The 66,916-nt window shown below is 40.5% G+C and overlaps 4 protein-coding genes across 9 annotated transcripts; 1 reads left to right on the forward strand and 3 right to left on the reverse strand.

The window, feature by feature from the left end:
• Nucleotides 1–23,045: 23,045 nt before the first annotated feature.
• LOC113024096 (uncharacterized) lies at nucleotides 23,046–25,287 on the reverse strand. Its single transcript, XM_026170751.1, has 6 exons — nucleotides 25,001–25,287; nucleotides 24,077–24,219; nucleotides 23,899–23,960; nucleotides 23,672–23,785; nucleotides 23,431–23,529; nucleotides 23,046–23,335 (listed from the first exon to the last, which is right to left on the reverse strand). The coding sequence occupies exons 1-6, from the start codon at nucleotides 25,103–25,105 to the stop codon at nucleotides 23,208–23,210; spliced, it is 651 nt and encodes a 216-aa protein (XP_026026536.1). The 5' UTR covers nucleotides 25,106–25,287; the 3' UTR covers nucleotides 23,046–23,207.
• A 6,615-nt stretch (nucleotides 25,288–31,902) lies between these two features.
• Nucleotides 31,903–36,194, forward strand: LOC113024098 (uncharacterized). 2 transcript variants are annotated; one of them, XM_026170753.1, is made up of 5 exons: nucleotides 31,903–32,885; nucleotides 33,154–33,250; nucleotides 33,624–33,734; nucleotides 34,183–34,349; nucleotides 34,681–36,194. In XM_026170753.1, exons 2-5 carry the CDS (start codon nucleotides 33,161–33,163, stop codon nucleotides 35,270–35,272), a joined length of 960 nt encoding a protein of 319 aa, XP_026026538.1. In that variant the 5' UTR covers nucleotides 31,903–32,885; nucleotides 33,154–33,160; the 3' UTR covers nucleotides 35,273–36,194. The 2 variants fall into 2 exon arrangements, with proteins under 2 accessions (XP_026026538.1, XP_026026537.1); XM_026170752.1 differs by having other exon boundaries at nucleotides 31,903–33,250.
• Nucleotides 36,195–37,552: 1,358 nt separating this feature from the next.
• On the reverse strand, nucleotides 37,553–42,088 carry LOC113024100 (uncharacterized). 2 transcript variants are annotated; one of them, XM_026170759.1, is made up of 12 exons: nucleotides 40,922–42,088; nucleotides 40,741–40,773; nucleotides 40,555–40,644; nucleotides 40,071–40,143; nucleotides 39,874–39,962; nucleotides 39,659–39,761; nucleotides 39,251–39,353; nucleotides 39,119–39,171; nucleotides 38,937–39,015; nucleotides 38,219–38,715; nucleotides 37,824–38,017; nucleotides 37,553–37,715 (listed from the first exon to the last, which is right to left on the reverse strand). In XM_026170759.1, exons 5-12 carry the CDS (start codon nucleotides 39,927–39,929, stop codon nucleotides 37,571–37,573), a joined length of 1,230 nt encoding a protein of 409 aa, XP_026026544.1. In that variant the 5' UTR covers nucleotides 39,930–39,962; nucleotides 40,071–40,143; nucleotides 40,555–40,644; nucleotides 40,741–40,773; nucleotides 40,922–42,088; the 3' UTR covers nucleotides 37,553–37,570. The 2 variants fall into 2 exon arrangements, with proteins under 2 accessions (XP_026026544.1, XP_026026545.1); XM_026170760.1 differs by having other exon boundaries at nucleotides 39,286–39,360; nucleotides 39,874–40,143.
• A 93-nt stretch (nucleotides 42,089–42,181) lies between these two features.
• On the reverse strand, nucleotides 42,182–60,337 carry fip1l1b (FIP1 like 1b (S. cerevisiae)). 4 transcript variants are annotated; one of them, XM_026170755.1, is made up of 16 exons: nucleotides 60,041–60,337; nucleotides 59,620–59,674; nucleotides 51,684–51,750; nucleotides 51,463–51,575; nucleotides 50,702–50,766; nucleotides 50,473–50,583; nucleotides 49,338–49,468; nucleotides 48,553–48,671; nucleotides 48,080–48,133; nucleotides 46,640–46,739; nucleotides 45,756–45,912; nucleotides 45,569–45,650; nucleotides 44,940–44,992; nucleotides 44,601–44,790; nucleotides 44,142–44,288; nucleotides 42,182–42,797 (listed from the first exon to the last, which is right to left on the reverse strand). In XM_026170755.1, exons 1-16 carry the CDS (start codon nucleotides 60,117–60,119, stop codon nucleotides 42,653–42,655), a joined length of 1,668 nt encoding a protein of 555 aa, XP_026026540.1. In that variant the 5' UTR covers nucleotides 60,120–60,337; the 3' UTR covers nucleotides 42,182–42,652. The 4 variants fall into 4 exon arrangements, with proteins under 4 accessions (XP_026026540.1, XP_026026542.1, XP_026026539.1 ...); XM_026170757.1 differs by having other exon boundaries at nucleotides 42,182–42,794; nucleotides 44,940–44,995; XM_026170754.1 differs by having other exon boundaries at nucleotides 44,940–44,995.
• Between the last annotated feature and the right edge of the window lie 6,579 nt (nucleotides 60,338–66,916).

Below are 66,916 nucleotides of genomic sequence, written 5' to 3' on the forward strand. Positions count from 1 at the left end.
TTATTGGACACTCAAGCAATGGCACTGGATTCACCACTGACATCAGGTGAACTCCAAGAAGCCCTGATAAGTATGCCCAATAATAAGGCTCCAGGTCCAGACGGCTTTCCTGCAGAATTCTACAAAGAATTCTGGTCGATTCTAGCACCAGTTTTCTACAGAACGTTGTTGGAAATTAAAGAAAAGGGCAGACTTCCATCAAATATGAATTCTGCAAACATTAATCTCCTGCTAAAACCAGGCAAAGACCCTGTATATCCCTCAAGCTATCGTCCAATATCCCTTATAAACGTAGACCTTAAAATAATCTGCAAAGCTCTCTCAAAGAGACTGGAGAAAATAACCCCCCTCTTAATTCATCCTGACCAAACTGGTTTCATAAAAGGTAGGCACTCATCAACAAATACACGTAGATTACTTAATTTGATAGACTACTCATACAGTAAAAACCTAGAAACTACAATATTCTCTTTAGACGCAGAAAAAGCATTTGACAGAGTTAACTGGAAATTTCTATTTGCAACTTTACACAAATTTGGTTTTGGATCCTCTTTCATAAACTGGTTAAAAATATTATATAATTCCCCAACAGCTTGTGTTAGAACAAATGACCAGACATCCTCCAGCTTCTGTCTCTTGAGGGGCACCAGGCAGGGATGCCCACTCTCCCCTTCACTGTTTGCAATTTTTATTGAACCACTAGCAGCAGCAATTAGACAGAATTCAGTAATTAAGGGCATAAAATGCAAGAACATGGAACATAAAATCAGCCTTTATGCGGATGATGTGTTACTCTTTCTCCAAAATTCACAAACCAATATCTCTGGGGTGATTGAATTGATAAACTCTTTTGCAAGAATATCAGATTACTCAATTAACTGGTCAAAATCTACAGTTCTACCGATTAATTGCTCCCTCCATAATTCCTCTTCTACACCACTGCAATCGGGAAATATAAAATATTTAGGTATTAATGTTTCTCCCAAGCTTGCAGATCTAACTAAATTAAACCATATCCCACTTTTAAAGAAGGTAGAAGATGATCTGGCTAGATGGAAATGTCTACCCATATCACTCATGGGAAGGGTTGCCGCTATAAAAATGATGGTCTTACCAAAAATAAATTATTTATTCTCAATGATCCCAACTAAACCGCCACAAGATTAGTTCAGATCTCTAGATTCATGTATGTCCAAATTCCTTTGGAAAAATAAACCCCCACGTATAAGCTTAAAAACACTACAAAAGACCAAGGATAAAGGAGGACTAGAACTGCCTAACTTTCAGCACTACTTCTTAGCCAACAGGCTTCAGTTTATCTCAGGATGTTGTCATTTCTTGTGCTCAAGGAGCCAATTTCTGAGAACTCACGGCAGTGTGCCTCCTCGAGATGTCATCCAATTTTGCGCCCAGAGATGTTATTCCGGGCTAACGCTTCCGAGATGTATCCAGTCTGCAGTCAGAGATCTTATTCTGAGTATTCACAGCAGCCGTAGCCTCTCCAAGATCTCATCCGTGCTGACTCAATGAGCCCATTTTGAGAAACTCACGCTTCTCCCATCGTTTCAATCCCAGCAGGCAGCCTTGTGGGGGTTTGAACAGCCGGTTCCGCTTTCTTAATTCTTCGATAAGTCAGGGCCAAGCCAGCTCCGATCCGCCAGAACCCTGTTACCATGGTTCCGAATAGGTAGATATCTTCAGCACTCAGGCTCACCCGAGCCCAAACTTCTCGTTGAGAAAGGGGTGTCAATTGCATTTAGGGACCAGTTGAGCCAATCCATAATTCCTCTTTTAGGTTTTAGAGAACAGAGTGTGAGAGAAGTTAATTTGCTTAAAATCACAAAAACAATCGATTAATAGTAACTTAAAGTTATTACAATACAATTGGATCATGCAAACATATGTAACACCGGTGAAATTGAATAAATATAATAACAGAATTCCAGATACATGTTTTAAATGTGGAGAAGCCCGTGGAACATTTTTCCACTGTATATGGGAATGCAGAATTGTCCGTGCATTTTGGCAGGAGGTGATGAACAAAATAAACCAAATTTTGAATAAAAAGATTGCTTTAGATGTAGAAATGTTGCTATTACAAGTGTATTCTAAAAATCTTAAACTAAGAGCCCATCAAATTAAGTTTATGGATTATTGTACATTACAGGCAAAACGTATGATTGCATTAAATTGGAAAACATCAGATCCTCCTGCTATTGGTGCTTGGATAAATTCTTTGGCACAGTGTATGGCAATGGAAAGGATAACGTACTTTCTCAAAAACAAGTTAACATATTTTGATGAAATTTGGAAGCCATTTAAAAACTTTATAAAAGAAGTAAACATCGGACAACTCCTGCAGGAGTGTGGATGAGGAGAAAATTGTTTAGTATGTGCTAGCTATTTCTATTGTCTACTTTTTTTCTCTCCTTTCTTTTTTGTTTCCTTGAATATGTATAAATGCCACATATTGTACAAATGTATACATATTCTATGTGGGGTTTTTTTTGTTTTTGTTTTTTTTGTTGTAGGTTTGGAAGAGAGCAGGGTGGGAGGTGAGGGCGGGGAAAAAGGGTTCCTATTACAGCAGCATATAATTGGGAAAACAAACCTTTGTATGTTGTTGCAAAAAGCAATAAAATTTATATTTAAAAAAAACTTACAGGATTTGTCTTCTAGGATGCAGGCTCCAGGTGGAGCTGGGAGTTAAACAAGCTTAACATTTAACCGCTGGCTGATGTTTTTTCTTTAACGCAGGGTTAAAGCCAAGCCAGCTCCGATCCGCCAGAACCCTGTTACCATGGTTCCGAATAGGTAGATATCTTCAGCACTCAGGCTCACCCGAGCCCAAACTTCTCGTTGAGAAAGGGGTGTCAATTGCATTTAGGGACCAGTTGAGCCAATCCATAATTCCTCTTTTAGGTTTTAGAGAACAGACTGCGAGAGAATGTTCCAGGGAAAATACAAAAAAAAAACACGAGACTAGACAAGGACATAAGCAGGGAAGATAAGGGAGAGGAGAAAAAGTGCGTCCGCCTCCTCCGACAGCCAAAGAAGAAGAGGGGTGAAATATGAGTCACTGTATTCCATTACAGTTACCGTTTAAAAAGGCAGGCCTCGAGCAGCAGAGTTCTGAATGAGCTGTAGTTGTCTGACTGATTTTTTAGGTAGACCTGTAAAGATGCTGTTACAGTAATCAAGCCTACTAAAGATGAATGCATGGACTAGTTTTTCCAGGTCCTGTTGAGACATCATATCTTTTATCCTTGAAATATTCTTGAGGTGATAGTAAGCTGATTTTGTTATTGTCTTAATGTGTTTTTCTAAGTTTGGGTCTGCATCCATCACTACACCCAAATTTCTCGCCTGGTTTGTGGTTTTTAGGTGTTTAGATTGAAGTTCTCTGGTGACCTGTAATTGTTTTTCTTTGGCTTCAAATTACTTCAGTTTTGTTTTTGTTTAGCTGGAGAAAATTGTGGCACAACCAGTCATTAATTTTCTCAATGCATTTACCAAGAGCCTGTACAGGGCCTCGGTCTCCTGGTGACATTGTGATATATACTTGTGTGTCATCTGCATAGCTGTGGTAGTTTATTTTGTTGTTCTTTATAATCTGTGTCAGTGGGAGCATGTAAATGTTAAACAGAAGAGGTCCCAAGATGGAACCTTGGGGAACTCCACATGTGATACTTGTCTGCTCAGATGTGAAGTTACCTATTGATACAAAGTATTTCCTGTTTTCTAAGTATGTTTTGAACCAGTTTAGTACAGTTCCTGAGAGACCTGCCCAGTTTTCTAGAAGTTTGAGTAATATGTTGTGGTAAACTGTATCAAATGCTGCACTGAGATCCAGTAAAACTAAGACTGATATTTTTCCACTGTCTGTATTCAGACATATGTCATTAAACACTTTGGTCAGAGCGGTTTCAGTGCTGTGGTTCTGTCTAAAACCTGACTGGAAGGCATAATAACAGTTGTTCTGTGTTAAGAAGTAACTGAGCTGTTGAGAAACTGCTTTTTCAATTATCTTACTTAAAAATGGGAGATTTGAGATCGGCCTGTAGTTGTTCATTTGTGTCTTGTCAAGATTGTCCTTTTTCAGTATAGGTTTAAGTACAGCAGTTTTTAGTGGTTCTGGAAACACACCTGACATTAAAGAAAAGTTGACGATCTGTAACAGGTCTGACTCCAAAGTCTTTGAGACCTTTTTGAAAAAACTTGTTGGCAGGACATCTAAACAGCAAGAGGAGGAGTTCAGTTGACCTAAGATGTCCTCCAGGTCTTTGCTGTTAATAGGGTGAAACTGTTTCATGGTGTTTAAACAGTTTTTCAGTGGACATGGTACATATCCTGAATCTGCTGTTGATGTACCAATTGCTTGTCTAATCTTTTGGATTTTGTCTGTGAAGAATTTGGTAAAGTCGTTGCAGGCCATGGTCGAATGAAGTTCAGCTGCGACTGGCACAGGAGGGTTTGTTAGCCTGTCAACTGTAGCAAATAAGACCCGAGCATTATGACTGTTTTTGGTGATGATGTCAGAGAAGTAGGACCTCCTCAACAGGAGGATGACAGAGGCCAGAGTGAGAGACTTTACACATGAGTGTGTGGGCCCTGCAAATTTAACCTTTTAGCTGTAATTTTTCTGGGTTGCTGGGTTTATGCGTGCAGGAAACTGTGTTTACAGGCTATACAGGGAGTGCAGAATTATTAGGCAAGTTGTATTTTTGAGGAATAATTTTATTATTGAACAACAACCATGTTCTCAATGAACCCAAAAAACTCATTAATACCAAAGCTGAATGTTTTTGGAAGTAGTTTTTAGTTTGTTTTTAGTTTTAGCTATTTTAGGGGGATATCTGTGTGTGCAGGTGACTATTACTGTGCATAATTATTAGGCAACTTAACAAAAAACAAATATATACCCATTTCAATTATTTATTTTTACCAGTGACACCAATATAACATCTCCACATTCACAAATATACATTTCTGACATTCAAAAACAAAACAAAAACAAATCAGCGACCAATATAGCCACCTTTCTTTGCAAGGACACTCAAAAGCCTGCCATCCATGGATTCTGTCAGTGTTTTGATCTGTTCACCATCAACATTGCGTGCAGCAGCAACCACAGCCTCCCAGACACTGTTCAGACAGGTGTACTGTTTTCCCTCCTTGTAAATCTCACATTTGATGATGGACCACAGGTTCTCAATGGGGTTCAGATCAGGTGAACAAGGAGGCCATGTCATTAGTTTTTCTTCTTTTATACCCTTTCTTGCCAGCCACGCTGTGGCGTACTTGGACGCGTGTGATGGAGCATTGTCCTGCATGAAAATCATGTTTTTCTTGAAGGATGCAGACTTCTTCCTGTACCACTGCTTGAAGAAGGTGTCTTCCAGAAACTGGCAGTAGGACTGGGAGTTGAGCTTGACTCGATCCTCAACCTGAAAAGGCCCCACAAGCTCATCTTTGATGATACCAGCCCAAACCAGTACTCCACCTCCACCTTGCTGGCGTCTGAGTCGGGCTGGAGCTCTCTGCCCTTACCAATCCAGCCACGGGCCCATCCATCTGGCCCATCAAGACTCACTCTCATTTCATCAGTCCATAAAACCTTAGAAAAATCAGTCTTGAGATATTTCTTGGCCCAGTCTTGACGTTTCAGCTTGTAGGTCTTGTTCAGTGGTGGTCGTCTTTCAGCCTTTCTTACCTTGGCCATGTCTCTGAGTATTGCACACCTTGTGCTTTTGGGCACTCCAGTGATGTTGCAGCTCTGAAATATGGCTAAACTGGTGGCAAGTGGCATCTTGGAAGCTGCACGCTTGACTTTTCTCAGTTCATGGGCAGTTATTTTGCGCCTTGGTTTTTCCACACGCTTCTTGCGACCCTGTTGACTATTTTGAATGAAACGCTTGATTGTTCGATGATCACGCTTCAGAAGCTTTGCAATTTTGAGACTGCTGCATCCCTCTGCAAGATATCTCACTATTTTTGACTTTTCTGAGCCTGTCAAGTCCTTCTTTTGACCCATTTTGCCAAAGGAAAGGAAGTTGCCTAATAATTATGCACACCTGATCAGAGGTGGGACCAAGTCATTGTTTTGCAAGTCTCAAGTAAGTCTCAAGTCTTTATCCTCAAGTCTCAAGTCAAGTCTCAAATAATGTCAGGCAAGTCAGAGTCGAGTCTCAAGTCACTGGTGTAAAAGTCCGAGTAAAGTCACAAGTCTGAAATTTTGAATTTCAAGTCCTTTCGAGTCTTTAAAAAAAAAAACGAAAAAAGAATGTTGCAGTTATGCTAAATGTAAATATTAGACCATGTAATTTTTAAATCTGTGTTTTTCTCAACACATGACAAAATAGTGAACTTGCAGCTCAATTAAACTTAGCTCCAAGAATAATTTTCACCGACAGTTCTGAGATAAGCTGCATGTTATTCTTGGATGCGGTTGTAGGACCGGTGTTGTGCCAAAAAGTGATTGTCTGCCAAAAACTGATTTCCGGTATTTGCCAAAATTGATTGCTCGTATTTAAACTGCATAAGTAACTTGTTGGGCTATAATACACTCAACAAAAATATAAACGCAACACCTTTGTTACTGCTCCCATTCCCCATGGGATGGACGTAGAGACCTAAAATTCATTCCAGATACACAATATAACCATCCCTCCCAAACAGTGGTCACAAATCAGTCCAAATGTGTGGTAGTGGGCACATCTGCTATATTGAGATAATCCATCCCACCTCACAGGTGTGCCACATCAGGATGCTGATCTGACATCATGAGTAGTGCACAGGTGTACCTCAGACTGCCCACAACAAAAGGCCACCCTGGAATGTGCAGTTTTGTCTCACAGCAAAATGCCACAGATGCCACAAGCAATGAGGGAGCGTGCAATTGGCATGCTGACAGCAGGAATGTCAACCAGATCTGTCGCCCGTGCATTGAATGTTCATTTCTCAACCATAAGCCGTCTCCACAGGCGTTTCAGAGAATATGGCAGCACATCCAACCGGCCTCACAACCGCAGACCTCGTGTAACCACACCAGCCCAGGACCTCCACATCCAGCAGGTTCACCTCCAAGATCGTCTGAGACCAGCCACCCAGACAGCTGCTGGAACAATTGGTTTGCACAACCAAACAATTTCTGCACAAACTGTCAGAAACCGTCTCAGGGACGCTCAACTGCATGCCCGTTGTCCTCATCGGGGTCTTGACCTGACTCCAGCTCGTCGCCGTAACAGACTTGTGTGGGCAAATGCTCACATTCGATGGCATCTGGCACGTTGGAGAGGTGTGCGCTTCACGGATGAATCATGGTTCACATTGTTCAGGGCAGATGGCAGCTGAGAATGTCCCAGTTCTTGCATGGCCAGCATACTCATCAGACATGTCACCCATTGAGCATGTTCGGGATGTGCTTGACCGGCGTATACGACAGCGTGTACCAGTTCCCACGAATATCCAACAACCTCGCACAGCCATTGAAGTGGAGTGGACCAACATTCCACAGGCCACAATTGACAATCTGATAGACTCCATGCGACGATGTGTTGCACTGCATGAGGCAAATGGTGGTCACACCAGATACTGACCGGTTCTGGGTCCCCAGACCCCCAATAGCGCAAAAAACTGCACATTCCAGGGTGGCCTTTTGTTGTGGGCAGTCTGAGGTACACCTGTGCACTACTCATGATGTCAGATCAGCATCCTGATGTGGCACACCTGTGAGGTGGGATGGATTATCTCAATATAGCAGATGTGCCCACTACCACACATTTGGACTGATTTGTGACCACTGTTTGGGAGGGATGGTTATATTGTGTATCTGGAATGAATTTTAGGTCTCTACGTCCATCCCATGGGGAATGGGAGCAGTAACAAAGGTGTTGCGTTTATATTTTTGTTGAGTGTATATGAAACAGATGTCAAATGCATCCCTCGTGGATGACATATAGTCATCTTGAGCCACAAACAACATCCGTGTAACAAGGTAGAAGCCACAATCAGTTTTTGGTAGTGACTTTTATATAACCTTTATTTTTGCAGTTAAAAACAATCTCATTAACATTAAAAATGTCTTTTGTAAGAGTAAGTTGGCCAAGAGGACAGCAGAAATGGCAGCAAATATTACAATAGTTCTTTAAAAATATTTTAAGTAGGGATAAAGGACCGGATTGGTTATAATGTAAGTACAATAACACAGAGTTGTGAAGATACTTGAAAAACTGATAATTTTTTAATTCTCTATATAACCCCTTTGTAAACCCTGTTCACCGAAGTCTATTTACGAACATACATAAAGATATTACACATAAAAAAAATACACGGAAACATTGGAAATCACTTTTTGGCAGACACTCACTTTTTGGCACAACACCGGCTTTAAAATCGCATGACAAAAATATCATACACATAAAAAAAAACTGCATCACCAACGTAGCCTGGACAACATTTGCTAGTTAGATGAAGTCAGCTATCTCATCGTAGCATGTTTATTTGCATATTTATAATTATACGGTTCTTGGAGTGAGTGCATACACTCATGAAGTTTAGTAACTTCAGGTCACTGCAACAAGCCCAGGTACAGTTTACCGACGGATGGGTGCAGGACCTTGAAATGCACCGTGTAGAAAGTAAAGACCATCGTACGTATCATAAGTTTACCAGTCTCACAAATCGTCTTCATAAATACACATTCGTTAACTGTTTATTAATAGGACCTTTGAGCTCAACGGTAATTAATTAGTAGTGGAAATAATTTCAGGTACGCATCACAGAAATGTAGCAGTGACAATAATATTGTATGTTGTAATCGCACTGGGCAATTAGTGATACAAAAAACCTGTTTTATCCTGTGAATAAAAGTATGTGTTTTTGTCAATGTACCATAATAACAGAAGCGAAACGCAATATTGTGTCAGGACAATTCACTGTTTATACACAATAAACAAAGGAGCATAGCGCGACAATTTCTGTTCAGCGCCAGACTTGCTTGTAACCTATATCACCAATTATGTTAAGAAAAATGACGCATTAACTACAACAGCAGACTGACCTTTGTGGAAATGCTTGGAGCAGACTAACATGTGAGCTGGAGTGTTCTGGGACGTTATATTTGGTCTTTGAATGGCTGCAATCCAGTCCATCCGTCACCTCTTTGTTACTTCGGAAACACGGCTTGAACAATTTCTTTTCAACGACGTAATCCGATAACAACCGATCTCTTTACCCGTCGGCTTCCCGTGGCTGTCATGCGACCGGCTATTGCAGTTAATAATACAACAGCTTCTTGCCATTTTTTGTGTTTCTTTTTATCGCTGTGTAACTGATTTCAATTGAAAGCCTGCGTGCGCTAGTACCTCTTGCCACGAGTTCCCAGAATCCTTTGCGGTTCTACCCCGGAATGACGTCACATTTTCAATCTCTATATAATATACATGTTAAATTTTATATTTGGGGTGAAATATCAAGTCTTTTCAAGTAAACCGGTTCAAGTCCAATTCAAGTCCCAAGTCTTAGAACGTTTTTTCAAGTCAAGTCTAAAGTCATAAAATTAATGACTCGAGTCTGACTCGAGTCCAAGTCATGTGACTCGAGTCCACACCTCTGCACCTGATATAGGGTGTTGATGTCATTAGACCACACCCCTTCTCATTACAGAGATGCACATCACCTAATATGCTTAAATGGTAGTAGGCTTTCGAGCCTATACAGCTTGGAGTAAGACAACATGCATGAAGAGGATGATGTGGACAAAATACTCATTTGCCAATAATTCTGCACTCCCTGTATGTTGATTAGGCTATTACGCTGTGTTATTGGGAAAATGGTGAATATTACAGTGGGAAAATGAGCATACAGTGTGAGACACATATTGTGTTAAAACCAGTATTGCTTCTTTTACAGCAGAGTGTTAACTTTATGACCTTTTACAGCACCTCTGGAGTCTGTTGATCTAGGTTTGACCTCCAAGATGCTACTGCTAACATTTGTTTTCTCTCTAAGAGTGCTTGTAAAGGATTCAGCACAGACAGACAAGTGACAGAAGAAAAGCAAGAGATACAGTGATTACAGAATGGTTTAAAGGTGGGCTCATTATTTGACCACTATTGAGCTCATAGACATAAATTAAGTGGAGTGACAAACTTAAGGAAAGTCACTGATTACAATGTGGAATGAACACGTGGGATGATCCATGATTTGAGGCGAATTACGGTGATAGTAGTGGTTTAATGATTTGGAGAAAACTGCATTGACACTTGTCTCTATGGTGCTGAATACTTTATTACTCTTATGATACAGTTGTTTGCAAATGTGAAGTTTGTTTCAACTTACAGGATTTGTCTTCTAGGATACAGGCTCCAGGTGGAGCTGGGAGTTAAACAATCTTAACATTTAACCGCTGGCTGATGTTTTTTCTTTAACGCAGGGTTACAGGTTTGGAGTAGAGCTACTCTAAGGGACAAGCCCTGGGGAATTTTTAAAAGAGAATGTGCAACTTTCTCGTGCATGTCTCATTGAGTTTAGTTGACATATGGAAAGGACCATGTGGCAAAAGAGGGTTTTCTGGAGAGCTGTCATGTTTGAAATTGCAAGTGTCGTGAGGTGAAGTGACTGAGGAGATCGTCCACAAGATGGAAGCTGAGGCCAGGAGAGAGGTTTCAAGAGGACCAGTGAGGAGCAGAGATCACCTCCAGCACAGCTGACAACCCACAGAGGGCTGTGCCACTTGATCAAGACTGGATTGTGGACAACAGTGAAATCCAAAAGAAAGACATTGGACGTTGACGTTGAGGAAGACAAGTACGGTGTAAGACTTGCTCTGCCCGAAATCTTCAGCAGCGTTGGAACGGGAAACTGAAGGATGAAGGGCGTGTGCTAAGCTCCAATCGACAGTGCACAGAGGGATTTCAGCGATGGAATTGTGATTCTGTGAACAGCACAGACACCAGGAGACTGGGAATGACTGACAGGAGTTTCCGAAGGATGAATGACCACTTAATGTTGCGTCACTGTGACATGCGTACTTTGGCACTCTGAAGAGGGTCTTCCTGTGTTTCATTCGCATCATGAATACTTCTTCAAGCAGGCTGAAATTTTGAGCCATGGGCCTGCCATGACTCAACAGGAGGGAGAAGAGCATAACAGCCATAAAACAAAATAACTGGATCCAGTTTCCTTCTCAAAAAAGATTTTCTGCAGAGATGAAAGGAGGAGTTGTAAATGCAGATGATCTGCCAGGTGGCTTTGTTCCCCAAACAGGAAGAATGCTTGAAGTGAGAAGATTTGGGGGTTGATGGTTGATGGACCAGGGTCTGCTCCTGCACACCAAATCTGGAACTACTGTCCATCATGTGTCGTCCTTTTTATCTACCTCGGGAATTTACATCGGTCATTATAAGTGCCGTTTATATTCCACCACAAGCGGACACGGTCACCGCCTTATGCGAGCTGCATGAGGCACTCACACAGCACCAGACACAACACCGGGACGCTGCGCTTATTGTGACGGGGGACTTTAATAGCGCCAACCTCAAACGCGCAGCGCCGAACTTTTATCAACACATCACCTGCCCCACCAGAGGTGAAAGGACACTGGACCACTGCTACACTACGGTCAAGGACGGCTACAAGGCACAACCCCGCCCTCCGTTTGGCAAATCTGATCACGCTGCCATCTTCCTCATGCCAAAATACAAACAAAGGCTGAAACAGGAAGTTCCGGTTCAGAGGAAGGTCGCGCGCTGGACGGATCAATCGGTGGCCGCGTTACAGGACGCACTCGATGACGCAGACTGGGGCATGTTCAGAAACAGCTCCGATGATGATGTCAACGTGTTTACGGAAGCGGTTGTGGGATTCATCGGGAAACTAGCGGATGATACCGTGGAGACAAAGACTATCACAACGTTTCCCAACCAGAAGCCGTGGGTGGATAAAACCATCCGCGACGCTCTGAGATCCCGCACTGCTGCCTACAACACGGGACTCACGACGGGGGACATGGACCCGTACAAAGCCACGTCATATAACGTGCGGAGGGCGGTGAAAGAGGCGAAGCAGCGCTACGGGAGGAAACTAGAGTCACAACTCCAACAGCGTGACTCTAGGAGCCTGTGGCGGGGACTAAGGACAATAACGGACTATAAAGCACCAACAACCGGTATGACGAACGCGGCCGTGACTCTGGCAGACGAGCTGAACACTTTCTATGCTCGCTTCGAGGCTGCAGCTAAGGACTCCAACGATGCTAGTGCTAGCGGCGCTAACGGCTGCAGACAGGAAGATACTGCCAGCACCGGAAATGTGCTCGTCATCTCCGAGCATGAAGTAAGGAGAGCCTTCAAGAGAGTGAACACCAGGAAAGCAGCAGTACCAGACGGCATCCCAGGTCGTATCCTCAGAGACTGCGCATACCAGCTAGCTCCTGTGTTCACTGAGATATTCAACATCTCTTTATCTCAGTCGGTCATCCCCACATGCTTTAAAGAGTCCATCATTGTTCCTGTCCCGAAGAAACCCCACCCTGCTTCTCTCAATGACTATCGCCCTGTAGCCGTCACCTCAGTAGTGATGAAGTGTTTTGAACGCCTGGTCAGAGACTTCATCATTTCTTCACTACCAGACACACTGGACCCATTACAGTTTGCTTACCGTCCAAATCGTTCCACAGACGATGCCATCTCTCATCTCCTCCACACATCACTTACTCACTTGGACACTAGAAGGGGGAATTATGTTAAAATGCTCTTCATAGACTACAGCTCTGCATTTAATACCATAATTCCCTCCACACTCACCACCAAGCTGGAGCATCTGGGACTCAGCTCATCTATGTGTCAGTGGATCTCCACCTTCCTAACTGGGGTGTGTTCTGAGCCCCCTGCTGTACTCTCTGTACACATATGACTGTGTGGCCACTACCAGCTCCACCACCATCATCAAGTTTGCTGACGACACCGTCGTGGTGGGCCTGATCTCTGATAACAACGAGACGGCCTACCTGAAGGAGATTAGGAATCTGGAGAACTGGTGCCAGAGGAACAACCTCCTTCTAAACGTCAGTAAGACAAAGGAGCTGATAGTGGACTTCAGCACTAAGCAGGAGAGGAACTACCAGACCCCCGTCATCAACGAGTGCCCAGTGGAGAGAGTGGACAGCTTCAAATACCTCGGAGTTCACATCACGCAGGACCTGTCATGGTCCTGTCACATCAACACCGTGGTGAAAAAGGCCCGTCAGCGTCTCTACCACCTCAGACGCTTGAGAGACTTCCAACTGCCCTCCAAGGTGCTCAGGAACTTTTACTCGTGCACCATAGAGAGCATCCTGACGGGAAACATCTTAACCTGGTTCGGGAACAGCACCATGCAGGACAGACGAGCTCTACAGAGGGTTGTGCAATCAGCTGAGCGCACCATCCGCTCCGAGCTCCCTGACCTGCACTCAATCTACAGCCGGCGGTGCCGGACCAAGGCCAGGAAGATCGCGAAGGACCTCAGCCATCCCAACAACGGACTGTTCTCTCTGTTGAGGTCAGGAAAGCGATTCCGCTCCCTGAAGACCAACACAGAGAGACTGAGGAGGAGCTTCTTCCCGCAGGCGATACGGTCTCTCAATCACACCACCACACAGTACTGACCCACACATACAGTTCTTACACACACTGGACATTCTGGACATTGTTTTTCACTTCATCACTTAAATCACTTTAAGCATATTTGCACTGCACAAGACATAATGTGGATTGCACAACACTGGTCACTATATTCTTCATTTCCAGTTAATACTTGTACAGCTGCTGTTATTGTGTATATATTTATTTATATTTCTTCATACATTCTTATATAGTTCTATACTGTGTATTGTGTATTTTGTTGTACAGTTATTTTATTTTCAACTTTAATTTATATATTTTATCTTATTCTTTCCCAGTTAAATTTACCCTTCATTCTAATTTGTGTTGTACAGTTATTTCATTTTTAACCTTAATTTATATTTTATCTTATTCATAGCCTTTTCCTTTTTTGTTTTCTTTAGGTCACGAGCAGTTGTCCAAGCATTTCACTACATATCGTACTGTGTATGACTGTGTACGTGACAAATAAAATTTGAATTTGAATTTGAATGGAGACCATAAAAAAATGGGGCTGCTGATCAGGCCCAAAGCTTTGAAGATAGCCGGAAGCCGTATGGACAAACAACAAAACCAACTGGTGTGTTTGAATGCTCATTTCTACATACATTTAGACAAGGAAACATCTGGAAGAGACACTTATGGAGCACTGCTGGTCATGATGTCGGTTTGGTTATCTGGTGAGAGGGAAACATGAAGATGAAACCAGGAGATGTCCTTACTGAATCATCAGAGCTGAACAGGTGATGGAGAAACAAGTTTACCTTTTAGGTGACATGAATGAGTTAAAGGGAAGTTATGAACTGTTTATGAGAGACAAATAATACCAGGATGCTTTTCTAAGTAGCAGACAGCTGGTAACTGTGCAGGGGCGGGTCTAGCAGAGTGTTGCCAGGGGGCCAGGTAGGGCATTAACAGGGAAAGGTGGGCACAAAGAAATACTTTTCTTTCTTATTCTCATTTAAAATGTCTGGCTTTTAAAAAATAATTATCTGGATCTTAAAACAAATGATTGATAGATTGATAAATATATACCATCAAAACTATGTACATCACTGTCACAACAGCATTTGTTTTCATTCAAAGGCTTTATGATTTTTCCTATAATGGCGGGCCGGTCTATAGTCAAAATGCCCGGGCCGATTTTTTGTCCCAGTCCAGCCCTGTCGTTACTTACCCTGAACAGCGTTTCGTGGAGTGGAGCTAGCTGTGATAGCGTTAGCATTTGCTAACGTCAACACTGTGCGGTTGTGATGAGAACTTGGACCAGGATCCGCTTCATCTCCAGTACACTGCTGCAATACTCTCTCAAACTGAGGTGAAGACGTACAATCTAAGCGGTTAGCAAACTTGTCTCCTGCAGCCATGTCCTTCACAAGAATTGATACACCTGTAACGTTATTCGGGCCCAGTGTTTTGCATTTGTCGGTGCCTTAACTTTATTTTGAGCTGCATACTGCCACCGGCTGCATAGGAGACGCATTGCACCATTGAACCTAAATCGACACTTCATGAGCTATTACTTATGTCTGAGTAAAGGAGCAACCAATCACACAACTGGCTCCGCCCTGTCTCTCTTGATTGACAGACAAAGTCATTCTGCTGAAAAGTCGCATTATGAAATAAATAGACCATTGAGAAAAACGGGATTTTGAAATAAAGACTGACTTTGAAAAAAGGACATTTTGGAATAAAAACGGCTGGAAATAAATAAAATGCCTCAGCGATAATCTCTGTTATTGGGAAAGATAATGGCCATGAAATAATATTTCACAATAATAAGTAAATTTATAAAGCAGAACGTAATATATTTCACAATAATGAGCATTTTTTTCAAAATGTGTTCCATTATTTCACAATATCATTCTCACATTACATATCTGTGTCTTATTTATTCACATAGTTATTTATTTCATCATGACCTATTTATTTATTTAATTTTGAACACTTTGGAGTTCCATAGTTGATACCCTTTTCCAAGTCCATGATAGCAGGTGGTTGTAGGTTCAGACACTCTGCCTGCTTTGTAAACTCCTTCAGCTCAGCAGCAGACAACCTAACTCTCCTACCTGAGAGACAGAAAAAGTGTTAGCACTGGGGGCTCATGTGAGGGCACTACGATGGCACAGAAGTATTTAAGTTATCAAGAATAAAATTATATCGGGAACAATTTTCAAACGTTACTGCATCCATTTGTAATCAGCAATATTTTGTAAGGTATTTTAGTACAATTATGTACAGTGAAAAAATATTTGGCTTCTTTCTGATTTCTTAGTTTTTTGCATATTTGTCACATTTAAACGTTTCAGATCATCGACCGCATCTGAATATTAATCAAAGAAACATAATTACAAAATGCAAATACAAAATGCCGTTTTTAAATTATGGTTTTACTTTGTTAAGAGAAAAAGGCATGCACAGGTCCTGTGGGGAAAAAGCAATTCCAACCCAACTTTCTCACAGCAATGTACATCTTGATACTTTTTTTTTTTTCTTTTCTCATTGAGTTTAAAATTTTGCCTTTTACTGTTATTTGGTTGTCCTCATCCTGACGACAGTATTTGGAACCTTCAGTTATTTATTTAATGGCCTGGAAAAGTGGAAACGACTGTTAATCATTGTTTTGTTTTGGTTTTTTTTGTTTTTTTCTGTTTTTTTGGCCTGTCCCGTTTGGCTCTTTTGCCATCAGAATTGTTGTCTAAAGGCAAAGAAAGATGCCCAACGGATTTACTTTACCAAACTGACCATCCCAGCCTTGCCGTAATGGTCCATTTGATTCACCTTTTATTGTTTATTTTATTTTCACTTACTGAATACGGGACAGACTTGACTGGGGGAAAGAAGGGGAGAAAGAAAGAGGGAAAGAGAAACAGCTGAGAAGAGGGACGGGGGAGAAGGGCAAAAGACAAAAACCAACAGAACGGGCAGAGAAAAAAAATGCATATATCAATCACCTGGATCACCTGCTGAGAAAGAAAAAAGAAAGCAAGCAGAAGAGAACAAGAGTAATAGAATAAACAACATCACAATGATATATGGGAATATGACAGTAAATACTAAATGTTAAACATTATTGTGCAGCACATAAGATCAACAGAACACAGTGTGCTTTGAGGTAGGAGCCAAAAAGGGTGTAGTTTGTGGGTGTGATCACCCGTGTGTACACCTGTGAGCATGGACGCGCTTGTTTTTTGTTTTTTTAAAAGGTTCCTTCATGTAATAATCTGCTAGAGGGTGTGGGGGGGCCACAGCCCCGTCCTCCAGGGCTTGAAGCAGGTGTGGAGGAGATCAAAACTCCAGACATCCAGAGGCCCCCAGAACACAAGAGACCAAGGAAGACCAACAGAGGGGCAGCCGCGCCACTGTCCCAGAAAGAGCTGAGGAGAGTCCCAGATGAGGGCTCACTCAGCAGCCGTTGTTTTAATGTTGTTAATGTTGTTGTAATTTGGAAATTAGTCACCAGCATCTCTTTCAGCTTTCATAAATTAAATGCATGAAGTTGGACCATAAGAAAAATTACTGAGTACTTCAACATTACAGTATTTAGCTGTGTCATTGTTTTTACTCAGGAGCTGAAGAGCTCTGACTGTGGTTCTTCCGATGGTGTTATTTGAGTAGATAACAAGGCAGTCAGGGCAGCCAGTATTCAGCAGGACAGCAGAAATTTGGTAAGTGTGCACTGTGGACATGTGCAAATACACACCAATCGATATATACTGAAAGTGTTGTGGCAACGCTCGGCACCAAGTCTAAATCCGATCATCCAAATGTTTGTTCCCTCAGTAATACTCACCCAGAGTGAGAGTGTTGTTAACCAAAGTTATGTTGGTTTTCAATGTTAAGCACATGCCCATCCTTTTAGAAGATAAAATTAGAGAGATTTTTACATTATTATTTGAAAACAGTGTCAGTTCAGGCGAAACATGAATTACACATCCAGTCTTTCAGGAGGTCTCACCACTCGACCAGATCTGGTAATAGTCCCTGTTGGTCTGAGGTGGCTCCTATTTCTCCTCAGAAAACCCCTGTCTGTCTCTACCACATATGATCTGGGAGCACTGGCAGGTCCAACTACTGCTCCGGTAGTTCCTTCAGTGGTAATCCACACTTTCTGTCCTGACGATAGTTCCAGAAGCGGTCTGACTCTATGCCTGCGGTTGTAGTGTTTTGCCTGCTCACGCCTCCCCTCCTCATCTTTTTTGCGAAAAGCCTGTAGGTCAGGCCACTTTGGCACTAGCTTTGCCACAGCTTGTGGCAGCGTGGTCCGCAGGTGTCTCCCCATAAGCAACTGCGCCGGCGAGAGCCCATGTTCCAGTGGGGTGGCCCTGTACGCTAGCAGTGCTCTGGTGTAGTCACAGTCCTTTTTCCACAAGTCTTTAATAGTACGAACAGCGCGTTCTGCCTCCCCGTTGGCTTGGGGGTAGCTGGGGCTGCTCGTTTCATGTGTGAACTGGTACTCTTTGGCAAAGTGCTTCAACTGTTCTGATGAAAATTGGCGGCCCGTTATCCGATACCACAGTCTCGGCAATACCATGTCTTGCAAAGGCTTCTTTTACAGCATTAATAGTGACCTCTGCAGTTGTGTGTCTCAGTTCAGCTATCTCAATGTACCTTGAGAAAAAATCAATAATCAGCAGGAAGTGTTTCTTTGAACAGATCCATGCCGACTTTTTGCCACGGGCGGTCGGGAACAGGAGTTGCCAGCATTGGTTCACGGCACTGTAACCTATGTTTTTGACATGTTTCGCACCTGTCTACCATTTGACGTATTTGGGTTCAGATGCCCGGACACCACACCGACTCTTTTGCTCTGGCCCTGCATTTTGAAACGCCCTGGTGGCCTTCATGCAAACGTGACAAAACCTCCGCTCTCATTTGAGGTGGTATCACAAGTCTCTCCCCTTTCATGAGAAGACCATGGACTAGATTGAAGTCCATTCTGTATTCCCAGTACCCCTTTAACTCTGGATCTAGTTTACCTTTTTCTGGCCAGCCTGTCGCACATTGATTCACCACCCTTCTACACAGGTCATCCATTTCCTGCGCCAACTTAATCTCCTCCAGCCTTTTATCTGTTGCTGGGAGATGGGAAACTACACCGTCCACGAAAACCTCCACCTCTTTTTCCAGCTGAAGATCCCCAGCAGAAGGAGGCCCCGCCAGCGGTGCTCGTGAGAGAGCATCAGCAGTGACGAGGTTCTTCCCTGGAACATGGACAATGGTGAAAGTAAAGCGCAGCAGCCTGAGGCGGAATCTCAGGATGCGTGGAGGCAGGTCGTCTAGGCCTCTTGTGCTCAGAAGAGGGACCAGGAATTTGTGATCTGTGATTAGAGTGAACTGTAAGCCCATGAGGTAAGATGACAGTCGTTCACACGCCCACGTTACAGCGAGCGCCTCCTTTTCTATCTGCGCGTAGCGTTTCTCTGTGTCTGTGAGACCTCTTGAGATATATGTGACCGGTCGCCAGGAGTTGTCAGACTGTTTCTGAGTGAGAACAGCCCCGATACCGTATGGCGATGCATCTGCAGCGACTCGTGTATCTGCTGAGTTGGAGTACTGAGTGAGCACTTCTGGAGAGCTTAATATCCCTTTTAGTCTCCTAAATGCTGTTTCCTGTGGCTCCGCCCATATCCACTCGTTTCTGTCTTTTAGCAGTTCCTTTAATGGTGTGATGATTGTGGCTAGTTGTGGCATAAACTTCGCAAGATAGTTGGCCATGCCCATGAGACGGCGCACATCTTCCACACTCTGAGGCTGCGGCAGCTGCTGGATTGCTGTTATCTTGTTGGGATCAGCCTCAATGCCTTTTGCTGACACTTTGCGTCCCACAAAGATTATTTGACTTTTAGCAAACTCACACTTCTCATTCAGAGCGAGACCCTCCTTCTGAAACATTTGGAGCACACAGTGCAACCTCTGGTCGTGCTCCTGCCTGTCTCTGCCATATACAAGCACATCATTGGCGTGACAAATCACCCCTTCAAAATCTTCCAGCATCTGTAACATTCGCCTTTGGAAATGTTCCGGCGCCGATGCAATGCCAAAAGGAAGGCGGTTGAACTGAAACCTTCCAAAAGGCGTGATGAAGGTAGTGAGTGGCCTTGACTTGACTTGCCAGAATCCAGACCAGGCGTCGAGCTTTGTGAACACTTTAGCATCTTTCATCATCGCTAGTGTTTGATCTACTGCTGGGAGGATGTGTCTTTCTCTTTTGACTACTGTGTTCAGGGGGGTGTGAGGTCCACACATATTCTGGGGGGCTTTCCTGCTGGTCTGGGGACCACTACCATGCCAGAACACCACTCTGTAGGCTCAGTGACTTTGGAGATAACACCCATTTCTTCCATTCTGTGCAGTTCATTTCTCACTGCATCTCTGAGGGGAAGAGGAACGCGTCTTGGGGCAGATAGGGCTATTGGTACAGCTCCTTGCCCTATCTCAATGTGATAAGGCTCCCTCAGCACGCCGAAATCTTTAAAAACGTCTGGGTATGCTGCCCTGAAATCTGTCACCGATTCCGTTACTGTGCTTACTCTGTACACAAGACCCAGAGCCTCACACGCTGGCCTGCTTAGCAGTGGCTGTACTAGACCTGACACAAGGTAGACGTCTTCAGAAACACTGCGCCCTTTCACTGCTAGCTGTGCCTCGAAGCAGCCTTTAACATTGAGTGGGTTACTGCCCGGCCCTAGTAACTTCTTTCTGGGTCTCTGCAGCTTACCATCCCTGTCTGGACTGTACAAACCCTCTGGAATAAATGTAACATCCGCCCCTGTGTCAAGTTTAAAATATACATTTTCCCCATTTAACTTGACCTTTTGCACCCAGGGCTGTGACCTCCCAGTCTCTACTTCACCCAAGAACACACAATCCTCGCTGTCTGTATCTTTCTGATTTTCTGTCACTTTGCGTAGCGCTGTAGCGTCACTACTGCGACAGACCGCAGCAAAGTGCCCTTTTTTCTGACATTTTCGACACTGTACCTCTTTGGCTGGACATTCTGTCCATGAGTGTTTGTTCTTGCGACCACATTCCTTTACGCTTTGCTTGATTGGGTTTTGTTCTTTCTTCTGCCACGTCTGCGTTTTCCCGCGTGTTGTATTTGTCCGTATTGTGTCCATGTTCAGTGTTTTCTCCACTGCCGCGCTGCTGTGAAGTATTGGTTGTTGTTTCTTTACCGTTTCGCTCTGCCTAACTTTCTCAATGGCTTTAGCAAGAGTCAACTCTGAGTCCATTTGCAGCAGCTCCCTTATGAGTTTGTCTTTGAGTGCTCCAAATGCACAGTTTTCTGCAAGGTTGTGCACAGCAGTGATGAACGACTCTGTACTTTCCCCATCCTGTTGCCGTCTGGAGTTAAACTGTGCTCTTTCAAAAATTACGTTGTGTTTTCCTACGTAATGTTTGTCAAATGCCTCTTTGACAGTAGCATATTTCTTTTTATCTGCATCGCACAGTGGTAAAACTGCCAAAACATCAGCAGCAGCGTCTCCCATAGCATACAGGAGTGCATTAACTTGATACTCGTCTGATTTGTTATCAAGAGCGGTTGCAATGCGAAATCTTTCGAACCTTCTGATCCACTTTGGCCATTCGGCAGGATGAGAAAAGTCAAATGTTTCTGGGGGTGTTATTTGTACCGTGGTCGCCATCGTGACGTGTGGATCCCTGGCTTCCTCGCGTTCAGAATCCAAGCTTTCCGACCTCGTCTCCTCCCTCCGACATGTGAGGCTCGTGCTCGACCGCGCCCTGTTGCTAGCGCCGGTCACAGCCTCGGCTGCGCTTCACCTGCATGCCGGTCTTGTTCGGGTTACCGATGCGAAAACTTCTCTCGAAGTTAACTGCACCGTACTGTACTCGGGGGGGAAAAAAAAACTGTGGAGACCGCCGTTCGCACTTCTGACACCACGTATAAATGATGACACTGGACGCAGCGTGTTCGGGTGATGTTTTCCAACTTTTCTCGTAACCCCGGAAGCTCCCCCCACACACAGCCTTATGGGAACAGTAGTCTACCGCTACAATTCTCACAGCTTGTCACAGGAGCTGAGCACCCAAGAGGGAGAAGGCTGAGAACAGCGACAGCAACATGAATCATCTTGGCTCATCTGCTGATGGGTTCAGACTTTGAAGTGTGTTCTCTAGTTATGAGGCTCAGCCCAGTTTAGGTATTCGTCTGTTTTTGTGTCGTAATCTGAGGAAAGGAAGATGACAGAAAAACTGCATCAACCTAAGTAAAAATGCTGAAGTATTGTGCCAGCAATCCATAATGACACTAGCCACCTCCCTTACACTATTTCTATTGAATTGAACTAAAATGCTTTCCTGGTAATTCAGTTTTTTTAATATAGTGCCAATTCACAGCAACAATTAACTAAAGGCGCTTTATATTGAAAGGTAAAGACCCTTACTTCCAGCAGAAACATGCTCATCAGGTAATAGTCATGTGCTGCGAACAGTTAGGTGTGAGGGGAAAAAAGCAAACAGCAGAGTGTGACAGGTCAAAGGCAAGGAGAAAGATCCAGATCCAAGAAGAACTACTACCTATCACTGCCTACTGCAGCATAATGGAGGGTTCAGGGTCATGTGATCCAGCCCTAACTATAAGCTTTATCCAAAATACAAATTTTAAGACTAATCTTAAAAGTAGAGAGAGTGTCTGTCCCTCAAATCCAAACTGGGAACTTTTTCCACAGAAGAGGGGCCTGCTTTGCATTCTAGGAACTCTGGGAACCACAAGTAAGCCTGCAGTCTGAAAGTGAAGTGCTCTCACAAGGAACTGTGAGGTCTTAAAGATATGAGAAGGCGGATTTTAAATTTGATTCTGAATTTAAAAGAAAGCAAATTGCTACAGCATTCTGGATTGACCAAAGGTTTTCCGAGGGGGTTTTAGAGCAACTTGATAATACTAATTCACAAAAATCATGTCCTTAACTTCTCTTAGCAAGGGGATGTCTACGTTATTTCAGACTGGATGACCCATAGAGTAAGATGATCTTTGGTATTTTGCTGGCACGGAGTAAAAATGGTCACTAGAAATTAATACATTTCTCCATATATGCTCATTAATACACGTCAGGCAGAAAAATTGTCTCACTTTCTAATTAAAGACTTTGATTTTAAAACCACTTACTGTGGACTGCAATATTGTATTCTGAATTCACTAAGAGGTACATTGATGTTACAGACTTCCTACAGATAGTTTTTAATCCAAGTGTCAAGTGACATGGTTTTCAAGGTTTTGTTCATCATAGCAAACCTTAGGTTTCATATGATGAACTGTCAGCAACTAAAAGAGAGACCAAAAATAAAAACAAGCAAAAATAAATAAATAAAACCAAAATAACATGTGAACAGGGAAAGAAAAGGAAAACAAAAAATAATGAACTATTAAAACAGACAAAATTTCATAATTTCCTCACCTTTAATGGTTGTTTTGACATAGTTTGTTTTCTGCTTTGTGTTCTAACACGTATAACTTGGTCTAAATATGTTTTACAGATGTGAAAAAAACTGGCCAATCTCTCAGATTTAAAGGGACATTTAGCAGAGATTAAAAGTGCTAAACTACCAGTTCACAAACACATCAAAAAGAACATCCAGGACTCTCGCAACTCGATGTGCCATCTTGTTTTCTAATAAGCTGTTGAGGATACTGAGCCCCTCTGAGGGCGGGAGGTTGTCAGGGCAGATTTCTGTGTATGCAAAGAATACAAATAAAAAAACAAACAAACAACTTTTATGACATAATAGTGACACAGTTTGTTGAAAAATGTGCTGAAACTCTCACCGTTGTTTGGGTCCATCATAATGGGTGATGACATCCGGAGACATTCTGCTTCTTTCTTTAACGTCTCCACAACGTCAGGAGAGACACTCATTTTCCTGCCTGGAAATAAAGAGCAAAAAAAAAAAAGGGGGGGAGGGTAGCTAAAGGTTTTTCTACAGATTTTCATGCTTCAAAAAACAATAGTAAGAAGAAAAAAGAGTTCTGGATTCACACATGGTATAGTGGGATGTGTGTTTCTTACTGAATAGAAGAAGGCTGGTAAAAGTATCATTCCCAGAGATGACTTCTTCATAAGCAAGCACACAGTCAGAGCAGCCAATTGGCAGGTAGACCTCCTTTAGGTAAAAAGGCTCCTCTGTATAAAACAAACAAAAAAACAAACAGTTTCGTGAGATTGAAAATCACAAGAAACTACGTGATTGCAGGTTTCCTCTGCATGTAAAACCTCCGTGGCCATTCTTTACTCACTGATTAACATTGTGCTGTTTTCAAAGACCACATCATACGTCATGCTCGAACAGTCACCATTTCTGTGAGGAAGAAAATAAAAGCATCAGAGCTCCAGAGATATCAAAATAAACATAGAAAATAAATATGTATAAATGACTTCAGCTATTGTGTTAAAATTGCTTAAGGGAGCATTTACATTCTCTGAGTCTGCAGGATATTGAGGACGTTACTGTTGGCAGTTGTAGTAATATTCACCCAGGCGCTGGTCAGCAGGAAGGCCAGGGAACGGCTTCCCGGGAGGTCAGAGCTTCCCCCAACATACATCCATTTTCCCAATATCTGGAGCACACAGGCACAAGTTGAATTAAGTATGTTTAAAATACAAAACCCTATATTTTATTCAGAACAAAACATCAAAAAACATCAAAAAACTTGTTTAAATTGATTGGGTATAAAAAGAGCATCTTAGGTAGAGTTTGAGAGACACAAAGATGGAACTGTGGAACTATTTCAGAATAAAGGTCTGCCTGCAGTCCAGAGCTTTCACCAGTTGGAAACATTTTGATGTCTACAAACTGTTGTTAAATGAAAGGGGGATGCTGCAGAGTGGTAAACAGGAGCTCGTCCCAACTTTTTTGAGATGTTTCTGCCAGAAAATTTGAAATGAGCCAATATGTTTCTTTAAATAGGACATTTATTCACTTTAAACATTTTATGTGTTTTCTGTGTTCTATTGTGAATAGCATCCCAGCAGTCACATCACAAAAGGTGGGGTAAACCCTGGAAAGGTGACCAGTTTGTCGCAGGGCTAATATAGAGAGACAACCGTTTATACCCACATGTACACCTACAGCCAATTTACAATCAGCACTGCATGTCTTTAGACTGTGGGAGGAAGCCGGAGTACTTCGAGAGCGCCCGTGTAAACACGTTGAGAACATGGAAACTCCACACAGACCAACCAGCCAGGTGCTGGATGCAATCCCAGGACTTCACTACCCCTAAATTTCAATATGAAGTCTTTAATTGTATTGTAATTCTGACAATGGATTGGTTTTTTTTCTAAATTTTCTCCCTCCAAGAGCCAATATCAGGACAAGTTTGCTCCAAAGCAACTTACCTCATCCGTGTTGACAGTTATTGGGTTTATCAGAGTGTCACAGCTGCTCACGGGAGCTGAGCGTCCCACCGAGAGCAGACTCAGCAACAGAACAACACACTTCATCTTTTAAATGTCTCCTTTGTGCTTTTCAAGATTTCCTCCTTCTTCTTTTGTTACTGCCTCCCTGTTTGCCTCCAAGCTCTATTTTGACTTCACAGCCTCACAGATTTCTCTGGATGCAGGATTTATTCACTTGTGCTGTTAACCTTTGCAGCAAAGGCAAACAGCAGGGGATGATCGAAGGAAGACTTTGACCTCTTTGAGGAATATCGATCCAATCACATGCAACAGGGAGCATTGTGTGGGCTGTAATAAAGTGCATTTGATGTTTTCTTTATTCACTGAGATAATCTTCCCCGATTAGTCACTGATACTCATGGATACATGAGATCACAAATTTATCCTTTTATGTTAGTAAAATTAGGACTATTGCAAGTGTTACTCGGGTATCTGTAACACCCTCTATTTGCATTCAACTGACTCTAAGGTAACTGAAAACAGGGAAGTTTATTGTTGTCAGAAGTCATAGGGTAGTCATCTCTAATTGGACCCATAACAAATGACAAATTAAAGAAAAAAAATGTGACTCCTTCATCCAAATACAGACTCTATAAAAGCACAAACCTTTAGCAGTTTGCAGCATTCAGGACAAAAACACCAAAGAGGAAAGACATCAGCAATGATCTTAGAGATGCAACTGTTGATGCACATCGATCTAGGAAGGGTTATTCATTTCCAAACAATTTTAAGTATTCTACAAAAAACAAGATTATTCACAAAAAAGCAGTGGATATCCTGGCAAATTCAGTTAAGGGTCAGAGAAAATGCAAAAAACCCAAGAGCTACAGGCCTTAGCATACCAAATGTTAAAGTTCATATAGGTATAATTAGAAAATGGACAAACAAGTATGGCTTGTTTGAAATGGTTACCAGCAGAAAGCTTTTGTCTTAGGTTTGCAACAAACCAGAAGACTTCAGAGACAATGTGAGATAAGATCAAAGTAGAGAGGTTTGTGTAACCAACTTTAAGGTATAAAGGTGAATTACAGCGCAATAATTACTTGGGCTCGTAATAAGACCCTGGCCAGAATCAGAAGACACCAAATTCGTATGGAGCCAAAGTATTGAGCAGCAATAATGACCTGGACACAATGTTAACTTTTGAGTAGCCACTCTTGTATTGTTACAAAGTATAACAGGTATTTGTCCAATTTGTACAGATAAAGTATAAAATAAAATAAATAGTGTGCACACTCAACAAAATAAAAGTACTCGTTGGGGCCCTTTAAGAATTTAGAGTTAAGCTGGCGATAGCCAACTTCAAAGGTCCTTGTGAGTGTAACTGGAATGTATGAGTGTGTGGTGTGTATCTTCTTTGGGGTAGATCGTCCTCAAAGTGGTTGGCTCGCCATCTATCACAACCAGAATATCGTCCTGGTCCTTGGACTTTTCCGTCCTCTCCAAAAAACCTGACCGTTGCTCTGTTTCACAAAAGCCCAACACACACTGGCGTTGGAATTGCAGCAGCTCTCCGGATGAAAGGTGAGTGGTTAGCCGACGTTGCCTCTCTCCTTCATCCAGCCACTCGACTCCGGACTTCCAGCAGGTAAGTAGGCTGGTTTTCCTTCCTCTCAATCCTGAGTTTTCCTCTCTTTTGTCCGTGGATTTCTCGGTTTGAGTAGCAGATGCCTCCACTCCTCTTGCTGAGATAAGAAAAACCCGGGACACCATGCACCTCCACCTCACTTCCTGGCTGACAGGGTCAATGCGGCCTGGGTAGGCTCTGATTGGTTGCTGAGCTAGGTGCCCTCACGTGGGGTGAACTGAGAGGTGCATTCAATGGTCATAGGAAATACGACGCTTGTTGATGTGGACAGTTAATATAAAGAGAATAAGTATGATTTTTTTCATCTGGGCTACACCCTCCCCTCCTGAACTCATGCACGTCCCTGTGCATGGTAGACAGTTAAATGATGATTATTTGACGGGTCAAGGAAGAGGGCGAAGCAGGCTCTTCACCATCACTGATGACATCGGCCCAAGCTGAAGACAGTCCTTGCAAGAATGATTTTGCTGCAGTGATCAGAGGATTGCCTAGCTCCGTATAGTCAAGCCGTCGTGGCGGACGACGGTTTCTCTCAGATCTCCTTACAGAATCATTTGTATCCATGTTTTCCCTTGTATCCACTGGGACTATCTCCTCCACTCTCTCCTCAGAATTCGCACCTCTGGTGCCAGCCTCCTGAAATGGAAGTTGCCTTTCTTGGACGTCTGGGTCATCAACAGGTGAGTCAGTTTCAGTTAAGGTTATTTCATCCACTTGTTCGGTCGGTGTGACTCCATTGGTAGATAAGTACTCAGTATCATCTGTAGTACTGTTAGGCATATCAGGTATGTTGCCAAAATCAGATTGGCTGTCAAAAACAGGTGGGTTGTCAATATCAGGAACATTTACAGGACTCTCACTCACTGTGTGGACAGGGGAACTCAACCAAACAGGAATGAGCAAATCATCTTCTTCGTCTGAGGAGTTCTCTTCCTCTAGCGCTGGATTTGCACGGGTTCTTGGCCTGCATGACACTGGCTTCTGTACATGCTCACTGCTTTCCTCCACAGGTAGGTAGCCACATGGTAGCAACAGATCCCGGTGTAGTGTTCTTAGGGGACCATCTTTGTTTTCAGGCTTAACTGTATATACTGGGAGGTTGCCTGCCCTTCTCACCACTACATGCACAGTGTGTTCCCACTTGTCTGAAATCTTATGTTTGCCCCAGATACGGACATTCCTGACCAATACCCGATCTCCAGCTTCCAAGTCTGAGGCAGTTACGTGTCTGTCAAACCTCATTTTGTTCTTGTGAGCCATCTTTGCAGCCTTGTCCATAGCTAACTTGTAGCTTTCTTTGAGACGTGACTTGAGTTTTTGCACATATTCAGAGTGAGATGAGTGTTGTTCCTCTTGCACTGGCAGGTTGAATGCAAGGTCAACTGGCAACCGAGGTTGGCGTCCGAACATCAGTTCGTACGGGGAGAAACCAGTCACTTCATTCCTGGTGCAGTTATAAGCGTGGACCAGGGGTCTTACATGGTCACGCCAACAGGACTTATCTTGATCACGGAGAGTTCCCAACATATCAAGCAAGGTACGATTAAATCGTTCCACAGGATTGCCCCTAGGATGGTATGGGGTTGTCCTCACCTTGTGGATACCAGCCACCTGACAGAGCTCCTTGATTGTGCGGGACTCGAAATCTGGACCCTGGTCACTATGCAATTTTTCTGGGATGCCATAGTGTACCATAAAGTTCTCCCACAGACACCTTGCCACTGTGCGGGCCTTTTGATTAGGTGTTGGGATAGCAACTGCAAATTTAGTGAAGTGGTCCGTGATCACCAATATATCTTTGGTTCCACTCCTGTCAGCTTCCAGGGACAAGAAGTCCATGCACAAGAGTTCAAGAGGTCGTGTCGTATTAATGTTGACCAAGGGGGCCGCTCTTTCAGGCCGTGCCTTCCTCCGCACGCACCTGCCACACGTCTTCACTTTCCTTTCCACGTCCAAAGCCATCCTTGGCCAATAAAATCTTGACCTTACAAGGTCCAGTGTACGGTCGACTCCCATGTGACCCATATGGTCATGCAGGCTGGTGAGAACTGTGTTGCGAAGCTCAGCTGGAAGTACAAGCTGGTAGGTTTTCTGGGACCCCTCTTGGCGTCGCCGGTACAAGACATTGTTGCGGAGCTCAAGACGGTTAAGCTCTCGGAGGAGCAGTGGAAGCTCAGGGAGCTGTGTGTGCACGGTTGGAGGTGGTGTGTCCCCATATTCGATCTGAGAAATAACATGCTTTATACACTGATCGGCTCTTTGCTCGTCTGCCAGCTCTGCCTCAGTTAGATGGGGAATGGTTGGCAGACCTCCAAACTGTTCCTCTTGCCCATAGCTATCAGGTACAGCACTAGGAGACACAGCAAGCACCTCCACCAAGGCAACACAATCTGCATCTGCCTCTCTTTCATTGTCAGGACTGACGCTGTAGGTGAACTGCCTCTCACAGATTGCTTTCACCACAGACTGATTTACAGCATTGATGTTGTCTGGATCACAAAGGTGATCTTGAGTGAACTGTTGTATGCGTTCAATCTCTTTTTGTGATTTCAGGTCGTCCGCTAGCCCTCCGTGTGGTCTGCGTGATAATCCATCCGCATCTCCATTCTGCTTCCCTGGACGATAGAGGAGTTTGAAAGAGAATGTGGACAGTGCTGCTAGCCACCTATAGCTAGTTGCGTCAAGTTTTGCTGAAGTCAGAATGTAAGTCAGCGGATTACTATCCGTTACAACAGTGAAGTGGTTGCCGTAGAGATAGTCGCTGAACTTTTCTGTAACTGACCACTTGAGCGCCAGAAACTCCAACTTGTGCGCTGGATAGCGATTTTCGCTCCGTGACAGCCCTCTACTTGCATAGCCTATGACTCTAAGTTGTCCCTCTTGCTCCTGATACAATACAGCACCAAGCCCGGTGGTACTGGCGTCGGTGTGCAGTATATAGGGTTTCTGGGGGTCAGCGAAGGCAAGTACAGGGGCAGTGGTGAGACTTTGGATGACTGACTCGAAGGCTTCCTGGCAAGCTGGCGTCCAGCGACCTCCGAAAGGGTCTTTTGGGTCATGGTACTGATGTGCACTTTGTCTTGCGTTTACTTTTGATTTCTTGTGGCTAGGTGGGTACCCTGAAGTTAAGTTGTGGAGAGGTTTCACAATGCTGGAATACCCCTTAAAGTCCGTTTGGCTCGACACCACCGAACAGAGGCAGCAATATAACATAGCTAACATTAACAGTGCAGTGAATCTTCCTTGTGCTGTGATATTCAGGACTGCAAACCGAGCAGCATCACTGACTTTCAGCTTGTTGTGTTTGTGGATATATGACTGACTTTAATTATCCACAAAATCATCACAATCTCTGTAAGATTAAGGTCGACTATATATATATATTTTAAAGTAAAGGCTTTAAAACCAAGTTAATTCTGAAAGTACAGACATGACTAATGTCACATAACTTTCCCGACATGTGGCCAACAATAATGGTTTAATGTTCTTCATTAAAAAAATATTTGCGCATAAATAAGTGACATAATATTCAGTACTTACTTCTGAAAGTTTACTCTTCCTCCGCTCCACTTCCACCGTTTTTTTTCGGCAAAATTATCCACACCACCACCGCACTATGAAGTCTGGGATATGTTGGGCCATGAAGGCTACACCGACCCATCCTTAAAATTCAGGGAAATTATGGACTCATTTGAGGGCCGCATTTCGAGCAGCCTTTGAATTGGGAAAGCCTTCTCTTGTCGCTGTGACGTAATCGGCCTTAAAATGCGGCCTTTAAGGCTGCAAACCCCAAATCCGGTCATTGGTACTTCCTGGCTTGTGTAGTTACTAGGTAACAAAAGCTCAACACTGCCCCTAGCGTCCTGGAGCACTTCCGTTGTGTTTTGGAATTTGCATGTGTTTTTGAGTTTGCAAGTGTTTTGGAATTTGTACGTGTTTTGGAATTTGCACGTGTTTTGGAATTTGCATGTGTTTTTTAGTTTGCAAGTGTTTTGGATTTTGCATGTGTTTTGGAGTTTGTACGTGTTTTGGAGTTTGCATGTGTTTTTTAGTTTGCAAGTGTTTTGGAATTTGCATGTGTTTTTGAGTTTGCAAGTGTTTTGGAATTTGTACGTGTTTTGGAATTTGCATGTGTTTTTTAGTTTGCAAGTGTTTTGGAATTTGCATGTGTTTTTTAGTTTGCAAGTGTTTTGGAATTTGCATGTGTTTTTGAGTTTGCAAGTGTTTTGGAATTTGTACGTGTTTTGGAATTTGCACGTGTTTTGGAATTTGCATGTGTTTTTTAGTTTGCAAGTGTTTTGGATTTTGCATGTGTTTTGGAGTTTGTACGTGTTTTGGAGTTTGCATGTGTTTTTTAGTTTGCAAGTGTTTTGGAATTTGCATGTGTTTTTTAGTTTGCAAGTGTTTTGGAATTTGCATGTGTTTTTGAGTTTGCAAGTGTTTTGGAATTTGTACGTGTTTTGGAATTTGCACGTGTTTTGGAATTTGCATGTGTTTTTTAGTTTGCAAGTGTTTTGGATTTTGCATGTGTTTTGGAGTTTGTACGTGTTTTGGAGTTTGCATGTGTTTTTTAGTTTGCAAGTGTTTTGGAGTTTGCATGTGTTTTGGAATTTGCATGTGTTTTGGAGTTTGCAAGTGTTTTGGAGTTTGTACGTGCTTTGTCTCTAGGGTCCACCGTAGGGTCCATAGCTGTGACACTGGACACGAGTTCTTGATTCTATGGAGATTAACAGTAATCCAGAAATTTACAAATTTGTCCTGGTACATTGCGTAAATGTTGTCCCAGGGACATCGCGTAAATGTTGTCCCTGGGACATCGTGTAAATGTTGTCCCAGGGACATCGTGTAAATGTTGTCCCTGGGACATCGTGTAAATGTTGTCCCTGGGACATCGCGTAGATGTTGTCCCTGGGACATTGTGTAAATGTTGTCCCAGGGACATCGTGTAAATGTTGTCCCAGGGACATCGCGTAGATGTTGTCCCTGGGACATCGTGTAAATGTTGTCCCAGGGACATCGTGTAAATGTTGTCCCAGGGACATCGTGTAAATGTTGGCCCTGGGACATCGTGTAGAAGTTGCCCTGGGACATCATGTTAAAGTTGCCAGAGACATACCATATGAAAGTTTAGCTTCTTTTAGCCCCTGTTTGTTTTATATATATATATATATATATATATATATATATACATATATATATATATATATATATTTTTTTTTTTTTAATATTATATTTAATATTTACATTGTATTGCAAAAAACCCCAAAACAAGTTAAAATGAATTAATGAATATTGACTAATTAAACCTTCGTTATTTTTCCACCAGAAATGGACGATATAATTAGAAGAAGTGTTCTGAATGACGAAAAAAAAAAGAACTGGAAAAGACACACAACTTTGTGTGCATGTGTCACAATGCCAGGAGGACCCATTCAGTGTTGTGTTAGAAAAATTGAACTCATTAACCCTTCATGGACATTATAAATGTTTAAATGTTGCCTCAGGTAAAGACAGGAAAAGAGACTATTACAAATTCAACTGCATCAGAGCTGGGAAAAAAAGTCGAAACAGCTACAGAGCAGTGGGCTGTAAGGCCTATGTTTCATTTAAAGTACTCAAATGTTGGAAAGACCACACAGTCATCGTGCAGCGTACATATGATAAGCATGATGGGCATGATCCTTCGGACCCAAAAGACACACATTTCAACAATATTTCCAGTGATTTGAGGAGGAAGATTGAGGAACTGCTTTCCCTTGGAACTAAGCCAGCCATCATACTAACCGAATGTCATAAATGGGCCAAAGAACATGGACACAGAGATCTTCACAACAGAGAGCATTTTGTCACACCACGTGACATTGACAGTGTTAGAACCTGCATGATGAGGAAGAAGCACTTTAACTGTGGAGACAGTCAAAGTGTACATACCTTACTTAATGGAAAACATCAAGAACATGTTCTCTTCTATCAACCATACACATCTGACCAAGAACTAATGATTGTTTTGCAGACACCTGTAATGAAATCAAACATGGAGAACTATGCAAAACAGTTAGTATTTGTTGACACCACGCACTGCGTTAACCAGTATTAATTTACCTTATTCACACTTGTTGTAAGAGATGATCATGGGCATGGAGTCCCTGTGGCCTATGCTATTGTCAGCAACGAAAGTCAGAAAACCCTGGAAACTGTTCTTGGAATAGTTTGTGAGCATTTCCCAACTTCCCCGAGGTAAATAATACATTGACAGCTATTAATTTTGAAATAATTCCTTTTCAAAAAAGTTATAACATGCCAGAATGTAATGCTATAGCTGCAGCATGGGCTGCAAAAAACTTTCCTTTCCAGTTGTTAAAGTTATTCCTATAGGCTGTATGCAGTATTTTATATATCTACTTGTGAGTTGAAATGTTTAATTTGGCATTGAAGTGGTGCTTTGAGATAGCAAAAACATTTTCATACTGTTTAATCTCATTTAGTGTTTTCTTTTTTTCTGTAGAGCATTTATGGTTGACAAAGACTTTGCGGAAATAAATGCTTTGCAGAAGGTTTTTCCAGAGTCAGCTATCCTTCTATGCTGGTACCATGTCTTGCAGGTAAACCACATTGTTTTCTTTTCACGTTGTCTAAGATGCACCTGAAACACATTTTTACAACAGGGTCCTATTGTTATGATTTGCCTCATTGTGATATTCACCTACTCAGGTTAATGAATATAAAGGGATAAAATGTTGAGTAACTTTGTCCATTCATTTAAGACCACAGTGCACTCATCTTCTGGTGGCTGCTTCCCAAAGCTCTTTTTGACATTTAAAAATATGTTTGCCTGGTTGATTTCTGTAATGCACAGGTCCCCTTGTCCAGTGAGTGACAAAGTTATTTTTGGACGTCAGCTTTCTTTTATGCTTTTTGTACAGCTGCTCCTCTGTCTCTCTCTCCAGATTAACTTTTTTTCTCTTACATTCACAGGCTGTTAATCGATGGCTTTCAAAATCAGAGTCCGGGGTCCATGGGCTTTCTAACACCCAAAAGAGAAATGAAATCATTTCTTTCTTTTGTAAGCTGAAAGCTTGCACATCTGTAAGTGTAATTTGTCTATTTCACATTTTGATTTCTTGATTACACTAAGAGCATAATAACTTTCAGTTGCTAAAAAAAGTTACAGAGAGATACAAAATAGATTTTTGAAACAATTTCTAAAACTGGCTTCTTATCTTGCTTATCAAAACAAGTACTTAAGCTGTGCAGACCATCATTGTGTCACCCACTGTGCAGTAGAACTTGTGAGTGGGATTCTTTCACAGACAGATGCTGAAACCAAATATGCTTATAGGTTTAGTGTTCCTTCTTAGCCATTGTAAGGGAAGAAATAATTGCTTCTTAATACAAAAACACGACCTATTATTAATAACTTAAAATTCTTAATGTTATTCAATAAAAGGAAAAGGGCTTCAATACATAATATTAAAGATTTCAATAGGTCTGTTAAATGGATTGAAATATATTCTGTTGCATCCAATTCTCTTAGGAGGACGACTTTAAAGCCACATCAGCAGAGTTCTGCCAGACATTTAAGCAATACCCTTTGGTGTGCCAGTATTTTCAGAAGCACTGGGAAGGCATTGGCCACATGTGGTGTGACTACGGCCGTCGCTTCAGTCACGCTCGTTCTGAAACAAACAATGTGATTGAAAGGTATGATTTATTATTTTGACCTCATTCGATTGTATTGCTGAAAAAAAGATATTATGCTTTAATCCAAGAGGCTAAACTGAGTAGGTTCTTCATGTCATTGCCAGAACAGGTTTTAGGCAAATCCTTTAAATTCTAGCAGCGTTTTTTATGTTATCACAACAAAAAACAGAGTAGGTGGATTTGCCTAAATCAGCTAAACCGGCACAGAGCATTCCTTTATAAAAGACGTGTGCAATAGGTATTCCAATTTTTAAAAAATAATACAGTCTTGATTAAAACTTTAAATTCCTTCAATTACAGTTACTAATCATTTCAAATAACTGTTTTTCAGATTTTTCCACCGCCTGAAATACCAGTTTTTATCTGGCTACAAGAATAGGCGTCTGGATGATCTGATTGAAGTGCTCCTAGGGAAGGCCGACGACTACTTCTCAGTCATAAAAACCCTGCAAGATGTGGGCCGCATGAAAAACAGGTTTGCTGACACCTTGTCTCAAGTTTCAGACTCTGCTTCAGGACTGATGGAAAGTGGTTGGGCTCTTAAAATTACAGTCAAGAACAGCCATGGAGTTAATGCATATCAAGTCCCATCTGAGTCAAGAGAAGACATAGTGTATGAAGTCTGCCCTGTTGAGTCCTACTGCAACTGTACATATGGCTTACGAGGACTTCTTTGCAAGCATCTAGTGTTACTTGCAAAATTAGCAGAGGTTGACAATGACATCTATCCAAACATGGAAACAGACATTTCTACCTTGGCAAGAATTGCAGTGAAAGAAAGGCATTACTTTGTACACTGTGAGGACTTGAAAGTGATAAAAATGCCAAGTTTGTTTGGAAATCTGTGTTTTTTTGCATCGGCTGAAACACTTCAGTGCACTTGTTGTACGTTCTCTCACTATAACACATGTGCTTGCTTGTAGCCATTTTAAACAAATGAAAAACTCTCTGAAAAGTCCTCTATCAACTTTGAATGACACTCCTGTAGTTGAAAGCACAGACAAAAAATGCACAGAAGATGCGGTTGGAAAACTAAACGCTGTTTTAGACACAGTTAAACAGTGGGCATTCATTCCAGAGGGTATTACTGCAATAATAGATGAACTGCATACAAATGTCTTAAAAACAAAACAAGTAGGCAAAAGTATATGCCAGTACGAAATAAAGACGACAGATAATGCACGCAAAATTAGGCCATTGTATTCTAGCAAGAAACGTTCGGCCAGCATCGACATTCCAACAGTCTGTGAAAATGAATGTGAACAGTCGATAACCACTGAAAGAGAGACATCCTCTGGAGAAAATGAAAACCTTTTGGAATACAAAACAAAAAAGAGAAGAGTTAAAGCTAAGTATATGCACAAGTAGACTTTTGTGTGACATTTCAAAGGGACTGCATCCATTACTTCTGTTTATTGAAACCTAAAGCTGAATAGCTGTCTTAACTTTCTGCCAAGGAACAGATGAAAAGAAATTGTTTGCTCTCTCAAGCAGTTGTTATTTGTGTGTTATTCATTACTTTGGCTTGGTTGCTGTTTTTGATACAAATTCATCTGTGCCCATTGTAATATTTTCATATGTTACTATTTTTATATTGCTATGCATTATAAATAAAGGATTACTTATTACTATTAAAGGTCTGCATTTGTAATTGTTGGTATTATTTATCAAATATGCGCTCTTAAGTTTTTTGCTCCATAAAACGATACCTGTCACTTTTTGGACATAGAGTATCAGCTGTTGAGAACCCCCGGCTCATACAAAATAGAAGTAAGAGGTTTCAACATCCAGCCTTTTTATGATTAAATACAAAGTGTAATAACAGAGTTATTGGGGTGTGATTTTGTCTTAAGTATAAGTTTAATAGTAATGAGTAAGAAAATATAGCCAGAATAATGGAATGAGACTAACACCTGACCTCACACTGAGATTTGGTATGAAGTGGCATGTTTGTGCTAATGCTGACATTGGGGCTCAGAGTTCCTCTGTGTGTATATATTTGTGAACGTTAACTTGGCTAATGTCCAAGGGTTTGACTGCTTTCCTGTTGGATTGTATCACAAAGAACAGGGATAAGAGCACCAGTGGCCGTGCACACCCTCATCTCTCTCCTTCACCCGATCATTAGTGTTGGAAACCGGCATTAGCTCAGAGTAGATTAGACTTCAGTATAGTGCAAGTGATTTGATTTTATGATTATTTGATTTAGTTTTTTCTGTGTTCAAGCTCAATTACTTTAATAAAATATGTTGAATTCAAACAAATAAATAAACAAATAAACTGTGGACATTACCCTTTTAAACCTTTCTGAAACAAGACAGGTAAAAACCAGTGTATAAAAGTTTACATAGGTATAAATAGCTCTAACACTTTACTCCAGCCTGGCGTCCACACATGTGGACATCACATTTTGGGTTATTTAGACCAAAATACTAAATCTTGATCAACAAGTGCCTGATATACAGTTACGAGGACATTATACTGCAACTGTTCTATCGAAATTTCAAATGAATGTCCTCATATGTGGCTCTCATTTTTCTCAGAAACAAAAATTAGGTAAAAAAACAAAACAAAAAAAAAAAAACCTGGTAATTCTTTCTTTTTACATTCATCGGGTTCCAATCGGCCCAAATATCAAAGAGAAATTAAAAATGCATGCCATGGAAGATTTCGGGTCTTAGGGGGTTAAAATGACCAGACCCCTCCGGCCTGTTTTCCAGGCCACTAAATTAAACCCAGTCAATTACCAATTGCACAGAATAAAAACCTACGAGGTCCACTAATAGTCCAAAAGTCCAAATCTTTAATAGAAAAGACAGGCAGAACTCAAACAAACAATAATCCAAACGAGGAGCATATACACACACTGGAAAGTAAATAATTATAAGTTATTAAATCAGACTAATTAAATACAGTAAAACTAATAAGGGAAGACGAACACACGGGAAATAAAAATAACAGTGTAAACATACCAAAACTCAAAATAAAACAGGAAAGCTACTACAAACCGAGTGTGACACAATTACATTCATATTGAAACATATGTGATAATTTTCTTTCTTTGTAGCATTTTTAAGATATGTGTTAGAACAGTCATTATGCTGTTTGGATTAGGAACCAATCATTTTTGCCAAATAGTTAACACAAACTTAGAACAACAATGAACAATTTTCAAGATTCTGATTTACAGAACAAACAAAAGTCACAAAAGGCTTCATTATTTAAGAGACAAGATCAAGTTTTTCACACAGGAATGAAATGACAGAATCCAGTGCAGCGGGGCCAAAGGTGTGTGTCAGCAAACTGAAGGTTGAGGAATCAGTCAGCTCATGTTTAAGGTTGTGTTGGATTTTGAGAAGAGTCTGTCTGTTATTAGAAAGTAAGATTAACAATGTTACACCAATAACCCAAATACGGGGAAATGACAAATAATACCAAAAAAGATACAACTTTCATATTGTTTTACTAACTTACTTTGTCATATCAGCACTTGAATGGTCGATGCCTTTACAGACCATGTCTGTTGTGACATCGCAGGCCAATCTTCCGGCAAACCCGAGGGCTAGCTCCCCAGCCTCCTCTTCACTCAGAACACTAAACACTGTTACTTTAGTTTTGGCCTTCTTAGGCCTGTCAAGAATCATTGCGGGCAGTTTGGCTTTACGGCCCTAAAAAAGAAAAAGTGCAAACACCAAAAGAGCAGAGAGAGACACACACACACGCGCACAAAGTTAAATGCTTTTGTTTACATGGTGTAATTGTGTATATGTTGCAGCAAAGGCACAATTTCCAGCCACATTGTCACTTCATTGATACGAGTAACCCGGATTTATTTCAGGTGACATCAAAATCACGAAATGTATACCTACCCCAATCAAACCTCTGAAAACATGAACTGACATGTTCTCTGCGTTGATTCTGCGCTTGATCTCGTCTTCTGTTATTGTGTAGGTTTTCTTTTTTGAGCTTGGTACAGATAAGCGACCATGCACTCTGTAAACTGTACTAGTTCCTTCTGAATCAGTTTGGAATTCTGTATCTGCATCGATCCTGTCAACATCATCAGCAGCAGCATTATCTGTACTCAGACTTGTGCCGTATACTTCTGCTTCTTTTTCGTTGTCTTCAGTCTGTGTACCTTCATCTCTTTCAGTCTGTGTACCTTCATCTCTGACTGTCAGTCTTCCTATCTCACTGTTACTTGTCGATTTACTGCAGATGTTCTCTCCCTTAGGAACTTTTCCTTTGTCATTCGCTGCCTGATGCTTTCCCTGATGACATTCTTCACTGGCTACTTCTATTGCTCCTCCTGTATAGCCACCTACTATGGTGCACAACTCCTTTCCCTCTGCTGTGCTGCACTGTGCTGTTACATAAAGAAGAATGATATAAACAGCACTATATCAATTTAATTGTGAAGAGAAATCCCCACAATATGACACAGTTATGTCTAAAATAGTTTTGTGTAAAAAATGGATCTTGAAACGTCCACTTTAATTACACAGTCCTGGTGTGCAAAGGCAAAATTATGAAAACAAATTTCACTTTAAACATTTTTGGACATTGTTTAGTTATATTGTGACTTACTCTCACAGAAGATACAGATGCCACAAACAGACTTTGAACAACGCATGTGCTTGTATGCACCACATTTCTGGCACTGCACCTGTGAATTAAAAAAAAAAAAGAAGAAATAAACAAACAAAAAACAAATGAACAAAGTCCATTATATAAACAATCTATATGGCTAAGGACATGTCATAGTGTACCCGGTCTTTGGCTGCAATCACACACCAGCACTGACTGCACTTCCTAGTTCGATCTGCAAAATATAATTTGTTTAAGTACAAGTTACATTTTCCAATGTTAGAGAAAAAGAAGGCAGCTAATTTTATCTTTACCTATTGAGGAAAATAAGTAGTGGCAAAGTCGGGACCTGAGCTTTGTGATTTCAGTGTTGTACTCCTCCACTTGTGTTTTACCGTCAATGAGAGATTGGGCAAACTAATAATTGACGAAGAAAAAAAAAAAAAAAAAAAAAAAAAAAAAAGAACAAAAAAAAGAACAAAAAGAATTAGATTAACAAAGAAATGTTTGTTTGTTTTTAACCCCCCGAGGAGGAAAAAAAAAAAAAAAAAAAAAAAAAAACAAAAAAAAAAACAGAGCAACCAAAGCAAAGCATTACTGCTGAAATGGTTCAATCTACAAAAAAAATTGAGATTTTACCATCCTGCCTCTAAGGCTTTAAAAACTGAATAGGCAAAAATGTAAACATTACTTATATAGGTTAAAGCTATAGTTTTCAGTACCATTATGACATGCACTCCACATGAGTTCCCATCCTGTTGATGTGGGTGGCTCACATGTGACAAGGTCCACTCTCCAGCGCAGCCTCTTGCTGAAGCAAATGAGCTGAGAGATCGCAGTTATTACAAATAAAAAGCATATAGAGAAATCAATAACCACGTTCGGTAATGATTTCAATTAAATTAAATATGTTATGTTAAATATGTTAATTAATTACCTCCAGTTTTTCAACACCGCACTTTTTCTGACCTCCGACTCGCCAAATGAATTCATATAGACTATGGTCCTCTTGGGTATGTCACAAAACTGTTTTGTAAAAAGATGGATATGGTAGGCTTGGGCCTTGAGCTTTCCTAATGAGGGACACTGAAAAGTATCATGCACTAGAGAGAGTGCAAAATCTGTGCAACTTACAAACAAGGTCCAGTGGCTGCCGTTTTCCCAGACAGGCTCCAATCAATTTCTCATACATCTGAAAGATGTTTTTCTGGAAATAAAAAGAATGTGACAAGTATGTTTTTCTGTCAAGAATGACACTGCAAAACTGCAAAAGCTTGTCAGGTGAGACTTGTAATTAATTCTGCAGATACACAAACATATAGAAAGTGTCATTTTTTGTTTACATTAATTAATTTCTATAGTGTGTACAAAACAAATCAAGACCACAGACTCAACACACACCACTCAATTTTTGGTGTTCTTTATCAGTTGGCCAAGACAGAAATGTTTTAATCTGTGTGCATTGCTTTTGAACAAGTCTTTACACAGAAAAGGTTTCAGAAAGGTATTTTTCAGGTTCTTCTGACAAGGCTTCAATTTTGGAAAATGCTGTTTGTTTATAGTGGCAACTTATAAACCCTTTGTGATAAGAACATAGTTACCACAGTCCAAGTCATACCTTCAAAAAGTATGCACTTTGTGCTCTTGTGGACCCATCCAAAATTTTTCCAGTGATTTGGCTTGGTATTGGATAAATGTGAGGGAAATTCTATAAAAATAACATAAATACACCTATGTTTTCAAATACATTACAAAAAACGTAAACATGCTATGTCATTATGATCAAACAAGCTTTTCAACATACCTCACACTGCAAATAGATTAGGCCATCTATTACCTTATAAAACAAATAAATAAATACATATAAATAAAAACAGAACTAAGGAATACGATTCATTAAGTAAATTGTACAATAAAGTGTATTTAAAGCAGAATTTAACATTAGTTTTATGACAACATAAAAGGATTTTTATGTCAAGAGGTACCTCATCTGAAATGTTAGTCTGGTCAAACAGGGATTTCAAACTTGAAATACCAATAGAGTTTGGTCCAGCTACTCCCACAAGGTAATCTGTGAGAAAGCATATGCTGTAGTCAACAGATATCATTTTCTTTTTGCATGCTGCAACCATCATCCATTTCAGTCTTCTAGGAGCTTTGTCTGGTTGTAGTTCTTTTTTCTCCTCCTCTCCCCTCATCTATTAATTAAATTGTTTTCTGACCTTCCTAACTGTTTCCAACCTGTCTTCCCAATGTGATGTTTAAGCAATATATGTATGGTCAGAATCACATTGCATGTGATAATAAAAGGCTTGATTGGTTGATTATTCAACATGAGTTGACATTTACCTGACATTGTGAAGGAGTCACAGTTTCTGTAAGGGTGTAAGAACATAACATGTGGATTTGTTACACTTCTTTTTCACAAGTTAATAACAATCAATAATTTTCATTCCATTATTAACAAGCTATCACACGATGTCCCAGGGACAACATCTAAGGTGATTGGTCACTTGCAATGTTGAACCTGGAACAACATTAATTATGATGATGTGGGAACAACGCTGACACGAGGAAATCAGATCGTCCGTAATGGACTAATCACTTGATTCAGGTGTGTTGACCCAGGACACCGGCCCTTGAGGCCTGGAATTAGCGCCTGTTCTACACGAACTCAATGATTGAAGTCAAAGAGGGTCCACTGTGATTTTTATTTTGTCATGTACTTTTTCAATGGTTGATCCTCACATTAAAGTTTCCTTTTTTTAAATAAAGTTTGTGTGCATAGGGTACACATCAACTTCAAAATGCTCAGCTTAAGACATTTTTTTTCTCCTTATAGCTTCTTTATGAGCAGAGAAAAACCAACCCACCTGACCTCCGTCTTTTATGATGCAGTCCGTCAGAAGAAAGATGTCTAAAGGCCCAAGTCTGGATTCAGGTGATGGATGAACTGAGGGACTACTCCAAAGTTCATCGTTACATAAATAAGCATTATTTTTAGACTGAATCACGCAAAGTTTTTTATATAAAAAAAAAGTCCAGGAATAAAAATATAGAAGTGTGTATGAAGTCCTCTTTAATTAATCTGAAAAGAACCATACATATTTTCTACTTCATAAATTTGTGAGCTAAAGATGCATAATGGGGAGACTATAAAATTAAAAATGACAAACATTATTAGGCTCTGGAGAAATGAAAACAGTAGACAAGTATTTATTCCAAGAAAGTCACAAAAAGACATCTTATCAAAAAGTGTTTAATTGAACTTAACTGACAGCTTTCTAAGGAAGTCTTCATTGGGGACAAGAACAAATGGACAACATACAAACAACAGAAGAAGAGCAAATTCTGCTGATCATAGCGACTATACAGTGAAATCTTTGAGCCTGATTTACAGCAGTGCTCTGAAAGAAGGGGCAGAGAGAAAAATGAGGTGGTTAAAGACCAAATGATGTTTTGCCTGATCAGATGGAAAAGATGGGTTAGGAGAATGACCATTCCTCCTTCACCTCCTCCTTTGCTCCATTTATTCTGAAGTGATGGTGAGGGTGAATGACAGCAGGGTGGAGGAGAATGGAGACTGATGGAGAGGAGAGTGACAGGTCCATCTGTCACTCAGCCACTTTCTGGTTTTCTTGGTCTCTCGTTCATTTTCTCCCTTTCTGGTCAGCATGGAGACAAATGAAGGGATGAAAGATGGGAAGTGGTCATCGCTACTCCATGGCTTCCTGATTCTCTTGGTCTGCGCTGATCTCCTCGCTGGCCTCTTTGCCCTCCTTGCTCCTCTTGCTCTTCTTGTGTTTGTGCCGTCTGTGGCTGTCCCCCTCCTCACTGTCGTGCCTCCTCCTGCTACTGCTGCTAATGAAAGGTGAAGAGAACAGGAGAGAGAAAAAATGATCGGAAGAGAAGGGCAGGTGTAAGGAGATGGGAAGGAAGAGGAGGTGAAAAAGAGACACGGACAAAAAAAGGTTGAGATCAATACAGATGAAAGGTGAGAAGAAGAGAAATAGAGAAGAGAGGGCAAAGACAACGGAGAATGAAGAGAGGAACCGTGGGTTAGACAGGGCGGAGAGGTGGAAAGAAAATAAAGTATTAAAAACCTTCATATTTTCAGGGTTTGTCAGTTGAGCAATTTTGTTCCTCTGATATTTCGATCCTCATATCACACATATGACATTTTTAATGACGTCAGCAAATTGTCTGAAAATTCTTGGGGGGGATTGTTGTTGCTGTAAACTGTGACTTCAGTTTACAGCTGACTTTTTAATTGTTTAAAAACACTGAATCTCAACGTTTTAGAAGGACAGATCTCGATAAAACTAACACTTTGTGAGCTGCTACTGCTTTTAGTTTAAACTCTACTTTCATATGGAACAACTGAAAATTCGTAAAAGCTAAAATATTTCTGTTTAACTCACATGTTTACATTTCATTTCACAGCATAAGCTTAGCTCTAGAACACCAACGCTACGTGATTAAAAGTCCAATCATCTTGGAACCCTGTGTGTGTTGTCTACGCAATAACAGCCAATATTTTAGGGCTTCTGGTTTAGTTCAAGTTCAAGTTCAAGGTTCTTTATTTGTCACATGCATAGTTATACAAGTATAACACACAGTGAAATGTAGCCTGACACGCTCCTCGACATGTGCAAAAATTGGGGGGGGGGGGGGGGGGGGTGTAGAGGAAGAACATTATATATATATACAGACATATAGTGTATATACACTGGGTGAATGTGCAGTAGTAGCAGCAAGCAGGTGAATTCTGTACATTAATATGAATAGACATCTGACTTGTTGGTGTGTATCAGGACTAATACTTCCTGTTCCTCCCAGTGATCAGTGTTTAAGGATACAGATATTATTCATTAGTTCTAAAAATAAAAAATTGCAATAGAGTTTATTTAATGCAATCCCTTTTTTGCCTGCTCATATATGATTGCCTTGAACAGGAAACCACAGAACCTCCAGAATCAAAATTTGTTGTCTGCAGAAATGCATGAATATTTACATAAAGTATCCATTTATAGTATTCACAGGAGTTAAACTAAGCTAAACAGAGAGCAACTTTCATCAGCGTTAACTATGTGACAGGCTTTCACTTTTAAAAGACCAGAAAACTAACCAAATAAATAAAATGTTCCAGTTTGGCAAATAAACTAGTTACACAACAGGGGTGAAAGAAAAACTGTGTTCATTTACCTGCGTGAGGATTTGTGGCGCCCCTCTTCTTTCTCTCTGTGCCGCCTCTCTCTGTGTCTTTCTTCTTTCTCCCGGCTTGCACGGTCACGGTGGCGTTCTGCGTAACCACGCTCTTGATAATCACGGTACCGATACCGCTCCTCGTCGCTGTAGAAGACGAAAAGGAAAGAAGAATTTACTTCATTTACATATAAAACAACTCAGTCTCTGTTTAAAGCAGCGTCTTAACATCGATTCATCACTTTTCTTTTATTACTCTTAATTTGCTCGCGGTAACATTTGTGATGAGTTTGACGACCGCGTGACGACTATATGTATGATCACTGATACACCAATACCCACGAACAGCTGAAAAGAAACTGCTCAAATTATTTGTTTATCCCTTTCTGTGGCTTTACAGATGCCATTCAAATCCCCCAGCAGCCCATTCACTACTCTGTTTTTGTCCCGCTGGTGTACCTGGTGTAGCTCATAGCTGAAGGGCTGTGCTCCCTCTCTCGTTCCCGCTCATGTGTCCTCTCTCTGGGTCTTTCTCTGTCCTTGTCTCTTTTGTCATCTCGGCGGGAATAATAGTCCCAAGGTTTGGAGTTATCTATCATCGGAGGCCAAGGAGGAGGCACACCTCCAACCATGGGGGGAGGGTAAGCACCTGAAAACAAATAAGAGGGAAAGCTGGAGTTCATTTAAATAAAAATATGTAACGACAAATGGTGATGGTGCAAATGTATGCATCAACATGCATTTTCGTAACGTTTGCCACATCTGTCACTGACAGCACCAGATTACATTGGTCTGTACCTTGAGGAAACGGATACGGAGGAACAGAGCGTCCATCATAACCTCCTGGATGGCTGCTTCGAAAACACACAGAAACGAAACATTACTTCAGTGTGTATGTGTGTGCGCGTGTTGTCCTTTTCACTGACGCAACGATTACTGTTCATATAGTCATATAGCATCCAATGGCATTGTTATGTTTCATTATATAGTCATCATACCTTTTCTCAAGTTTTAGAACTGAATGAAAACACATTAAAAAACATGAGGCTGTGTTTCCTTAGACATTAACCCAAGGTTGCACAGCTTGAATAACTATGTGTGTGTGTTTAAACTTTGCACCAAAAAAAGAAAAAAAAGAAAGAAAAAGGCCAAAACAAACCTTTTATATAATACCTATACAGTGTCACTGAATTGCAGGTCAGTGCCCCAGTGCACGTTTGGGGTAGTACAAAGAAGTAAATGGACTTAAAGTGTGTGCACAGGTGTAAAATGCAGCTGAAAACACTTGTGAATACATGTCTATATTTATGTTATGTCAAGTTGTTTTCAAGCTATACATTATGTTGCAGCACTAGCTTTAAAAACATCCATATTTAAAGTGCTAGAGTTGGACTGCAACTGTGTGTATGTGTGTACAGACGCATTACCTGTCCATAGTGGGGATGATAGAAGGAGGAGGCCCACTAGTTGGTGGAGGAAAACTAGGAGGAGGGACAGTAATGGGCAACCCTACAAAGAAACAGAAGGAGTGAAGAGAGTAAACATGCTGAAAATATTGCATAACAATAATAATGATAATAATGATAATAACGATAAACAGTAAACTGAACTTACTGGGTGGGGGGATGAGTGGAGGTGCAGTACTGACGTTTGGTGGCGGAGGGAGAAATGGCGGTGGGGGAATGTTTGGAGGAAGTGGTCCGGGAGGGAAGAATGTGGGAATCTTAGCAGGAGCAGGTTCAGCCTCTGATGTCGAGTGCTCAGAGATCACCTGCACAACAACAGAGAGGTGAGGAGGAACACAGAGAGAGCAAACATCACACAGTTTTAATGTCTGTCGACATACTAAAAACAGCTGACTGATGCTATCAGAAGTTGAGTTTGCCATACTGTGTAACCACAAAGCCTTCTAAAATCCTGAGGCGTAACCCAGTGTACACCTCACTAGAAACATGTCAGGTGGACAAAGTGCCGAACTACTGTCAGTACTGTTGATTCCTCCCCTTTGCATTTCCAGTTACTTTTTCCCTGCTGTTTTTGAGTTCATCAGTGAGAGAATAACAATCATTGCTCAGTATAAGGAATACGATTCATAGAAGGACTCACAAATGTCAGCAAATTCCTAGAGGGAGATTGCTGAAACCATCCTAATGGATGTGAGGGAACATACAAAGAAGAAAAAATGTTTGCCTCTAAAAATGAAAAACAAAACCCACAACAAAGAGTGGGAATCCATGAAGGAAAAAAAGTCCAAGCATTTTATTTGTTTCTATCGGCTGGGTGTGCATATAAAACACTGGGGCGCGACCACAAGATAATTAACACACCAGCACGAGCATAAATGCCAACAACAATGCTGGCCACTTATGTAGGTTACATCATAAGCTACAAAAAGACTCCCCACAGAAATCTAAATCAGGCCTTATGTTCACTGTGAAAGACGCATAAACAAACTATAACTGGAGGTTTTTCTTGCGAGTTTCTGTTTTTGCTTGTACCTGAATATTGTTGCCCTCTAGATTATGTCGGCGACGACCCTCAACTCTGCTGATAGTTGCCAACTGTCCACCAATCACATCGATTGTGCCGCTCGATTTCCTAAAAAAAAAAAAAAGGACAATTTTTTAAAAATTTACATTATGGTACCGAGCAGGATCCAAAGAAAATGGGCTCAAGCTACTTTCAAATGTACTACAGTCAAAAATAATGAGCAAATAAATTACAAGCCAAATTCACCAAAAAGTGTCAGTTTCTGTCTGGTAATTTAGTAAACCAGGGGTACGTATGGTTATTTATGCTGTTTTACCAGCATACATAACGACAGTACTCATTAACTATGGCAAAAACAACAACACTGAGATAAAGGCTACTTACCATGAATACTCACACTTTCTTCTTAAATTTAGAGATAAACACTATTAATTTAATTTTTACGTTAAATTATAAGTAAATTTGAATTTGCCAAGAAGTGATGTAGGACTTTTAGAGCATTACAACACAACAAAATTTGGCACAATTATTGTTTTATTTCGATTATCTTGTTTTGATAAATCAGCAGAAGCCATCACTCTAACTGAAATTAAAATTCAATTAGCTGCAGAGCCACCATGACACCATCATATCTGCAACAATCAGCCAAAGTTTAGATCTAAAACAATTTGTAACTTTCTTTTTACGCTTGGTTAAATCAGCCTTTTGGGTCTCAGATAAAAACTATAACACCATTAAAGAACACACTTAAGAAAATAGCGGTTTAAAAAGAGAAGCCATCTTTAAATGGATTTTCCACCTATTTGTGTTGAAAGTATTTGTCATTTTTATTAGCTTTAACCTCCTAAGACCCGAACTCTTCCATGCATGCATTTTCAATTTCTCTTTGCTATTTGGGCTGATTGGGACCCGATGAATGTAAAACAAAGAATTACCTGATTTTTGTTTATGACAAAAATGAGATCCACAAATGAGGACACTTGTTTTAAATTTTGATAGAACAGTGGCAAGATAATGTCCCCGTAAGTGGATATCAGGCCCTTGTAGAGCACAATTTAGTATTTTTGTCTAGACAACCCAAAATGTGATGTCCACATACACCAGGTCCTAGGAGGTTTAGTTTAATTTTATATTTTAAAGTTAGTTTCTGATACTGTTACAATACAACTAAAATAAATATCATTATTAATGAAACTAATAACTTTTTTAATATGATATGAGAACCTCACATAGTTAACTGGCCTGCTGTTAGCATTTCTTCTCTTTTGCTTAAGCTGTAAAGCTGCAAAGACACATGCAAGTCAACTACACAAACAGAAAGAAACAAGAATGAAAATCAAGCTGTCTTTGAGGCTTCAAAAGCACCCAGAGAAGCCCATTCCTTAAACATCTATGCATTTCCCATCAGGCCCCCTTAACCTCAGAGGGACAAGGCCATGCCCACTTACGTATAATAAGACATGTCCTGAGGAGGCGGGCCAGTCCACTGAGGGGGAGAGATCCTACCATTTTGAGACAAAGGACAGGGGTAATGAGAGTAACACACATAATAAAAACCATGGGAAGGCGCCTCATTTTAACCACAGGCACACTGGTGATTATTCTGGAAGTGGCCCAGTGTGTTTGTGTCTCCTTATGACCCAAGATGGTGCCTGCGAATGTTGGATTTAAAAACTGTTAACACAATAAACTGATGAAATTTTAACTTTCTTGTACCAAAACCATCAACAATTTACTCCTCGTCCTTCCGTTAAAGATGGCCAGTTAACTGTATGTGGTTGTTTTAAGCATCTTCATCCAACCCTCCCTAGCCCCATAACTGGATTATGTATTTCACTGTGCGCTTAACCTCTACTGAAAAACTGTAAGTGTGTTTCTCTACCAAATATTAAACATGTGAATGTAGAGGCAGGAGTCTTACCTGGTGACCTGACTGACAGCAGACTTATACAAGCTGACAGGAGATGTGAAGTCTGGCTTTGAGGTGTGAACTGGCAAACTGGGTATGTCTTTTTCATTACCAGTTCTGCCCTGCTGAACCTGGAAAAGAGCCACACAAAAAAATTCATGCATCTTCTGAAGGAGAACAAGGGTGCTGATTTTAAAGTAGATACGGTCAAGCAATGGTCATGCAGCAGTACACGAAATTCTAAATTTGTCATCGTGGTTTTGAAGTCACTGTGTAGCTGCATGTTTTTGGAAACACATTGGCTATATTTTTTACAATTAAAATTCAGATGCTGGTAGATTTCCAGGAAAATACCTAGATACAAAAATAACATGACATAAATGTCTTTATTCTTTCCCCTGTAGGTCAACTGACATCAAAGCATGTCACTGACTCTGGTTGCTACCACATTGCTAATCGCTTCCTGTGTGAACACCCTGTAGAACCTGCCTCCTAAAAATGCAAGCCTTTACTCATTTAGCCACATTACCACATGCTCTGTGTTGGTGGTTAACTGAAGACAAAAGCTAAAACATGTAGTGAGGTCAGACAGCTTTCCCCTTTAAGTTACGTAGCCCTGTGACCTGTATGGAACAGCTATGAAACATTTAGCCGTTAGATCTGCTAACGTTTAGGCATTTACACGTTGTATAAAGTCAAATAAAATGCTCAAAAAGAAACTGAGGGTTGGTGGAAGCAGGAGCTGAAGTACAAAAACAAACAAAGACAGAGCCAGCAGTGGTGCAGTGATATCTTACAGTGATCTTGCTTGTCACTGAGCCAACTGTAGAGACCTCCAGGCCCATACGCAGCCTCTTCTGTTTTTCACAGTAAGCCTTCCATGTGTCTTCATTGAAGCCATAGTTGAAGTAGTCTGACAGATCGGCTCCTACATAGAAAAAAAACAAAAAAAACAAAAACATGCACATTTTATGAAATTCTGTAAAAAAATCAGATGTGCTCTGATTTTCTTTTTCTTTTCTTTTTTTTTTTTTACTGAGGAGCAAATATGGATTTACAGATTTAGCTAAGACTGGATCCACGATGTCAACCTTGCAATTTTCAAAAAGGAAGGAATAGCAACCAGTTTAAAAAATTAATACCATATTTCTGTTGACTAACAATTATGGACTATGGAATGGAATTAGAGACACATGGTCATATTTGTGTACTAAACAGCAAACATCGTGCAACTTACACACTGTAGTGTCTAAAATATTAAGAAAATCTCTACTACATTCTTGATGCAAAAGATAAAAGGAGCAGTGACTTCTGCTTGTCACAGACCGTGACATTAAGCAGATACAAAATGTAGACAATGGTCTGCAGAGCTGTGCATAGGACTAATGCACAACCACGCTAGTCATTTTAGGCTCTGATTAGAGGGTGTTAATGACCACAAAGCAAGAGTGCCTCCACCATGTAGCGTTTTGTTAAGGCTGGCAATACTTGGAAGACCAACCATGAGTCGTACAGCTACAGAAAGTGGAAAGATGATGGCTCCATAGACAAACACCACAGCAGGCTACTGTTTACAATCTTTTCATAGATTCACCTACAGAAATCTTGCAAGTTTTAATTCTTCTACCTAGATCTCGTAGACTCAATGTTTTCTTTCGGTCAGTTTAGCTGGAGCTGTTCTACTATAGAAGATTTTTTTGGGAAGGGGGAACACTAGAGTAAAAAAAAATAATAATAAATTGTGTGTTTGATTTCTAACACAATAAAAAGCATTTAAAAAGAGAGAGATCGGTAGTAAAAATGAAATCTGTAAGACATTTATTTTTTCTCCATATGATATAAAATGCTTATTTACTCACCTTTGGAGGCAGCCTCTGGCTTTTAAATATTTTGTCTATAAAAGCAAAGACACAGACACAAGCACACACGCACCTGGTTTCCTCCATGGTTTCTCTTCAAAAGACTCCATGTCCACCTCTAGCACTGGAACACCGTTAATGTTTCCAGGTGCATCGAGATCCACTCCCTTCAGCTTTGCGGAAACTGAAAATAAACAATACAACAAGTTACAAGATGACATTACAGTAATGAAACAGGCAAACTGTCTTTATTGTATGTTTTTATTCAGGAAAAAAGAGATTAAGCCAGTAGAGAACGACACCTTGTCCATAAGGTCTGGAGCCTGTTGATTTGATGTTGAGGTTGACAGGTGGGGCTCCATAAGTTCTGGGAGGAAAGCAACAGTATTAAGACTCTGAATGAAACATCCCAACATAAACTTCAAATTACAATTACCATATTCACATTACCCTTTCAGTTTTTCAGCAAATTCATTTATTTAGCTGTTGATAGCTCACTTGAACTTATGTGTTCACTGAAGCATCCTGTTTTATAAGTGGATCAAAAAGTCCATTAACTCCGTCATGTCAAAGCATTAAGAAGCTTGTAGTACAAACAGCTAGTGTTGACTCACTCATTAGGATCCCATATCAAGTCATTATGACATTTGAGATTCTTCCTGGCAGATCCTCTCAGGAGGAGCTTACAGATCTCTTCACAAATGTTCAATTGGGATCTCTGTTTATTTCAGAGACTCAAGGACAGTCAGAATTTTCCTGAAGCGACTCCACGTTCGTAGTTTCCTTACATTTACTGTGGCACTGATAGTCTAAAGTTGCTGCATTGTGAGGTTTGCTTCGAGGTTCTTTTTGAAATATTTATTTGTTAAATTCTAAATAGTTTTCCTGCTCCTGAGAAGCACCCCACAGAGGACGATGCTGACACCACCACGCTACATCACAAGGAAGGTACAAGCAAGGTGATGAGCCATCTCCGAATCAGAAACCTCACCCAGCAGCTTTTATATAAACCAGCCACAAACTGTAAAAATATGTACAACAACACAATTTGCCTCAAACGTACGTGTACTGTGGCGCTCCGGTTTTTATGTCTCCAATCGTGACACGGACATCATCGTCGTCATCATCGCTGTCGCTGTCGCTCTCCACATCCTCGCCTGCAGCCTCACCTGTGGCCTGAAAATCCAGAAGTAAAAACAACACAAGAAACATTCATTGAGTTGGAAATAAGTTTGTAATAAAAACAAACAAAAATTATTGAAACTGTGTATGTAAGCTACACACCTCAGAGGCAACTCCATTTCCTGTAGCGTGCGCAGCAGCATCATCTGTTGAAGCATCAGCAGGGGCACTGAAAAAAAACATTAGACACAACAGACCAAATATAAAATTTATTCTCAGTCCAAAGTTTCTGGGTCCAAAATCTCACAAAGTTTTTCACCTGGGTGGAGATCAGGGGCCCGTTCTTCGTACGTCGCTTACTACATCCAAGATCAAATGACACATCCAAGATCAAATCATCGCGCTAACCGTGAGCTCGCTAATCCGGTTCCCCGAACACACCTGCTGTTGACGATTACTACAGCTGGACGCAGGAATGTGACATCACTGGGTGTCGTAAAAGGGGCTACGCATCGATAGTAGAAACATTGATCGGCAACCCGCTGATTGGTCGGCGAAAATGTCGAAGGGGCGTGCTCGGTATTTTCCGGCAGCAGAGCAAGAACTCATGAGTGAGGGATTTCAGGAGTTTCAGAGTTTAATTAAAACGCAAGAGAACACTGCAAAGGCTGCAAAAGCAAGGAGAGAGGGCTGGCAGAAAGTTGCTGACAAATCAAACTCGTAGGTAATTTAATAATAACTAGAAAAATTTGCATTTCCTGCGAAAATGCAGTGTGGATGCTTAAAGCTGAAGCTGTATGCAAAAAGTAGCTGAAAAAGCTGAAAAGTTGCAGAAATTGTAAAAACTTTGCAGAAGCAAAAGAAGTTTGCTAAAATGGAATAACTTAGCAGAACTGCAATATCTTAGAGGAAACATAATACTTGGCAGAAATACAATAGCATAGCAGAATTTAGCAGAAATATTGTAACTTACCAGAAACATGATAACTTCTCAAAAATACAAGAATTTAGGAGAAATAGTATAAGATAACAGAAAGAATATATTTAGCCAAAAATACTTAAACATTACAGAAACACTATGATTTAGAAAAATAGTACAACAGAGCAGAAATATTGTGATTTACCAGAGACACTGTGATGAACTATGAATATTGTAATTTTAAATTGAGACTATGTTTTAGCACAAATATTATAATTTGGCAGAAATACTATAATTTAGCAGAAATACTATATTAAGAACAAATCCTATAAAAAGCAGAAATGGTATGATTTAGCAGAAATACTGTATTTAGCACAAGTACCGAAAAGTACCAGAAATACTATGATTTAGCAGAATAGTAATAACTTATTGAAACACAAATGCACAGAGGGACACACAAACACAGGCTCTAATCCAGTCAACCAGTTTAACTATGTTCAATTTAAATCCTACAATGACATGCTGTCAAATAAGGGCAGGGTCCTCTCTCTCCCACTAAACACACACACACACACACACACACACACACACACACACACACACACACACACACACACACACACACACACACACACACACAGGGAGAGAAGACTAAGTTTCTAGGTCAGCCTGGGAGCTGCTGAATTTGAATCCACCAATCAGAGAGGCTGTTTACGTTTTCCCGCCAAAACAGGTGCATCTGTTTACACACGCAGCAGCACAGAGAGGCACAGGATTATTGCAGCCTATTTCTCATAGTGAGGACTCCCCTCAAACAAATGACCATAATTTCCTAACCGTAGGGGCTAGAGCGGTCATTCTTACACTGTTTTGTTCAGAAGAGATGGGGGAATCTTCCAGTGTTAACAATTTATCATTAAAATGTGAATTTTTAGAGATATATGACATGGATGACTTGTTGACTTAGAAGCCACGAATTCCCCAATATGCAAATTTGAATGCCTGAGACCACATATGTGATTGGCTGGCTGGGAAGCCGTGCAGGCCCTGATTTGTGGATTTGAATTCCTCAGCCCTCAGATATGATTGGCTGGCTTAGAAGCCACGAAGGCCCCAATATGCAAATTTGAATGCCTCAGGACACTTATTTGATTGGCTGGGAAACTGTGCAGGCCCTGATTTGAAAATTTGAATGTCTCAGTCCTCACAGAGGATTGGCTGCCTGGGGACCTGGCAGAAATATATAGAAATACTATTATTAAGCATAAATACTACATTTAGTAGAAATACTATGTTTTAGCACAAATATTATAAAAAGAAGAAAAACTATAATTTAGCAGAAATACTATATTAAGCACAAATCCTATGAAAAGCAGAAACAGTATGATTTAGCAGAAATACTGTATTTAGCACAAGTACCGAAAAGTACCAGAAATACTATGATTTAGCAGAATAGTAATAACTTATTGAAACACAAATGCACAGAGGGACACACAAACACAGGCTCTAATCCAGTCAACCAGTCTAACTATGTTCAATTTAAATCCTACAATGACATGCTCTCAAATAAACGCAGAGTCCTCTCTCTCCCCCTCAACACACACACACACACACACACACACACACACACACACACACACACACACACACACACACACACACACACACACACAGGGAGAGAGGACTAAGTTTCTAGGTCAGCCTGGGAGCTGCTGAATTTGAATCCACCAATCAGAGAGGCTGTTTACGTTTTCCCGCCAAAACAGGTGCATCTTTTTACACACGCAGCACAGAGACATAGACCTGCTTCTTTCAGTTTATTTCACATAGTGAGGATTCCCCTCAAACAAATGACCATAATTTCCTAACCATAGGGGCTAGAGCGGTCATTCTTACACCGTTTTGTTCAGAAGAGATGGGGGAATCTTCAAGTGTTGACAATTTATCATTAAAATATGAATTTTTAGAGATATATGACATGGATGACTTGTTGACTTAGAAGCCACGAATTCCCCAATATGCAAATTTGAATACCTGGAGCCCACATACATGATTGGCTGGCTGGGAAGCTGTGCAGGCCCTGATTTGTGGATTTGAATTCCTCAGCCCTCAGATATGATTGGCTGGCTTAGAAGCCATGAAGGCCCCAATATGCAAATTTGAATGCCTCAGGACACTTATTTGATTGGCTGGGAAACTGTGCAGGCCCTGATTTGAAAATTTGAATGTCTCAGTCCTCACAGAGGATTGGCTGCCTGGGGACCTGGCAGAAATATATAGAAATACTATTATTAAGCATAAATACTACATTTAGTAGAAATATTATGTTTTAGCACAAATACTATAAAAAGCAGAAATACTATAATTTAGCAGAAATACTATATTAAGCACAAATCCTATAAAAAGCAGAAATAGGATGATTAAGCATAAACACTACATTTAGTAGAAATACTATGTTTGAGCAAAAATCCTATAAAAAGCAGAAATACTATATTAGGCACAAATCCCATAAAAAGCAGAAATAGTATGATTAAGCATAAATACTACATTTAGTAGAAATACTATGTTTTAGCACAAATAGTATAAAAAGCAGAAATATTGTAATTTAGCAGAAATACTATATTAGGCACAAATCTTATAAAATAGCAGAAATAGTATTATTTAGCACAATAGTAATAAGTTAAACAGAAAAATTGGAAAAGCAAAATGGACAGCTGAAAAAATGCTGAACATGCTGAGGGTCCCTCAAATATACTTGTTAAATGAAAAAATCAGCAAAAAAATGCACAGGGAGAGAGAAGTAAGTTTCTAGGTCAGCCTGGGAGCTGCTGAATTTGAATCCACCAATCAGAGAGCCTGTGTACTTTTTCCCGCCAAAACATGTGCCTCTTTTTACACACGCAGCACAGAGAGGCACAGGATTATTGCAGCCTATTTCTCATAGTGAGGACTCCCCTCAAACAAATGAAAATAATTTCCTAACCGTAGGGGCTAGAGCGGTCATTCTTACACCGTTTTGTTCAGAAGACATGGGGGAATCTTCCAGTGTTTACAATTTATCATTAAAATATGAATTATTAAAGATATTTGACTTCTAATGCACCATAACTGAGTAGAGCGAAGCAAAAACTGCCTTGACTTGCCCTCAAACAACGCTTTCTAACTCTAAATCTATTTGGAGTATCGATATCATTCTTTCACCGTAAGAGACAGCAGGGTTTGGTGAACAATCATGGAAATTTTCAGGTCTCTGTGGAAATCCAACAAAAAGTTATGACGAGAGAAAAAAGTGGTTCATTTCCACAGTTTGAAATCTGAAGAAATCTGAGCGAAGGACAAATTTCCTACCCTCAAACAAGTCCAACTCATTTCAGAACGGTAATAGGTGAGAAAATAATTCTTGAATTGTGAGCGTCACGAGTGTCTGAAGATATACCGGGACAAGCCTCATGTCTTAACTTTGCTTCGTTAAGGAGATATGACGATTCGAATATGCCTCTCATTACAGAAATGCAGCGGTGATTTTGAACAAACTCTCCATTGACTTTATATGGAGAGTTTTCTGACCTTGTGTTAGTCTGAGGAGATTTGCGAAAGTTCTATGAATACCACAACAATGATAGTGACATTTTCTGAAAGCCAGCAAAAATACCTACGTTTTGATGTATAATTTGTGGAAGTTGAGTGAAAATTGAGCAAGTAGCAGGAAGTTGTTCGGACATGAAGTGAAAATTGCAAAACCTTCAGTGGCACACTGGAAGCCAAGAGCATAGCAACCATAACAACACATGTATTTTGTGAAAAATCACAATTTTGCAACTCAAAACTTTAAGAGGCATAAAAGTAAAACAGTAAAAGATTTGAAAAAGCTGATTCATACCTGAATAGCCCAATAATTTGTGAACATTTTAAAATTTGAATGGTTGTTCTAGGTGAAAGTATGAGGAAGTAGTTAAGTTTCAAAAACAAGCAAATTTTAGCAGAATTGCTGAAGTTTCCCATTCATTTCAATGGGACAAATTAAAGGAAAAAAGCTTAATATTTTAAAAAGTATAATAGCAAAAAATAGCAAAAGTCATAGCCGGAAAGAGCAAAAATAGCAGAATAGTTTAAAATTTGAACGGTGAAAATCGGCTGAAAATTGTGGAAGTAGTTTAACGGCGAAAAGTGTACGGAAGCAACTTGAAGAATAATAATAATAAAGAATAAAGAGAAACAGGAACTCAATAGTGTGGATGCTTAAAGCATCCACACAATAATAATAATGGATTGGGTTTATATAGCGCTTTCCAAGGCACCCAAAGCGCTTTACGATACCACTATTCATTCACTCCCACATTCACACACTGGTGGAGGCAGCTACGGTTGTAGCCAGGCTGCCATATCGCGCCATCGGCCCCTCTGGCCAACACCAGTAGGCGGTAGGGTAGATCTATCATATGACACTATATTGTCCAATATCATATGGCATTATATTATATTATAATATGTTATATTATATCCCCTTTCACATTAGAGCCACAACAGGACCCACAAGAACATGGGAACAAGTAAAAGTGGAATACAGGAGTATTCTACAGAATGGTAATATTTATCTCTTAGATTGCTTTGCGTCTCTTGGCAAGGTAATACTGGCCTGTAATACTCTGTTAGTTTGTTCATAACAGCAACCAAGAAAAGGGCAGAGGAAAAAAAGACAGGTGGTGGTCCTGCACCCCCTCGTCAACAAGTTGGTTAAGTAAATAATACCCTCACGGGAATATCGATATCTCTCTATGAGCACACTGTCGCGCTGAGCTAAAGGATCCTGTCTGTCCCGCAATATATGCTGAATTCTGAGGACTCTCCTTATCAATCTTGCACCTTCCGCAATGGGTTGGTCGCGTATACGGACAGGACATGGCTGCGACAGGCTTCCCAAATCCACCTTCGCTTTTATAGCCGTGGTCTCTCATCTTGATTACACGAAGTAATTTACAATTACTACTCTGAAATATGAATTACATCTGTAATAATCACATACATGTAATAGAATGTTAATAGTACATTTCCCTTTTTTAGGAAATGACCTGTATGTATCTGTGTGACATCAATAAAAGGATCAAGTGCTGCATTATCTTTAGTTACATTGATAATATTTATTTATGGTGAAACAGTGGAAAAATATCGCTGTTGCTTTCGTATAAATGAAGCGGACATACCTGCGTGGCCGCGATCTAATCCTGTTTACATAAAGTAAACCTGCTCCCGAGCAGGTTTACGCTTACGGCTCTGTTGCTATGACAGCAAGTCCCAGATGAGCTTCGGGGAACCGACTGATCCAGGATCACGCGAAATCGTCAACAATCTAATCCGGCTAACCTACTTAGCGAGGTACGAAGAACGGGCCCCTGGTGACTGTGAAGGCCACAACACCTGATTTACATCATTTTCATACTCTTTAAACTATTCAGTCATCAGAGTACTGACATCCTAACAGAGGCCATTCTAATAAGGAAGAAATTTTTAATCAAAGGATAACTTATTATCACTATACTATACACTATATTTACTTGCAGTGACCCTTATCTTAAAGAAAACAAGTATTAGAAAAACAAAACATGCCACCAAAATGTCACTTAAAACAAAGCTGCCACAGCATGACCTCACTGTAGAGTTCAAGGTGTTACATTTTGTCCTATTATCCATCTGTATGTAAAAAAGAAAAAAAAAAATAGGAGAAAATTGTTTCAAAAGACTATTCGTTTGTTTTTAAGTCTCCCTTAGTAGCTTTTAATTAAACTAGATATGTACACATACTCATGTGATCTGCTGCCTTTTTTGTTTTGGCTTTTTTTAATATGTTTAACCACTTTTGTTATTCAAATTTAAGCACATAATGTAACTGTAAGATGTCTGTATGTTAGGTGGAGCCCAAGTGATGATATAGCAGTAAGCCAAAATTATTTTTGGCCTGTCACAGATATGTTCGATAAATCTGTCTAAGGCTGGGTATAATTTAATAATGGTGTCATTATAAAGCATTCACTATGAGCCAGAGGTACCTTTACTAAACAAGATTAGATTAAATTACACTAATTTTATTCTTTGTGCTGCTGCTGTAACAGAGTTTCCCCCTGTAGGATCAATGAATCTATGACAGCAGCAATAGTGCCATCAGCATCTGCAGCACATGTAGCAGAGTATAAATGAAGAGATGATGTGTAGCTTTAACGACTGACAAACAACATCCTCATAATTTTCTCTTTTCAATAATATTCTAACATACTAGATGTAAAGCAATCTAATCAGCCAATCACATAGCAGTAAATGCATCTAGCATGTGATTTTAGTTTGGGAGCATGACATGGCTGATTTCAGAAATCCACTGGGATTTTCCCATACAACCATTTCTAGGGTTTACAGAGAATGGACTTGGGAAAATAAAGAAAGAAAAACTATCCAGTTCTCTCAATGCCAAAGGTCAAAGGTAAATGGTCAGGTTGATTCAAGCTGAGGACAGCAGCAGTAGATCATATAACCAAATAACCAACCAAAGAATTGGTTTCTGCTGCAACATTCAGATGGTAGGCACGAATATCATGACAGCATTGACAAATCCTGCCTTGTAGCTGCCACTTAGCATTGTTAGTGATGTAATGGAGTGGGAGATATTTTTAGTTTGGCTCCCATAACACCAACTGAGCATTATTTAAACACCATATCCTACCTGAGGTTCTCAGGTAGGATACAGCCTACCTATATCTCATCAGATTCTCATGGATGTACAGCGATTCATCAGTAACAACTGTGTGATGTCATGAAGTCAACATGGACCAAAATCTCAGATGAAATCATCCATCACTTTGCTGAATCTACGCCACAAAGAATTAAAGCAGTTCTGACAGCAAAAGGCGGTCCAACCCAGTTACTTGCAAGGTGCAGCTAATAAAGTGACCTCTGAGTGTCTATTAATAGTGCCTTTTGTCCCTCCCCAGGGATACAGCATCAGCTGAAATCCACCTCAATAAATCTAAAAATTATTAAAAATTTAAATACTCCTAGAGTTCGTGAGAAGTGATAGCTGTACTGAACTATATTACCTTTGCTAGTTACTTTGCCAACGCTCGTTGACCCTGAAATGTGTTGCACACAGAGGGTTTTTGTTTTAAATCCAGGCTAAGATTGAATTATAGTTACCTGACAGCAGCGTTCAGCTTGGCTTCCTCATCCTCGTCTTTGCTCTCCGACTCATCTGGAATAGAAATTAAAAGCAACTGAGTTCATTTATCGTTATCTAATATATATTTAACTAAAGTTTTGTTTTAAAACTAACAAGGTGAGCTGCAGAAAATACATACGCCACTTCATAGTCCAGTTAAAAGTTATAACAAGCCAGAGTAACACTCAAATGATTTGACTCGAGCGGTGCAGCCACAACAGGCCGACCAAAAACCCGCTGCTAGCTTAGCTTCCAGGCTAACGCTCGTGATTAACGAGATAGCGCACAGTGATATCTGTTGGTTAGCAGTTAATTAGGAACATAGCGAGAGAGATCGTGTTCCACGTCTCTGTCGGTTCGAAGGAACCGTTTCTGCGGACGTCAGGTGGTTGTTTTTACCTCCATACAGCCATTCCTCCTCCTCGTCTCCGGCGCTGGCATCAGTGGTGGCTGTTTTGTCCGCTTCCTCCGCAGACATGTTCAACTTACACGGAGAGCTAAACCAGCAGCGGCTTCAACAGCTACAAGCTTCAATAAAGCTCACAGGTCCAAAAATAACAGTACAACTTCTCCCTTTATCGGGGAAACGTGGTTATGTACATAAATTATGTCTTCATAGGTTCATTTCCAACCTTTGCGAGTCGGAGTGAACCCGGAAGAGATTGGTGGCACCCCGCTAATGTCAAGAGTGATAGGAGAAAACACAGCGCCCCCAGCGGGCAGAATAAAGGGTCCTTTTTTTATGTCGCTTTTTTTTTTAATACGTGAACAGTGAAAGAAAATCTAAAATTCAGTAACAGGAATGATGGCGGTTTAACTTTCAGGAGAATTAAATAAAACGTTATTTTGTGCTGTGACAATTAGTTCGATTATTTTTCAAAGTAACCACCAAATGTATGACCAAAAGTGCTTCTTCAATCTCTTTTCCAGCTCTGCTTTTCTTTTAGGAGAAAGTGAAACTTTGCTATGATAAACTTTATTACTCAGTACAACCTGAAGGGCATTTAAAGCTCTTCTGCAGATGTTGGCTGCCTTTTTATTCTGTTCTCCGAGGTTTGGGTTCTGGGGAGGCCAATCCATGACTGATCATGATCCTTCTGTGTTTTTGAATCCAGGTATACTGTTACTGCGTTGGCACTGTACTTGGGAGCATCGTTATTATGAGAAATGAAGCCGATGCCAGTCAGACAGACAGAGCCTCCATCATGTTTTATAGTTGGCCCTAGAGACTCACTGCTGTACGCTCTCTCCTGACCTCCTCTGTACATAGTGAGAATTCCAATCAAAATTTTCAAATTTGGATTCATCACTCCAAAAGATCTGTTGCCACTAATTTTCAGTCCAGTTCTCATGTAATCTGGCATACCCCAGCCTTTTGTCCCTGTTTCTCTTCCCTTCCTTCACTAAGAAAGGCTTCTTGCTATCCGCCCTTCCACTGAGAACATTTCTGAAGAGGCCAGATGCAACTCTTAGCTCCTGGGTCTGTTCTTTGTGAGATTTTCTTCTAGTTCTTAAGGACATGGCGTTCGGATACTGTTCATCTGCTGTAGAGAGTTTTTTAGGCCTGCCACTTATTCCACTTATTATTTTTTTTCTGTTTTATTCCAGTTTCCTCAAATGGTTTTAATGGATACCCTGCACATATCCTGAGTTATGTCAAGTTTTTCGCTCCGCAGTCTAGACTCTCGTGGTGGTGAAGATAAGATGGAGGCTTGGATGAGTGGTTTGCATGAGGTGGAATTGGGGAGGAGGTGGGTTGCATGAAGGAGTCTGCAAGGAAGAATGAAAGATGCCCAGTGCGATGTAAAGTACATAGAGTGGAGGCTGATTGGTAGAAAGATGACTGGACTAAAGCAATGATGTCAGCATTGAGTTTTACAGCGTGGGAAAATGGAAGTGATGTAAAGAATAGACTGACAGCCAACCACGTAGGAAAGCAGACAGATGAGTCAATACTAATCTTCCTTATTGAACTTACATACTTGCGCTTCATAAATGGGAACAAATTTTGTGGTTTTTGACAGGCTTCAAGTTACCAAAGTGCCAAAGCATACGGCTTATTATCTGATCTTAGCTTCTCTGTGAAGATTTCGTTATGTGTTGACAACACATTTACCTGATAAAGGTCAGACACAAAGACTGGACTGAATATTGGTGAAAAAGCAGCCAATGTCCACAGAACCCCCCCCCCCCCCCCCCCGGAAAGCGCAGTGGTGAACAAAAATATTGAACAACACCACTTTAAAGAATAAGAAGAAAGTCTGGCACCTTGGAAGCAAACATTTACAAAACTTGGGTTGGCATAAGACTTGTGCAATGTGCTTTACATTTTTCATCTTATTAAAGAAAGTATAAGTGTTGTTATTGATTGAAACCCTGGTAGCAAATTTTCTCATATTCCTATCTCCACAAGCATTGGGGAAAATGAAGCCCCTCAGGGCCTCACCACATGCGAAGCATAGCAGAGCAGGATAAGCACATGTCCAGATGATTTAAAAAAAACACTGTGTACTCCATTTAGCTGAGCGAGTTTCAAGCTCCTTGTCCTGCACGAAGGCTCAGTGTCACGTCTTACCATGGTGCTTTCATCGTTCATTAAATTAGCTCCCCCCTGCACTTATGCTGTAAATGATCAAAGTGCCTGATCTGTTTAAGAAAGTTGTGTCTGAGTCTGAAGGCAGTACAGCCAATGGCCTGGGGCACACACTGTACCTCATGTAAAAGGCCATGTAGACGCTTCAGCCTCCCATTTGTTTGCATTACCGCCTGGTAAATTGACATAAATAAATCTACTTTTGTTTTTAGTATATCATGGGATGCCACACTTAATATAGTGTAATGTGTTTTCAGCTGAACTATTCAGTCCTTCGAAATGTTTTGATGTTTCTCATAATCTGTTGGCTTCTGTCTATCCATGGAAAAATGTGTAGCCAGAGATAAAGGTGGTACTGGCTTCCACTGAAATATGTTTAGACCTTTATTATTTTGAAGATTTGAATATATAAGCCAACTAATGTATTACACAGTTTTATTATAAATAAAGTTATACACTTCTAAGGATACCTTTTACCTACAAAAAGCCAGGTAAGCACCCCTGAATATATTTTACAAAAGTGCATGGACATGTAGATATTCTTTGTGAAGATGAGCACTCTTCCATTTGTAGAACAGCCTCCACTCTTTTGGAAATGTTTCTGCAAGACTGTAGAATCTCACTGCAGGAGTTTGCTTCCATTCAGACATTCAGCAAGGCTGAATGTTCAGCTTATACTACTTGGATATGCTGCAAAAATGAATAAAGATAGCAGCTATACCAAAGTATTTCAAAGACTATTCTGGACAGTAAGTTGTTCATGCATTTCCCTGCATCTAGCTGGCTTTGATAGGAGTGAAACTTCACTGGACAAGGTAATCATAAAAAACTAAAACACAAAGAAGTTGTGAGGGCAAAATTGCAGCTTTTCCAAGGACAATGCTAGTTTTACAGCTAAGCCATCTCTGGAACAGCAGTAGAAGCAACTAAGTACATTTCCTTATGCAGACTACTTCAATAAAGCACAATTTTAACGTTATTATTTCTTAGTTTTGGACTATTTTATCTGTATTCTTTATTTTTTGGTTTATAGCAAGTAAGTTGTTACTAATGCAAATTATAAGCAATAAATAAATGATGTTAAACAATGTTATGTGTAAGCCAGAGGTTCTAAAAACACAAGAGCTATTCACCAAAGCCAATGTACTATATTGTAATTTTAAGAAAAGTAAACCAGATTCACAACAAAATTTATTGAGGTATTTCTCTGGTCGCTATCCACTTCTCCACCAGGTTTCATGAAGTTCAGCTGGGTGGTTTTTGTGTAATTTTGCCGACAAACAAATGTCACTAGAAACATACCTCCACATCAGCTCCTTCCTTAGAAAAGGAATAAAGACTTAAACTTTGCCTCTCTCAAAGAGCTTTTATAAGTTTATAACCTCAAGAAGCAGCTGCAGACTCATCAGCAGCAAAATGACTTCTCATGATTGCTGTTGTGGTTGTTTGCACAAGAAGTTGCCTGCTAATGCAAAGAAAACTCTTAATGCATTTATGGCCTCTGACCAGTTAAGTGGAGCCACTTTAGCTTTGTCAGTAAAGGACAAGGAAATCTGTGGATTCTCTCACTCTCCCTCAGTTTTTACAGTGGAAATTACACAGAGGCGTGGCCTGAGTTCTGACACTCACTGGTTTATCTGAGGCTGAAATGAAATTAATTTTTATGTAGTGCGTGCTCTCTCTCACAGGGAGAGTGAAAAATGGGATGGTAACACTATAGTTGTGATTATATTGATTTTTTTCCCCCCATACCGTATGTGAGAACCACACAGGGGTTCATATCACGGGAATCTACTGTATCACATCATATGTGTGGGCTTTTGTGTGGCTCCCCCAAGTTTACGGTGTATTCACACACACACCACACAAACACACACACACACACACGTACAGGGACTAATGGTCTCAAACTTAAACTGATCATGGAAATTGCATTTATTTCATTCACTCTCTCTCCCTCTCACGCGTCTCTCTTCCAGTCTGTTACTCCTCTGTGTTTTCTGATCACATTCCCTCCCTTTGTTTCCTTTATACCCCCACCTACTTTTCACGCTCTTTTCTCCCTTTTCTCTTTTCCCTTCCATTTACTCAAGAGCTATTTCAAGTCAAATTTACTTAACTGAGATGACCGTAATTAGATAAAGTCTTGCAAAGCATCTTTTGAGACGAAAAGACAACAAAGCAGCTTTTAAACTAGAAAAGCACATCTTCCCCGAGGTTCAGTGCCAGGGTCCTGTTTCTTGAGAGAAAGGATACAGATCTAACAGTCTGCTCCTCTGCCATTCCCACCTGTCCATCTGTTCATTAACTTTAGCTTAGTGGTTTTTGTGTAATCTTGCTGATAGACAGTGTTAATCACATACCACCAACTTAATTCTCACCTTGCCACTCTCAAAGTAAACCCTGCTTCAGCATTTACAGGTGCCATCAAAGACCTGGGCCTTTTTTTCTTACAGACTTACAAACTTATTCTGGTAACCGGGCATGGATCTCTGTGTTTTTCTGCTTAAGTAGCTGCCCCTGTGACCCGATAAACTTACAAACTGGACTTTATTATGCAGCCAGAGGAGGAGGAGTCAGCACTTAGACACTTTGCATTTCAGCTTCTACCTACAGTCTGTGCATACAGCAACCATGCACAGAGATCTGCAGAATATAATGAAAATTAAAGACAAAAAAAAATTTTTGCAAACAGAGCAGGAACGTGATTTAAAATAAAATGTGGTTGAACTCTCGGATGCAATGGCAAAGGTCAAAACCACAGTGGAAGGAGATAAAAGCGGTTTGGAGGGAGTTCAGTTTGCTGTGTTGTTGCCTGTTTTTCCTGCGGGCAGTGATCTGCTTTGACACACTGTGCAGCTTCTCTTCGCCTGTTTTTTTCTCTGCCTTCTCTCTCCTCTCTCTCTGTCTTGTTCCTGTCTGCTTTTCATCCTCTTGCACCTTGTTTATCTTTATTTCCCTTTCTCCCCTTCACCCTATGTGCCACCCTGTCTCTCTCTGAGTTTCCTCCCTCCCTGCATCCATACCTCTCTCCTTACGGTGGATTAGAGAGGCTTACAGCCTAGTCGATCCTAATCGGGTTTATCCAAGCAGAGGGCGATCGTTGGGCTATCAGTAATTACACACGCTGATATTAGCTTCCCCTGATATGCACCCTGGCACATTTTCAATCCACATCATCTCTTTGGATCAAACAAATGGTTATATCAACAGTATGATGCAATGCCAGCTTAACATGGCATTTTCTCCTTCTTTGTTTTGCAATACAAAGATCCATCTGTTCTTTAATTACGGACATTTCATTCAAGCCAAGGCCTTGCAAAATAAAAGATCTGAGATTGTTTTAAACTGTTTTAAAGCCATTGCGGGGGGGGGGGGGGGCGGTATGAGAAGGGGAAAAAAACGCTTGGACACTGCTAGCACACAAATGCAAAGCAGGAGATGAAGCATACACTGTTCCAAAATAGAGTAATGTCAAACTATCTTACTGTATATTTTACAGTTTTGTACTGTCTTTCTAGAATATCATGAAATTTACATAAGTAGACTGTGATTTTACATGTCAAAGGTAAAATTACATAACATCACTGTACATATAGTAAAACACAATTTACTTGTTTTTTAAATATATTTTTTTGTACATATGCATATTTAGATTGTAAAAGTACATTCAGAAATGTATCATAATTTCACAAATATTTGTCTGTTATGTGAGGGAATGATCTGTTAAATCCAAATGTAATACTATGGAAAAATATATAAAATGATCGAAAATTAATGAGAATAATCAATAATTAAAGAAGTATTTGAATTATAATTGTGCTGAAAATTTCATGTCATCTAGGTCTGATTCAATAATTCATAGGTAACAAGTGAAAATATAATTAATAGGAATAAAAACTAAAAAAAAAAAAAAACATTGCACGGCCACGCTGTGCTAATTATATATTTTAAAAAATAAATGTAGAGGTAGGAATTGCAATTAATATAAATCTCAAAGTATTCACAACATTCCTGAACAGAAATAGGCCTCTGCACCTGGGTGAGGGTGTGGCCATGAAAACAATGTGACATGCCATTGGATGTTGGGACACATAATAACATGACGCTAAGCATCGGCCAATGAATGTGAACTAACAACCACAAGGTCGCGGGTATGGCAGCACTGTAGGAAAAAATCCTAATATAAAAGTATTTTACTGTGCATTTTACAGTTTTGTTCTTCTAGAATATCATTAAAGTTACGTAAATAGACTGTGATTTCACATTTCAAATGTAAATTAACATTAAATCACTGTAATGTAATAAAACAGAATTTTCATGATTATTAAATGTATCTGTCTGTACATATGCATATTTAGATTGTTAAAATACATTGACAAATGTATCATGATTGAAAGATTGAACTGTTGAATTCAAATTTGATGCTATGGAAAAGTATATAACGTGATTCCTATAAGCTTGTGTTACATCACATAAGTATTATTATCATTGCTATTTAGGGCGATCGTGGCTCAAGAGTTGGCAATTCGCCTTGCGATCAGAAGGTTGCCAGTTCGAGCCCCGGCTCGGACACTCTTGGTATTGTGTCCGTGGTCAAGACTCTTCACCTACTGGTGATGGCCAGAGGGGCCAATGGTGCGATATGGCATGCAATCCATTATTATTTAACTGTATATTTC

This window comes from Astatotilapia calliptera, chromosome 6 (genome assembly GCF_900246225.1).
Source record: "Astatotilapia calliptera chromosome 6, fAstCal1.2, whole genome shotgun sequence".
NCBI classification, from domain to species: domain Eukaryota; kingdom Metazoa; phylum Chordata; class Actinopteri; order Cichliformes; family Cichlidae; genus Astatotilapia; species Astatotilapia calliptera.

Bases quoted from the DNA above. Each gene is read 5' to 3' on its own strand.
- LOC113024098 (XM_026170752.1), top strand. From the start codon at position 33,161: ATGGTTGACAAAGACTTTGCGGAAATAAATGCTTTGCAGAAGGTTTTT. The intron at 33,735-34,182 runs GTAAGTGTAATT...CAATTCTCTTAG, and splicing joins AGCTGAAAGCTTGCACATCT to GAGGACGACTTTAAAGCCAC. The intron at 34,350-34,680 runs GTATGATTTATT...ACTGTTTTTCAG, and splicing joins ACAAACAATGTGATTGAAAG to ATTTTTCCACCGCCTGAAAT.
- LOC113024100 (XM_026170759.1), bottom strand. From the start codon at position 39,929: ATGAATTCATTTGGCGAGTCGGAGGTCAGAAAAAGTGCGGTGTTGAAA. The intron at 39,762-39,873 runs GTAATTAATTAA...GCGATCTCTCAG, and splicing joins GCGGTGTTGAAAAACTGGAG to CTCATTTGCTTCAGCAAGAG. The intron at 39,016-39,118 runs GTACACTATGAC...TTTAATTCACAG, and splicing joins TGATTGCAGCCAAAGACCGG to GTGCAGTGCCAGAAATGTGG.
- fip1l1b (XM_026170754.1), bottom strand. From the start codon at position 60,119: ATGTCTGCGGAGGAAGCGGACAAAACAGCCACCACTGATGCCAGCGCC. The intron at 51,576-51,683 runs GTGTGTAGCTTA...CTGGATTTTCAG, and splicing joins GAAATGGAGTTGCCTCTGAG to GCCACAGGTGAGGCTGCAGG. The intron at 44,996-45,568 runs GTAATGCGTCTG...GTGTTTTCGAAG, and splicing joins ATCATCCCCACTATGGACAG to CAGCCATCCAGGAGGTTATG.
- LOC113024096 (XM_026170751.1), bottom strand. From the start codon at position 25,105: ATGAAGTGTGTTGTTCTGTTGCTGAGTCTGCTCTCGGTGGGACGCTCA. The intron at 24,220-25,000 runs GTAAGTTGCTTT...TGTGTGCTCCAG, and splicing joins TAACTGTCAACACGGATGAG to ATATTGGGAAAATGGATGTA. The intron at 23,961-24,076 runs GTAAATGCTCCC...TCTTCCTCACAG, and splicing joins ATCCTGCAGACTCAGAGAAT to AAATGGTGACTGTTCGAGCA.